At 37.9% G+C, this 72,089-nt stretch overlaps 1 protein-coding gene and 1 non-coding gene across 4 annotated transcripts; one reads left to right on the top strand and one right to left on the bottom strand.

The window, feature by feature from the left end:
- Nucleotides 1-30,904: 30,904 nt before the first annotated feature.
- Nucleotides 30,905-69,986, top strand: PAPOLG (poly(A) polymerase gamma). Of its 3 annotated transcripts, XM_039240325.1 has the most exons (24): nt 30,905-31,481; nt 39,699-39,843; nt 42,972-43,133; nt 44,627-44,693; nt 48,850-48,931; nt 49,404-49,513; nt 50,590-50,643; nt 52,422-52,533; nt 55,085-55,174; nt 57,413-57,551; nt 58,180-58,252; nt 59,030-59,150; nt 59,482-59,566; nt 59,965-60,018; nt 61,505-61,624; nt 62,727-62,836; nt 64,529-64,650; nt 65,119-65,294; nt 65,679-65,767; nt 65,850-66,070; nt 66,551-66,616; nt 66,804-66,860; nt 68,573-68,667; nt 68,838-69,986. In XM_039240325.1, the coding sequence occupies exons 2-24, from the start codon at nt 39,827-39,829 to the stop codon at nt 68,857-68,859; spliced, it is 2,244 nt and encodes a 747-aa protein (XP_039096256.1). In that variant the 5' UTR covers nt 30,905-31,481; nt 39,699-39,826; the 3' UTR covers nt 68,860-69,986. The 3 variants fall into 3 exon arrangements, with proteins under 3 accessions (XP_039096256.1, XP_039096257.1, XP_039096255.1); XM_039240324.1 differs by lacking the exon at nt 30,905-31,481 and having other exon boundaries at nt 39,631-39,843; XM_039240326.1 differs by lacking the exons at nt 30,905-31,481; nt 65,119-65,294; nt 65,679-65,767; ... (3 more) ...; nt 68,573-68,667; nt 68,838-69,986 and having other exon boundaries at nt 39,623-39,843; nt 63,611-64,552.
- LOC120237175 lies at nt 46,917-47,023 on the bottom strand. Its single transcript, XR_005529879.1, has one exon. It is a non-coding gene; the product is annotated as a U6 spliceosomal RNA (small nuclear RNA).
- Nucleotides 69,987-72,089: the final 2,103 nt, after the last annotated feature.

The following is a 72,089-nucleotide window of genomic DNA, read 5'->3' as shown; positions in this document are numbered from 1 at the left end:
ATGGTATTTGTCTTTCTCTGACTCATTTCCCTTGACATAATACTCTAGCTTCATCCACATCTTTGTAAATGGCAAGATTTATATATATATCACTTCTTCTTTATCCATTTATCAGTTGATGGACATTTGGGTTCTTTCCATAATTTGGCTATTGTTGATAATGCTGCTACAAACATTAGGGTGCATGTATCTCTTTGTTAAAAAAATTTTTTTTAAGTTTATTTATTTTTGAGAGAGAGAGAGAGAGAGAGAGAGTGAGTATGTGCAAGGGAGGGGCAGAGAGAGAGAGGGAGACACAGAATCTGAAGCAGTCTCCAGGCTCTGAGCTGTCAGCACAGACTCTGATGTGGGGCTTGAACTCTCAGACCACAAGATCATGACCAGAGCCAAAGTTAGACACTTAACCAACTGAGCCACCCAGGCACCCCCATGTATCCCTTTGACTTAGTACTTTTGTATTGTTTGAGGACCCATTTATACTCTTAAAAATTACTGAAGGACCTCAAAGAGCTTTTATTTATGGAGGCTAGATTTACTGATATATACTGTATTCAAAATTAAAACTGAAAGATGTTTTATGTATTTATTAACTTAATAAATAAATACAAATATTTATTTAAAATAACAATAATCATCCCATTGTATGTTTACATAAATTACATTTTTATTAAAAACATTTTTAATTAGTGATAATGGCATTGTTTATTTTGGCAAATCTCTTCAACACCTGGCTTAATGGGAGACAGCTGGATTATCATAGCAGCTCAGGCATTCCGTCTGTGGTGATAGGTTTTTGGGCTGACAATAAAGGTAAAGTCCATCCTCACACAAGAGAAAGAGAAAAACAGCCCCAGAGGGCCAACCAGGCCTTGTTGTTACCGGGAGCTGGCCTGGCACACTCAGCTGTCCTCAGTGGGCTCCTGCTGACCATAAACAATGTCACAGAACGTCCGCAACAGATAGGTCTGCTCTATGACCATAATAGGCCAAGACTGAAACAAGACCATGAACTTGTCCAAGCCGAAGAAGTGACCACACAGGCCCTGTTCTGGCTACTGTGAGTAACAACTGCTCCTTTGTCAGGTACAGAGGCAGAAACTGTATCCTGCCCATCTGCGTTCATCTCCTGTAGCTCCTGAGACAAAGCACCACAGACTCAGTGGCTTAAACAACAGAAATGTATTCCCTCCCAGTTCTGGAGACAGAAGTGAGGAATCAAGGTATAGGTAGGGCCGCATTCTTTCTGAAGGCTCAACTGAAGAAGTCTTACTTTATCTCTCCCAGCTCCCAGAGATTCCAGGAGTTTCTTGGCTTGTGGTCACATCAGTCTAGTGTCTCCCTCTGTCTTCGCATGACCTTCTCCTCTGTGTCTGTCTCAAACCTCCCTCTGCCTCTCTTTATAAGGATAGTTGTCATGCAGTGGGGACATATATCCAGGGTGATCTCATGATCTCATCTGGAGATCTTTAACTTAATTATGTCTGCAAAAACCTTTTTTTTTTTAAAAATAAGCTAACATTCACAGGTTTTGGGGTAAAGATGTGGACATGTCTTTTGAGGGGTCACCATTCATCCCGCCCAAATCACCTAAGGCAAACCCTAGCCCAAGTCTTTTCTAAAACCATCTTATCAAAATGCCAGACAGCACCCTATGGTGCCTGTTCTTTCTTGTAATGAATAATAAATCCAACTTGTTCAATTACAGCTCTGTTTTTGGTGGTGTTTGGCTGGAAGGCATTAACATACAGATATGCAGCTAGAAAAGGGAAGCATGTTTTAATAGCCTTTTCAGATCATCATGGACGTTCTCTGATACTACGCCAAAATTCAATAAGTGAGAATTTCTCAGAAGTTGGTTGAACGTGGAATCTGAAACCATCTCAGTGAACTCTGCACACTCCATCACATTAAAATCCATCAGTCTGTTTTGTGCTTTGAGTTGGTCTTTTACTTAAAACACAATTTTTTAATACACAACAAGACTTGCAGACTACAGCAAAAATTACATTTAAGGAAACTCTGTAGTGTTAAATACTTATATTAGGAAAAAAGACTAAAAATTAATGATATAAATAACTCTAGTTAACAAGTTGAAAATAGCAACAGAATGGGCCCAAGGGTGCCTGGGTGGCTCAGTCAGTTGAGCATCCGACTTTGGCTCAGGTCACAATCTCACGTTTTGTGAGTTCGTGTCCCCTATTGTCTCTCTGCTGTCAATGCAGAGCCCTCTTTGGATCTTCTGACCCCATCTTTCTCTGCCCCTCCCCCACTTGTGCATGTGTGCGTGCGTGTGTGTGTCTCAAAAATAAATGCACATTTTTTTTTTGTTTTTTTTTTTTAATGCACATTTTTTTTAAAAAAAGTAGAATGAGTTCAAAAACATAGAAAGAAATAATACTAATGGAGAACCTTGGCACAGAAAATTGGTGGTGTTTACTTCTAATACTTACATATGTTAGTAGATATTTAATATTTAAATAGTCTTAACTTGTTGCACAAGTGCATTGTTAATACGTTTGGATATCATTTGATCTGACTGTCTTTCATCCCAAGAAAAACATCTCTCCATCTTTCACCATCACCAAGTCTCCTGTGATTCACATTGTGCCAAGCAGTAGTATCATTTTGTCATCAGGAAAACATACTGATTTTGCCACCTTCACAAGATATAAACACCAATGTAATTTTTAAAAATCCATGGGAGATATATTAAAAACCATCAAATCAAGAACATCTTCAAAAGCTGTTACTGAGTTTCACGTTTTGAATATTTACGTGAGCAGCACACTTTTAAACATCACCGGATAAAATTAAATACAATAACCTCATCAAAATAAGAGAAAAAGCAAAATTTCTAAAAATATATATGTGATTTAAAAAATTCTTAGAGGGGCACTTGGGTGGCTCAGTCGGCTAAACACTTGACTTCGGCTCTGGTCATGATCTTGTGGTTTGTGAGTAGAGCCCCATGTCCGGCTCTGTGCTAACAGCTCAGAGCTTAGAGCCTGCTTTGGATTCTGTGTCTCCTTCTCTCTCTGCCCCTCCCTGCTTACACTCTGTCTCTGTTTCTCTCTCTCAAAAATAAATAAACATTTAAAAATTTTTTTAATTCTTAGAATACTGATTAAAGAGAATTTAGGCTATAAATATAAAGGTCCAAATTACAGTTTCTAAATTACTTTTATATCTTCCCTAAGAGTATCAGACATTGTTATATGAAATAATTATGATAACAAATGTTTCATGATGGCGAGAATGAGATTAAAAATTATCATCACTGAAAAGAGTACTGGACATAAGACATATTGATGGAAGAATAAAGTGATCAGATTTTTCCCTTAAAAAAACTTATTCCCAATCAATAAATTAAAACAACCTAAAGACACATAGAAAGATGATCATAAGAATAAGAGAAGAAATTAAAGAAATGATAGGAAGGGTTAAAAAAAAACAAAAGTTGATTCTTTGAAAAGAAACAAACTTGCCAACAGACTAAACAGAAAAATGTAGGGATAGAACAAAGAATTTGTAAACTGACAAAGTATTTCAGTTTTCTTAATTTCAATTCTTTTGGACAAATATATTTCTGGATATCAGTTCTTGAAGAGCTCTCTGCACTCCCGTGTTCACTGTAGCACTATTCACAAAAGCCAAGATATAGAAACAATCCATATGTCCATTGTTAGGTGAATGGATGAGGAAAATGTGGTATATACCTACAGTGAAATATAACTCAGCTTTTAAAAAGGAAGGAAATCTTGCCATAGGGAACAACATGGATGAAACTGCAGGACATAATATTCAGTGAAATCAGCCAGTTACAGGATGGCTAACTCTATACTATTCCACTTATATGAGATCTCTAAAGCAGTCAACTTACAGAAGGAGATAGTCAAACCATAGTTTCCAGGGGCTGGGAGGAGGTTAAACAAGATGAATAAGATCTAGAAATCTGCTATATAATATACAGCCTACACTTAAAATATTGTATTGTGTACTTTAAAAATTGCGAAATGGGTAGATCTCATATTAAGACTTCTTACCACAACAAAAAGTGGAGCACGAGGAAACTTTTGGAGTGATGGATATGTTTATTACCTTGATTGAGATGATGTTTTCATGATTGTATGCCTGTGTGCAAACTCACCAAAATGCATACATTAAATTTGTGCAGGCTTTTTTTGTATTGTATCAATTATACCATAGTAAAGCTGTTAATTAAAAAAGGGGAAAGAATGAATTGAGATACCACTACAGACCCTGCAGACATCAAAAGGATAAGGGAATACTAAAAAAAAAAACAACAAAAACAAAACTTCTACACACCTGAATGTGACAACTTAAATGAAATGAGCAAATTCCTTGGAAAACACAAATTATCAAACATTCTATAAAATAAACTCTTTGAACAGCCCTATAACTATTAAGGGCATTGAATTCATAATTTTCTTTTTAAAATTTTTAAACGCTTATTTATTTTGAGAGATAGAGACAGAGTGTGAGCAGGGGAGGGGCAGAGAGAAAGGGAGACACAGAATCTGAAGCAGGCTCCAGGCTCTGAGCTGTCAGCACAGAGCCTGATGCAGGGCTTGAACCCATGAGTTTGATCATGACCTGAGCTGAAGTCCAGACACTCAACTGACTAGATGCCACCTAGATGCCCCAAATTAATAATTTTAAAACTCCCAAAAAAGAAATCTCTAGGCCCAGATGGTTTCACAGGAGAACTCTACCAAACAATTAAAGAGTTAATATCAACTCTACACAATCGCTTCCAAAAATAGAAGAGAACATTTCCTAATTCATTTTATGGAGTTAGTGTTACCCTAGTACCAAAACCAGACAAAAATAGAAAAACTACAGACCAACATCTCTCATGAACTTAGATGCAAAAACTCTTAACAAAATATTAACAAATCCAACCCAGGAACGTATAATTATAGAAAATATATCATAACCATAGTGGGACTCATTGGAAGCGTGCAAAGCTGCGTCAACATTTTTTTTTAATGTTTTATTTATTTTTAGGAGAGAGAGAGAGAGAGACAGCTTGAGCAGGGGAGGGTCAGAGAGAGAGGGAGTCACAGACTCTGAAACAGGCTCCAGGCTCTGAGCTGGCAGTCAGCACAGAGCCCGACGCAGGGCTCGAACCCACGAACCTCGAGATCATGACCTAAGCGAAAGTCGGACGCTTAACCGACTAAGCCACCCAGGCGCCCCTGCGTCAACATTTTTTAAACAATCACTGTAATCCACCATATCCACAAGCTAAACAATAAAAAATTACATGATCAGATTGATTAATTGATGTAGAAAACTTCATTTGACAAAACTCAATATCCATTTATTTTTTAAATATATATAATTTTTGTATTTTAGTTAGTTAACATACAGTGCACTTTTGGTTTCAGGAGTAGAATTCAGTGATTCATCACTTATAGATAACACCCAGCGCTCATCACAAATGCCCTCCTTAATACCCATCTTCCATCTAGTCCATCTCCCACCCACCTCTCTCCATCAACCCTCATTTTGTTCTCTATTGTTAAGAGTCTCTAGTGATTTGTTTCCCTCTCTCTTCTCCCCCTCTCCTTCCCATACATTCATCTGTTTTGTTCCTTAAATTCCACAGGTGAGTGAAATAATACGGTATTTGTCTTTCTCTGACTGACTTATTTCACTTAGCATAACACGTTCTAGGTCTATCCACATTATTGCAAATGGCAAGATTTCATTTTTTTGATGGTTGAGTAATAGTCCATTGTATATATATACCACATCTTCTTTATCCATTTGTCAGTTGATGGACAATGGGGCTCTGTCCATAGTTTGGCTATTGTTGATAATGCTACTATAAACATTGGAGTGCTGTATTTTTCAAAGTTGTGTTTTTGTATCCTTTGGATAAATACCTAATAGTGCAATCACTGTCATAGGGTAGTTCTATTTTTAGTTTCTTGAGGAACCTCCGTACTGTTCTCCAGAGCGGCTGCACCAGTTTGCATTTCCACCAACAGTGCAAGAGGGTTCCCCTTTCTGCACATCCTCACCAACATCTGTTGTTCTTTGTGTTGTTAATTTTAGCCATTCTGACAGGTATGAGGTGGTATCTCAGTGTAGTTTTGATTTGTATTTCCCTGATGATAAGTGATGTTGAGATCTTTTCATGTGTCTGTTCACCATCTGGATGTCTTCTTTGGAAAGGAGTCCCAATAGTTCATTTTTGCTTTTTGTTTCCCTTGCCTTCAGCGACATGTCTAGTAAGAAGCTGCTTTAGCTGATCTCAAAGAGGTTGCTGCCTGTGTTCTCTTCTAGGATTTTGATGGTTTCCTGCCTCACATTTAGGTCTTTCGTCCATTTTGAATTTATTTTTGTGTATGGTGTAAGAAAGTGATCCAGTTTCACTCTTCTCCATGTTACTTTCCAGTTTTCCCAGCAGCATTTGTTAAAGAGATGGTCATTTTTCCATTAGATATTCTTTCCTGCTTTGTTGAAGATTAGTTGACCATATAGCTGGGGGTTCATTTCTGGGTTTTTTATTCTGTTCCATTGATCTATGTGTCTGTTTTTGTGCCAGTACCATATTGTCTTGATCACTACAGTTTGTAATATAACTTGATGTCTGGAATCGTGATGCCTCCAGCTTTGTTTTTCTTTTTCAGGATTGCTTTGGTTACTTGGGGTCTTTCGTGCTTCCATGCAAATTTTGGGATTCTTTGTTCTAGCTCAGTGAAAAATGCTGGTGGTATTTTTATTGGGATTGCATTAAATGCGTAGATTGCTTTGGGTAGTATAGACATTTCAACAATGTTTGCTCTTCCAATCCATGAGCACGGAATGCTTTTCCATTTCTTTGTGTCCTCTTCAAATTCTCTAATAAATGCTCTAAAGTTTTTAGCATACAGATCTTTTACCTCTTTACTTAGGTTTATTCCTAGTTATCTTATAGGTTTTGCTGCAATTGAAAATGGGATTAATTCCTTGATTTCTTTGTCTACTGCTTTCTTATTGGTTTATAGAAATGTAACAGATTTCTGCACATTAATTTTGTATCCTGTGACTTTGCTGAATTCACAATATCCATTTATGATAAAAATAAGAATAGAGGGAAATTTCCTTAACTGTATAACGAGCATCAAAAAATCTATAGGTAACATAATTCTTAATGATCAAAGAATAAATGTTTGCCCCCTATGATCAGAAACAAGGTAAGATGTGCTTTCTGAATACTTTTATTTGGCATAGTGTTAGAAGTTTGCAAATAATGGTTTGTCTTATGTTGATACATCTTGTAAGTGACTAAATACTCATTGTTGATGTCAAACATTCATAGGCTATCTAAGACAGAGGAGCTGCAGGTGGTGGGTTAAGGTAGTCAAGGATGAAGAACCTCCCATGAAGCCTGTTTCTCCCACCACTTAGCTCTTCCAAGGTAATATGCCTGAAGTGCAGGGTACACATGAAGCACCTGAGGTACAAGAGGCCCAAGAAAGTATCCAAACAAGTTAAGAGAGGCTGCTAGGACTTCCTGCTCCAGGAGGTTAATGCAGCCATGGTTGTGGCCAAATATGCAGTACCTTAAAGGCAAGTACTATTACTTTCCATATTTACTCTTTTCTTAATGATATAATTTGTAATATATTTCAAAGGTGAAATATTCTACATAACTTGAATCATTTTTTAAGCCAAGTTAAATTCAAATCAGACTCAGAAATTAATAAGTAATCCCCTTGGCTCTTGTAAGCTAGGTAGTTCCACCCAGAAGGTACTGCTGAAGAGATGTAGCAAGTCACCTGGTCCCTCCTTAACAGCTCTGTGCCTCAGTCTCCTCACTTGTAAAGGAGTGATCATAATAACTCCTATCTTGTAGGGACCTGGAAGGGATTAAAGGAGTTAATTCAAGGGATGCACTTAGAACAGTGCTGCACTCAGTAGGCCCTCAGAAGCACTTCCAGCCTTCTGCCCACACTTATTAGGGGGACAAGTCTTTCAGAGGGTTTAGGAGAGACTGCTTTATATAAGTCCTGTTCTGCATCCAGAAATGATTAGCCAACACTTCTTGCTCGTCACTAGGAACTAAAGGCTGATGAAGGGAGAGACCATTAGGAGAGCGAACCAGAGATCACCTGCTGCCTGCCTGCATCTGCATCCATCGATGCTTTATTTGGTCTGATGCTCATCACCTGTCTGGCCCCGTGAAGCATTTGAATTTGTGATGTCTGATATTTTGCTAATTTTCTTCATTACAGAATTCCCCACCACTTCACCCAAAGAGCCGTGGTTGAATGGCTGAGAGAGAGCAGTCCTCTCAGAGGAAAGGGAATGAAAGAAAGATTTTCACATTTACCGTCACTTTGTGCCAAGTCACTTATGTTGAAACCTCAAGACTAAGTAGAGGAGGGGCTAGGGGTGTTTTGAGGGATTTTTAAGGGTCTTTTGCGCTATCTGCTCTGCTGGGACCTTCTCAGTCCTCTTGTCACCCTGCTCCCATGCTCTGTGCCCAGGACTGCATCAACAGGCTGCTTTGTCCTCTAGCTTCCAGTTGGGTTCAGCTACAGGTGAGGGGCCCTGGCTGAAGATGGAGGGCAGAAGAGCAAAGTCAGAGTATTTATTTCCCAGTACGATCACTTCAGAGGTCTCTGCTCTGATAGGTAACCTTGTCCATGCAGCTTTCTCTATCTCTGGGTGCCGTAACTACTCCCTCCTGTGGTCTGGGAGTTGAAACAACCTGCAAGCACAAGTTCCAAGCAGAGTACAGTCTCTCAGGGCTTTTACCTACACACAGCTGACACCCTGGTATGGAGCCCTGTGAAATAGTAAGAAATGTATACATTGGTCTCTGCCCCTTGCTCCTAACACAGAACTCCTGAGACCCTTGTAAATAGGAGTGCTAGGAAAATCTTTCATCCTAATAGTAGTTTTTGACCTGTTCTTGACCCAGAGCTTCTAAGACCTTTGTAATTTCCTGAGGGATAGGAGCATCTAACACAAAGCTCCTGAGTCTCTTGGAATTTCCTGGGTGATAGGAATGTCTTCTGTTCTAATGAGGAAAATTTTGGTGGACTTCTGGATGGGGGCTGACTACCAGTAAGACCATGATTAGAAGCTTGGAACTTTCAGCCCTTCTCTCCTCTAGGTCTCAGGAAAGGGGAGAGTGGCTGGATGTGGAATTGATAATCAATCATGGCTATGTGATGGAGCCTCCATAAACATCCCCAAAGTATGGGACTCAGAGAGCTTCTGGGTTGGTGAACTCATCCGTGGTCCTAGAGGGCGGCACAGGACAACTCCATGGGAACAGAAGCTCCTACATTGTGTATTTCTTCATCTGTCTGCTCATTTGTATCCTTTAAAATATTCTTTGTAATTAATCAGCAATAGTAAGTAAACTGTTTTTCCTGGATTCTGTGAGCTGCTCTAGCAATTTATTAAACCCAAGAAGCGGGTTGTGGGAACTCCCACTTTGTAGCCATGTTGGACAGAAGTGATGGGTAACTTGGGGACCTATTATCTGTGGATGGTGTCTGAAGTGGGGGTACTCTTGTGGGATCGATCTTTTAAATTGTGGAGTCGGTGCCAATTCTGGTTAGTGTCAGAACTGAATTGAACTGAGGACACCCAGCTAGTGTCAGAGAATTGGTCAGTGTTGGGAAAATCCACATACTTGTTGTCAGAAATGTGTGAGAGTAAATAAAATACAATAAATGAAAAACATTCCCTTATTAAATTCTCCTCAAATACCTTCCTTCAAAGGTGCATCAATTTCTTAGCACTATAACTTGTGATATATATATACATATATATGTACATATATATATGTACATATATATACATATATATGTACATATATATATATCACATCCATCTTTGAACCTAACCCCTGGATAAAGTATGATTCCTTGTGCTAAGGGCCAGGGTCAGTTAGGATGGCAGTTTCAAACCTCAGCCTGAAAACCTCTCAAGTGTACAGAAAATACAACTTTTTCTACTTCTCTATAACTCAGCTTAGTTTCTGTTTCAACCACAATCCTCTAAGATTGCAGAAACATAAGCTAAATCAGTTCATGGTCCCTCCTGACAATAAAAAACACAACTAGCAAGTGTAAGAATAGAACTACACACTAGGAATTTGGGAGCCAAGAAGAGGAACACCTAACACAGCCTCAAAGGAGAAATGAAGGAGTGTCAGGGAACTTCCTGGACAGTGTGATGTCTGCACTGAGACAAAAGGATGAGTGGGGTTAACCAAGGAAAGAAAGAACATGGCATGCTAGGCACAAGGCAAAGACAGGGAACTACAAGTAATTCAGTGTTGTTGGAGGATAAGGTCAAGGCACGGAGAGGAGACAGATAAAACAGTGACCAGATCTTGAGGGCTCTAGTCCATCAGGTTAAGGAACTTGAGCTTTATTACAGGTCAGTAGTCCCCTAAAGTGAGGTGCACACATCCCAGGGTGTACACAAGAACATTCACTGGACACCAGGAAGAAAATGTTAGAACTTCCATCTTCTGCTTAAATTGTACGTGTGTGTGTTTTATAATGTACATAGTATATTAGTGCTATAGGATAAATTATATAATAAATAAATATTAAGCACACACTGAAGTTTTGGGTCAACCTCAGAATTTATCAAGAATCTGACAGTTGACTTTGACTTTGACCAAATGCCCACTTTAATATCATATCTAACATCACTGAAATTGTGTAATCAGTGATCCTGTGAAAGCAGACATTACTATCCTATCTAATCAGTGTAACAGCAACAATTATATAAACAAGGTATGTAACTTGGTTTCACTGTTAGTATTAGGATGTTTGTTTCCCCAAATGAGTGAGTTTTCTAGATGTAATTTTGAATATATTTTCCTTATATGTTTTATAAGTGGAGATTTATCTGTTAGATTAGATATATATAAGTATTATATATATATTCTTATTGCAAGAGTAAAATACTACAATAATCATATTGATGACTACGAAGCTAATGATTTTGCATATAAAATCACTTTGAAACTTTCAGATAGTTAAATAGAGAAATAGACTGCACTTAATAGGAAGATTCAGAAAGTATGAAGCAGTTGGATAGCTTTATGAAGAAACATATTTTTTAGCCAACATGTTTATTTTTTTAATATAATTTATTGTCAAGTTGGCTAACATACCGTGAATATATTGTGCTCTTGGTTTTGGGATAGATTCCTGTGGTTCATCACTTACATACAACACCTAGTGCTCATCCCAACAACTGCCCTCCTCACGGGCCATCACCCATTTTCCATTCTCTCCCACTCCCCCCATCAAGCCCCAGTTTGTTCTCTGTATTTAAGAGTCTCTTAGGGGCGCCTGAGTGGCTCAGTTGGTTAAGTGTCCGACTTCAGCTTCGGTCATGAACTCACAGTTCGTGGGTTTGAACCTCACATCAGGCTCTATGCTGCCAGCTCAGAGCCTGGAGCCTGCTTCAGATCTGTGTCTCCCTCTCGCTCTGTCCCTCCCCTGCTTGCTTTCTCTCTCTCTCTCAAAAATAAATAAACCCTAAAAAAAATTTTTTTTAAAGAGTCTCTTATGGTTTGTCTCCTTCCTTCTCTATTTGTAACTATTTTTTCTCCCCTTTCCTTCCCCCATGGTCTTCTGTTAAGTTTCTCAAGTTCCATATATGAGTGAAAATGTGTGACATCTGTCTTTCTCTGACTGACTTATTTCACTTAGCATAATACCCTCCAGTTCCATCCATGTTGCTGCAAATGGTAGGATTCACTCTTGATGTCAAAGAGTATTCCATTGTATATACAAACCACATCTTCTTTATCCATTCATCAGTTGATGGACATTTAGGCCCTTTCCATAATTTGGCTATTGTTGATATTTCTGCTTTTAACATTGGGGTACATGTGCCCCTTTGTATTAGCACTCCTGTATCCTTTGGATAAATTCCTAGTAGTGCTATTGCTGGGTCATAGGGTAGTTCTATTTTTAATTTTTTGAGGAACCTCCACACTGTTTTCCAGAGCGGCTGCACCAGTTTGCATTCCCACCAACAGTGCAAGAGGGTTCTCATTTCTCCACATCCTTGCCAGCATCTGTGGTTTCCTGAGTTGTTCATTTTAGCCACTCTGACTGGTTTGAGGTGGTATCTCAGTATGATTTTGATTTGTATTTCCCTGATGATGAATGATGTTGAGCATCTTTTCGTGTGTCTGTTGGCCATCTGGATATCTCCTTTAGAAAAGTGTCTATTCGTGTCTTCTGCCATTTCTTCACTGGATTATGTTTTTTGGGTGTTGAGTTTGGTAACTTCTTTATGGATTTTGGATACTAACCCTTTTTCCCATGTCACTTGCAAATATCTTTTCCCATTCCGTCAGTTGCCTTTTAGTTTTGTTGATTGCTTCCTTTGCAGTGCAGAAGCTTTTTATCTTGAGGTCCCAATAGTTCATTTTTGCTTTTAATTCCCTTGCCTTTGGAGACGTATCGAGCAAGAAATTGCTGTGGCTGAGCCAACATGTTTCTAAAACGTTAAAGAATAATATAACATAGAAGGGTACCTGGGTGGCTCAGTTGGTTAAGCATCTGACTCTTGATTCAGCTCAGGTCATGATCTCATTGCTCACAGGTTCAAACCCCATGGTGGGTTCTGTACTGTGTCTCTCTGCCCCTCCTACACTTGGTTTCTCTCTCTATCTCTCTTTTTCTCTGTCAAAAACAAATAAACATTTTTTTAAATATTAATAAAATATAGAGTAAAACAGATTCTATTATATTATAATTTATGGAAGCACTTGGTGTTACTAGCCTGCATTTATAATACAAAATAACCTGTAAGAACTGTATTAAAGTTTTAATTTTAATTACTTAATTCCATTTTGGCCATGGGTCTTTAAAAAAAACTTATTTGGGGGCGCCTGGGTGGCTTAGTCGGTTAAGCATCCGACTTTCGCTTAGGTCATGATCTCGCGGTTCGTGGGTTCGAGCCCCGCGTCGGGCTCTGTGCTGACTGCCAGAGCCTGGAGCCTGTTTCAGTCTGTGACTCCCTCTCTCTCTGAACCCCTGCTCACGCTGTCTTTCTCTCTCTCTCCTAGAAATAAATAAAACATTAAAAAAAATTTAAAAAAAAATAAAAAAATAAAAAAATAAAAAAAACTTATTTGGCAACATTACACCTGTCAAAATGACTGCAATCAAAATGACAAGAAATAACAAGTGTTAGCAAGAATATGGAGAAAAAGGAAGCCTCCTGCAGTAATATAAATTGGTACAGCCACTATGTAGAACAGAATAGAGGTTCCTCAAAAAATTCAAAATAGAAAAAAAAATATGATCCAATAATCCCACACTGGGGCATTACCCAAAGAAAACAAAAAACACTAATTTGAAAAGATATGTGTATCCCTATGTTTATTGCAGCATTATTTACAATAGCCAAAATATGGAAGCAAACTAAGTGTCCACTGAGATGAATGGATAAGGAAGATGTGTATACACATACAATGGATTATTCTGCAGTTATAAACAGGATGCGACAGTGCTATTGCAATAACATAGATGGACCTAGAGAGTATTATGCTAAGTGAAATAAGTCAGACTGAGAAAGACAAATACCATATGATTTCACTCATATGTGGAATTTTAAAAACAAAACAAATGAATAAACAAAGTGAAATCAAACCAATAAATACAGAGAACAACTGATGGTTGCCAGAGAGAAGGAGGGAGGGGATGGGAGAATGGACAAAATGGGTGAAGGGGAGTGGGAAATTATGGACTTTTAGTTATGGAATGAGTAAGTTGTGGGAATTAAAGGTACAACATAGGGAATATAGTCAATGGTATTATCATAGTGTTGTAACAGATATAGCTACACTTTTGAGCATACTATAACATACAGAAAAGTTGAATCACGATGGTGTACACTTGAAACTAATGTAACATTGTGTGTCAGCTATACTCAAAAATTTTTATTTGGGTGTTCTTTGTATCATGTGAAAGCATGATGTCAACTTCATTACTTCAAAATTTTACTCCTATATCAAGCATGACAACATCCATGATACCTTACCTTTAATTCAGATGTAATAAGGAATATAAATAGCACTTTTTTAAGAACGGAAACTTTTAGAGAAAAATGAAGTTTTTGAAACATATTGCGATTTCACCAAACTTCTACCATTTTCCCTAGGTGAAGTAAAAAAATCTTTTGAGATTTCCCAACCTATAAATCCTAGGTACAAAGTTTCTCCAAGAACACAAGTTACTAGAAAATCTTTTCCAAAATTTCATTTTTTGAGGACAAAAAGGATAGTGCTTTTGTTGAATGTGTTCCTTTGGTGTTGTTTATGCAGACATTTGGGCATATGAAGAAAATATGGCATTTTTAAGTTTAACAGCTCTGTGGAATAATGACTAAATTAACTCTCCTACTTTCCTTGGTGGCTGAGATAACTTGAATCTCCCTAAAAATAATAGCATAATGAATCTGACTGATGAAGCACTAACAGAATGGAAAATCATTTAGGTAGACGAACAAGGTAAAGAATGATTAAAGAGTCACAAACATTCAGTATTTTATTCAAGTCCATTAGCTATATGCTCAGTAAGGTAATTATAGTAAAGCATAATATTACAGGGTTACTGGCCAAAGGTGGGCCTCTCTCATCATTTTCCAGCTAAAAGCAAGTTAATGAATGGGAGATTTAGAAGCTCTCTTTTACTTTGTATAAAAGATGCTCGAATAAGATGGAACGGTAGCTGCTACATGTTTTTAAAGCATTTAAACAAAAGAAAGGCTTACTGTACTCCACGGAAAACAATAACAATGAAGCAGGGCTTAGCCGCAGATTGATAGTTGGTTACAGAAAAAGTGCTTCAGGGGCTCTTGGGTGGCTCCGTTGGTTGAGCACCTGACTCTAGGTTTCAGCTCAGGTCATAATCTCACGGTTCATGGGATCGAGCCCCGCTTTAGGCTCCGCACTGACAGTTCAGAGCCTGCTTGGGATTCTTTGTCATCTTCATTGTCCCTCCCTTGCTCCTGCTATCTCTCTCAAAATAAATTTAAAATTTATTTTTAAAAAAACACAATAGGGGCACCTGGGTGGCTTAGTCGGCTAAGCGTCCGACTTTCGCTTAGGTCTTGATCTCATGGTTCTCGGGTTCGAGCCCCGCGTCGGGCTCTGTGCTGACTGCCAGCTCAGAGCCTAGAGCCTGTTTCAGATTCTGTGTCTCCCTCTCTCTCTGACCCTCCCCTGCTCACGCTGTCTCTCTCTCTCTCTCCTAGAAATAAATAAAACATTAAAAAAAACACAGTGATAAGAATGAAGAAAGTTATATCATGCAAACATTGGTCAAAAAAATCTGAGTGGCTCTATTTTTCAATTTTTTTAATGTTTATTTTTGAAAGAGAGAGAAGGAGCATGCACGCAAGTAGGGGAGGAACAGAGAGGGAAGGAGACACAGAATCCGAAGCAGGCTCCAGGCTCTGACCTGTCAGCACAGGGCCCGACACAGGGCTCAAACTCACAAACAGCAAGATCATGACCTGAGCCAAAGTCGGACACTTAACCAACTGAGCCACCCAAGCACCCGAGTGGCTCTATTAATATCAGATAAAGTACACATCAGACAAAGAAAGTTACTAGAAACAAGAAGGGACATTATGTAATGATAAAAGGTAAATGATAAGTGTTAATCCACTAGAAAGATATTGCAGTCTTAAATGTGAATCCGCCAAGTAAATGAAGCTCATACATGAACCACAAATCACATGAAGCAGAGACTGATAGAGCTGAAAGGAGAAATAGACAAACACACAACTATAGTTGGGGAATTCAACATTCCATTCTCAACAATTGATAGAACTACTTAAGCAGAAAATCAGCAAGGATATCTAAGAACTCAACAACACAATCAACCAACAGGATCTAATATACAATACCCAACAACAGTGTAATACACATTTTTGTCAAATATCCACAGAACATTCACCAAGATAAACCAGACCACTGGCTGTATAAGAAACCTCAACAAACCTTAAAAAGAAAGCATGTTCTCTGACCATATGAAAGCAAACTAGAAATCAACCTCCAAACATTTAGAAATTAAACAACACACTTCTAAATAATGCATTGGTAAAATAAGAAGTCTCAAGTCAAAAATACATCATTGAATGAAAATGGAAATATAGCATATCAAAATTTGTGGAATTTGGCTAAAGCAGTGCTTAAATAAGGAAAAATTTTGTCACACTAAATTCTGTATTAGAAAAAAGAAAAGGCTTCGAATCAAATCAATAATAAGGCACCTGAATGGCTCAGTCAGTTAAGTGTCCAGTTTCTGCTCAGGTCATGATAGGCTCTCTGCTCTCAGCACAGAGCCTGCTTCGGATCCTCTGTCCTTGCCCTCCCCCTGCCCCTCAAAAATAAACAAACATTTAAAAAAAAGAAAAGGCTTCAAATCAAATAAATAATATAAATTCCTACATCAAGAAACTAGAAGAGAAGAGAAAAAATACCCAAAGCACACAGAAGGAAGAAAATAATAAAGATAAGAGCATAAATCAACAAATTTGAACAGAAAAAGAATGGAGAAAATTAATGAAACAAAAAGATAAACTGTGAAAAATCAATAAAGTTGATACATTTTTAGTATGACTTTAAAAAAGGAGGAAAAAAATGAATTATCAATATTAGGAATGAAACAAGGAATATCACTACAGATTCTCCAGTGACTAAACGGATGATAAAGAAACACTACAGTTTTACATTTATATAATTGACAACTCAGAAAAAAAGAGGATAAATTGCTTAAACATTACAAACTAGCAAAACTCAGCCAAGACAAAATAGGCAACTTGAGTAGTCCTGCAGCTATTAAAGAAATTCTATTTGTAATTTAAAAGTTGCCCCCCCCCCGCCATCTTCAATTCCAGATGGTTCTACTAGAGAATTCAATAGAATGTTTAAAGAACTGGGGCGCCTGGGTGGCTCAGTCTGTTAGGCAGCTGACATCGGCTCAGGTCATAATCTCCCAGTTCCTGGGTTTAAGCCCCGCATCGGGCACTGTGCTGACAGCTCAGAGCCTGGAGCCTGTATCAGATTCTGTATCTCTCTCTCTCTCTCTGACCCTCCCCTGCTCACGCTGTCTCTCTCTCTCTCAGAAATAAATAAAAAACATTAAAAAAAAAGAATTAACATCAATTTGACATAATCTCTTCCAGAAAATAGAAGAGGAGGGAACATATCTCAACTTATTTTATAAGGCTAAAACCAAAAGACAGTACAAAAATAGAAAACTACAGACCAATAACCCACAATATCTCATTTAGATACAAAAATGCCCAACAAAATATTAACAAACCGAATCCAGCAACATATTAAAAAATTGTACACCATAGCCAAATAGGATTTATTACAAGTGTGGAAGGCTGATTCAACATGCTTAAAACAATCAGTACAATCCACCATATCCACAAACTAAAGAAAAGTCATATAATCATATCAATTGAAAGAGCAAAAAGCATTGAACACAATCCAACACTCATTGAAAACAAAATCTCAGCAAACTAGAAATAAAATGAAATTCCCCAAATTGAAAAAGAGCATTTACTAAAAAGCCTACAGCTAACATCATACTTGATGGTAAAATACTGAATGCTTTCCCTCTAGGACAGGAGATTCTCTCATTATTATCATTCAACATGTACGAAAAGTCCTAGGCAGTGCAACAAGTCAGAAAGAAAGAAAGAGAGAGAGAGAGAGAGAGAAAGAAAGAAAGAAAGAAAGAAAGAAAGAAAGAAAGAAAGAAGGAAAGAAAGAAAAAGGCAAACAAATGGCAGTCTAGAAAATAAAAAATAAAACTGTCCTAATCCACAGATGACATGATTGTCTAAGTAGAAAATCCCAAAGAATATACAAAACAAAAACAAAACAACACACACATAAAACAGGATACAAGATCAAAACAAAAAGTTTGGTTGTGTTCCTATATGCTAGTAATGAACATGTAGAAACTGAAACTTAAAATTTAATACTATTTTGTTTTATTTTTTTTATGTTTGTTTATTTTTGAGAGAGATAAAGAGACAGAATGCTAGCAAGGAAGGGGCAGGGAAAGAGGGAGACACAGAATCCGAAGCAGGCTCCAGGCTCTGAGCTGTCAGCACAGAGCCCCACATGGGGCTGAAACTCACAAGCTGTGAGACCATGACCTAAGCTAAAGTCGGACACTTAACCGACTGAGCCCCCCAGGTGCCCCAAACATAATATTATTTATAATCACTCCAAAGAAAATGAAATGCTAAGGTATAAATTTACAAAATGTGTACAGGATCTGTATGCTGAAAATTATAAAATGCTAACGAAAGAAAAAAAGACCTAAATAAATGGAGAGACTTACCATGCTCATACATTGGAAACTCAACCAACCAAGTATGTGAACACTTCCCAAATTTACTCAGGCAATATCTATAAAAAATTGTAGACACAGACAAACTTATTCTAAAATGTATATGGAAAGGCACAGGCCCTAGAATAGTTCAAACAATCTTGAGAAAATAAGAATCAACTGAGAAGAATCATTCTATTCAATATTAAAGTTTACTATTTAGCTGATGATCTAATGAGTGAGATACTGTTGGAGGGATCATCACATAGATCAATGGAACAGAACAGAAAACCCAAAAATAGATCCACATAAATATGACCAACTGATTTTTGATGAAAGTGTAAAAGCAATTCAATAGAGGAGGGATAGGCTTTTCAATAAATAATGCTAGAGCAATTGGACATCCAGAACCAAAAAAATTTAACCTATCTAAACTTCACACCTTCTACAAAATTTAGCACAAAATAGACCCTGGACTTTTTGTTTGTTTGTTTGTTTGTTTAATTTACAACAAGTTAGCATAGAGTGCAACAATGATTTCAGGAGTAGATTCCATTCCTTAATGCCCCTTACCCATTTATCCCTTCCCCCCTCCCACAACCCCTCCAGCAACCCTCTGTTCTCTATATTTAAGAGTCTCTTATATTTTGTCCCCCTCCCTGATTTTATATTCTTTTTACTTCCCTTATGTTCATGTTTAGTATCTCAGATTCCTCATATGAGTAAAGTCTTATGATATTTGTCTTTCTCTGACTAATTTTGGTTAGCATAACTCCCTCAAATTCCGTCCACGTAATTGCAAACAGCAAGATTTCATTCTTTTTTATTGCCGATGAGTAATACTCCATTGTATATATATATACCATGTCTTTTTTATCCAGTCATCCGTCAATGGACATTTGGGCCCTTTCCATACTTTGGCTACTGTTAATAGTGCTTCTATGAACATTGGGGTGCACGTGCCCCTTTGAAACAGCACACCTGTATCCCTCATGTAAATATATAGTAATGCAATTGGTGGGTCATAGGGTAGTTCTATTTTTAATTTTTTGAGGAACCTCCATACTGTTTTCCAGAGTGACTGCACCAGTTTGCATTCCCACCAGCAGTGCAAAACAGATCCTCTTTCTTCACATCCTCACCAACATCTGTTGTTGCCTAAGTTGTTAATGTTAGCATTCTGACAGGTGTGAGGTGGTATCTCATTGTGGTTCTGATTTGTATTTCCCTGAGGATGAGTGATGTCAAACATTTTTTCATGTGTCTGTCAGCCATCTGGACGGCTTCTTTGGAGACGTGTCTATTCATGCCTTCTGTCCATTTCTTCACTGGATTATTTGTTTTTGTGTGTGTTGAGTTTGATAAGTTCTTTATAGATCTTGGATACTAACCCTTTATCTGATATGTCGTTTGCAAATATCTTCTCCCACTCCATCAGTTGCTTTTTAGTTTGCTAATTGTTTCCTTTGCTGTGCAGAAGCTTTTTATTTTGTTGAGGCCCCAATAGTTCATTTTTGCTTTTGTTTCCCTTGCCTCTGGAGATGTGTTGAGTAGAAGTTGCGGCGGCGGAGGCCATAGAGGTTTTTGCCTGCTTTTCCATTAGGATTTTGATGTCTTCCTGTGTTGCATTTAGGTCTTTCATCCATTTTGAGTTTATTTTTGTGTATGGTGTAAGAAAGTGGTCCAGGTTCATTTTTCTTTAAGTCACTGTCCAGTTTTCCCAGCACCATTTGCTGAAGAGACTGTCTTTATTCCATCGGATATTCTTTCCTGCTTTGTCAAAGATTAGTTGGCCATACATTTGTGGGTCCATTCCTGGGTTCTCTATTCTGTTCCCTTGATCTGAGTGTCTGTTTTTGTGCCAGTACCATACTGTCTTGATGATTACAGCTTTGTAATACAGCTTGACGTCTGGGGTTGTGATGCCTCCAGCGTTGGTTTTCTTTTTTAAGATTGTTTTGGCTATTCAGGGTCTTTTCTGGCTCCACACAAATTTTAGGATCTTTTTTCTAGCTCTGTGAAGAATGCTGGTGTTATTTTGATAGGGATTGCAGAACTTGGACTTTAAATGTAAACTGTAAAACTATAAAACTTTTAGAAAAAATGAGAGAAAATTTTGAGGCTATCAAGGTAGGGAAAGCATTCTTAGACTTATGATCAATAAAAGAAAAAATTGATACATTGGACCTCATCACAATAAAAAGTTTGCTCGATAAAAAACTCTGTTAAGAGGATTAAAAAAACAACAACAGGCTACAGACTGGAGGAAAAAGTTTCCAAGTCTTTAATCTGGCAAATGTTGAGTATCTGGAATATATAAAGCATACTCAAGGCTCAACAGTAAAAATGTAAACAAGCCAGGGACACCTGGGAGGTTCAGTCGGTTAAGCACCTGACTTAGTTCAGGTCATGATCTCATGGTTCACGAGATCAAGCCCTGCATTGGGCTCCACACTGATGGTGAGGAGCCTGCTTGGGATTCTCTGTCTCTCTCCCTCCCTCTGCCCCTCCCCTGCTCTCTCTCTCTCTCTGTGTCAAAATAAGTAAATTTTAAAACTTAAAAAAAAATAAATAAATGTTATTTCATAAATTTAATGTGAAAGAAGATTGCATAGATCAGAACATGAGCACAAGGCATGAACAGACATTCCATCAAAGAAAATATTCAGATGACAAATAAGTGCATGAATCAACATTGTTGGCTATTAAAGAAATGCAAACTGAAACCACAGTGAGATGTCACTACACACCTATCAGAATAACTAAAATAAAATATGGTGACAGCTCCAGATGCTGGTGGGTATGTGGAGAAACTGGTCCACTCACACATTGCTGGTGGGGACATAAAATGATGCAGCCACTCTGGAAAACAGTTTGGCAGTTTCCTATAAAATTAAATATGCAGGTATCATTCACTCAGCAACTGTCCCCCTGGACTTTTATCCCAGAGAAATGAAAACTAATGTTCACACAAAAACCTGTACACAAACATTATAGCGGCTTTATTTTTTTTTTTAATTTGTAATGCTTATTTTTGAGAGAGAGAGAGAGACAGACAGGCAGACAGAGTACAACAGGGGAGGGCAGAGAGATGGAGACACAGAATCCTAAGCAGGCTCCAGGTTCCAAGTTCTCAGCTGTCAGCACAAAGCCTGACACAGGGCTTGAACTCACAGATGATGAGGTCACATCTGTGAGGTCATGCTCCAACTCACAGACGGTGAGGTCATGACCTGAGCGGAAGTCGGAAGCTTAACCGACTGAGCCATGCAGGCACCCCTATAGCAGCTTTATTTAGAATATCCAAAACCTAGAAACGACCCAGGTGTCTTTCAACAGGTACGCTATGGTACCATGGAATTCTAGCCAGGAATAAGAAGGAATAAACTATGGATATTCCACATAGGAACTTGAATGAGTCTCCAGGGTGTTGGAAGAAGGTGTTAGAGCACCATGTCAGCAATTCATGCTCAAGTGTTTCAAGAGAAAAACTACTCATTGCCCTATTCTTTCAAGCCTGAAATTATTTCAAAAAGAAAGCAAGTACCTGACAGAATTAAAAGTTTAATTGGACAGAGAAAGACAGGAGTCAAGAAAGACTCCCAGATTTCTAACTTAGGTGATGGGGATTACCAGCTGAGCATGAAATGCAAGGCTGCGTATCTTAGTTATAATGTATATTAAATAGTATTTCATAAATTTAATATAAAAGAGGATTGCATAGATCAGAGAGCCTCTTCTACTATTGCATATTCATTTATTAAGGTGATCTTGACAAATCCCCGTATCCTCGGCTAACTTCTTTCTTTTTCTTTTTTTTAACTTATTTTTTTAGATTCAAGTTAGTTAACATACAGTGTAGTATTGGTTTCAGAAGTAGAACCCAGTGATTTATCACTTACATACAACATCCAGTGTTCATCCCAACCAGTGCCCTCCTTAATGCCCATCACCCTTTTAGCCCATCCCCCCACCTACCTCCCCCCTAACAACCCCCAGTCTGTTCTCTGTATTTGAGAGTCTCTAATGGTTTACCTCCCTCTCAGCTAATTTCTAAGGGTTGCCTGGGGTCAAATGGTCTGGTGCAAGAACAAGAACCAAAAATTCTAAGTCTCATTCCTGGCTCTAATTTTACACAGAGCACTAAACTTCTTCAAAGCTTGCTTTCTCACCTATGAAGTGGGACCAATAATTCAACTCTGCAAAGTGCTTTCCTCAGGAGACAGTCATAATTCGAGTGCAGTTAACGGCTTCTAATTTTTCAAAAAATAAAATTCTACCTAATAGTAGAAACACAATGTCCCAAACTAATTGCTTCTACAAGTGATCATTATTTTGAAGCCATCAATCCATTTTGTGGTAATTTTATCAAATGGCTATTAAATTGGAACCAACTCATATGAAAATAATATCTTTTAATATTAGCCATAATGACAGCTTGATATTATCTTAACAGGAAAGTTGTATAACATGAGGAGGGAGGGGAAGAGATAAAAACAATGAAAAGTCTATTTGTACATAAACCGTCAATTTTAATAAGCAGTGATATCCACCCCATCTGTAAGTTTTCTCAGAAAGCGGCAGACAGAATTATATGGAGTCCTGCATGAAACTAATGAACACAACACAAAAAATACCACTAGATGTGATAAGAGAAGCTGTCTTGGAGTATTAGTGTCAGGCTTGAATACTGAAGACCAAACTTGGGGCCATACCTTAACCTAAAGGGACTGAGTCCACACAAGATGCTTCTGGTGGCCCGTTGTTAAGCCCCTTCCCCTACCTCTTCAGAGTGCTTTCAGGTTGTTCTTTAGATGAAAAGACCAGGAAAGCTCAGAGAGAAAAGAGTTCATACATTCATCATCTTTCCTCACAGAGAAACAATAATTTTTATAGTACTGTACAATAATTTTTAAGTGGTTCTCTTTCTTATTTTAATGTGAGACCTTAGTTTAAATAGATTCATAAATTGATAATAGTCATAAAATTATGAAATATGCCTATAGTAGCAGAAATAAAAGAAACTAGTGCTTAGAACGTGTCTGAATAAAATTCTAGTCACTCTGCAGGGTTTGAGGGGCCATAGGTCATAGGATGATTAAATTTTTAAGAATTCTTAATTAAGGGGTGCCTGGGTGGCTAAGTCGGCTGAGCATCTGAATCTCAATTTCAGCTCAGGTCATGATCCCCAAGTCATGGGATCTAGCCCCGTGTCAGGATCCACATTGGGCATGGAGACTGCTTAGGATTCTCTCTCTCTCTCTCTCTCTCTCTCTCTCTCTCTCTCCCCCCTTCTCCCCCACTTGTTTGCTCCCTCTGTTTCTTTCTAAAATGGAAAAAAGGAGAGGCGCCTGGGTTGCCCAGTCAGTTGAGCATCTGACTTCAGCTCAGGTCATGATCTCACGGTTGGTGAGTTTGAGCCCCGCGTGGGGCTCTCTGCTGTCAGCACAGAGCCTGCTTTGGATACTATGTACCCCTCTCTCTCCCTGCCCCTCACCTGCTCACACTATCTCAAAATGAATGAACATTTATTTTTTAAAAGCAGGAAAAAATATTTTAAAAGAATTTTTATTTAAGTATAGCATACATACAGAGAAGTGCATAAATCCTAAGTGTACAAATTGAAAATAGTAAAAAGTAACCACATCCAAGTAACCAACAATCAGGTCAAGAAAAAGTAATAAATGAAAACTAATTCCTGATACAAATTGATCAGAATAGTGGTTAATGTTAGGAACTGTCAGAGTCCCTGGGTGGCTCAGTCAGCTAAGTGTCTGACTTCAATTCAGGTCATGATCTCATGGTTTGTGGGTTCAAGACCTGCACCAGGCTCTGTGCTGACAGCTCAGAGCCTGGAGCCTGATTTGGTTTCTATGTCTCCCTCTCTCTACCCTTCCCCCACTTGTGCTCTGTCTCTCTCTCTCTCAAAAATAAACATCAAAAAAATTTAAGGTCGGGAACTGTCATGTGGTTGAAGGATATGCTTGCTGGATTATTGAAAATATTCTGTCTCAATCTGGGTGATAGTTATTACAAGTGTTTACTTATGTAACACTTATCCTGTACATTTAAGATTCCTGCATTTTCTCTACTTAAGTTATAGTTCAATAAAAAGTAAAAAATGTTAAAGGATTAGTTTTGCCTGTTTTTGAACTGGATGTAAATAACATCATCCCACATGTGTTTTTTCATATATTGCTCAACATTATATTTAGGAAATTCATCCATGTGGTTGGATATAGTTGCAATTTATTCATATTTGTCAATAGTGTTTAATTATATGAATATGCTACAGCTTATTTATCCATTTTACTTTTGGGTTGTATCCAGTTTGGGGCTAATATGAATACTATTTCTGTACAAGTCTTTTGGTATGTTTGTGTACACATTCCTGAAGGGCATATGTTTAGGAGTACCATTGCTGGATCTTAGGGGGGGTGTGTATTCAGTGGATATACTGGCAAAGAGTTTTCCAACAAGGTTACCAATTTACATCCCCACCATCAATGTATGAGAGTTCCCACTAGTCCCATATCCTTGCCAGTAGTTGATGCTGTCAGTTTTTGTAATCTTAGTTATTCCGGTCAAGGGTACAGTGCCTTTTATTGTTTTCATTTTAATTTCATTGACTGCTAGTGAGTTTACATACTTTTTCATGTATTAGTAGTCATTTTGTGAAATCTGTTCAAATCTTCACCCCCTTTTTAAAATAGCTTGTCTGTGGGGCGCCTGGGTGGCTTAGTCGGTTAGGCGTCCGACTTTCGCTTAGGTCATGATCTCGCGGTTCGTGGGTTCGGGCCCCGCGTCGGGCTCNTAAACAAAAAATGTTTCCAATCTCCTTGGAGAGAAAAGCAGGGGAACAATCAAGGCATGAATTGAGTTAGCCTCGTCTAAGATGAAAGTACTTTGTTTTCGTAATATTTGAGAGAAAGGGCACTTAAACCTCCAATTAAAAATAACTATATTTGGGGGCGCCTGGGTGGCTTAGTCGGTTAAGCGTCCGACTTTCGCTTAGGTCATGATCTCGCGGTTCGTGGGTTTGGGCCCCGCGTCGGGCTCTGTGCTGACTGCCAGCTCAGAGCCTGGAGCCTGTTTCAGTCTGTGACTCCCTCTCTCTCTGACCCTCCCCTGCTCACGCTCTCTCTCTCTCTCTCTCCTAGAAATAAATAAAAACCTTAAAAAAAAAATTTAAAATAGCTTGTCTGTATTTCCCTTACTGAGCTAAAAGAGTTCTTTTTAAAAGTGTTTTAAATAAATTCTACTCCCCAGCTTGGGGCTTGAACTCATGACCCCAAGATCAAGAGTTGCACACTGTACTGACTGAGCTAGCCAGGCACCCCTGAAAGAGTTCTTTATATATTCTGGATATAGATCCTATGGCTTACCTTTTCACCTTTCTAATGGTATCTTTGATGAACAGATGTTATTAATAGTAGTTTCATCGAACTTAATTTTTTCCTTCATGGTTAGTGCACTACTTTTTGTGTTCTGTTTAAGAAATATTTTTCATCATGATCATAAATATTGTTTCCTATGTTACTTTTAGAAGGATCATAAGGATTGTGTCCTGTATTTGTTTTAGAAGTTTATTTTTAGATCTGTAATTTTGTGGTATTTAATATTCTATATGATATGATGTAAAGGTCAATTTTATTTTTTCCACATGGATATCCAATTGTACTCGCACTAGTATTGAAAAGTTCAGCTTTTCCCACTGCTTGTAAGTATCACCTTTGTCATAAATCAAATGTCCATGTGTGTGTATCTACTGCCACTCTATTCTGTCTAGTTGATCCAATTTATCTTCCTTGCACCATATTATGCTGTCAAAGCAACTATAGATTTACAGTAAATTTTGATAATCAATAGCAAGTCTTTCTACCTTCATCTTTTTAAAAAGTATCTTAACTATTTTTGCCTCTTTGCATTTTCATATAAATTTTTAAATCAGGTTTTCAAAACCCACCAAAACAAGCAAACAGAAAGCTTGCTAGGATTTTTATTGAGGCTGCACAAATATTAAAACAATTTAAGGAAATTCATATTCTAGTCCATGAACAGGATGTTTTCCTCCATTTACACAATTGAGAATAAATTGCAGACATTTTACCATTGCTTTTATTAAATACGAATCAAAATATTTGGAGGTAGAGGTGTCTGAGTGTCTCAGTAGTTAAGGTCCAACTTCAGATCAGGTAGTGATCTCACAGTTCATGAGTTTGAGCCCCACGTCAGGCTCTCTGCTGTCAGGGCAGAGCCTGCTTCTGATCCTCAGTCTCCCTCTCTCTGTTCCTCCTCCATTAGTGTTCTCACTCTGTGTCAAAAATAAAATAAATATGTTTTAATGAAATATTTAGAGGTTAAAAAAAAACCTGGTAGTTTGTGTTTTTAAATAGATTTCTACATATGTCTCATTGACCAGAACAGTGTCACATGGTGTCTCCTTACTGCAAGGAGATGACATGGGACTGAGAACACGAGGTTTAATTTTTTTGCGCCCAAGGGCACCTGGGTGCTCCGGTGGTTGAATGTCCAACTCTTAATTTTGGCTCAGGCTATGATCCCAGGGTCGTAGGATCAACCCCTGCATAAGGCTCTGTGCTGATGGTGGAGCATGCTTAAAATTTTTTCTCTCTCTCTCCCTCTGCCCCTTTCCCCCACTTGCGCTCTCTTTCTCTCTCTGTCTCTCTTTCTCTCTCTCTAAAATAAAACTAAAAAATTTTAAACTATTTTCATTCTAATAATTTATCAGTAATTTATGAATTTTCTATATATACAAGTATGTCAGTTGCATATAATGACAGGGTTTTTTTCTTTTTTGTCCTAAGCCTTATACATTTTATTTTGTTTCTTGCCTTTTGTACTGACTAGCACAGTATAACATAGAAATAGTGATAGTAAACATCTTCATCTTGTTCCCAACTGCAGTGGGAAAGGTTTTGATATTTTACTCTTTAAATTAAAAAAAAAATTTTTTTTAATTTATTTATTTCTGAGAGAGAGGGAGACAGAGCGAGCAGGGGAGGGTCAGAGAGAGAGGGAGACACAGAATCTGAAACAGGCTCCAGGCTCTGAGCTGGCTGTCAGCACAGAGCCCGACGCGGGGCTCGAACCCACAAACCGCGAGATCATGACCTGAGCCGAAATCAGGCGCTCAACCAACGGAGCTACCCAGGTGCCCCTGACATTTTACTGTTTAATACAACATTCTTTATAGATTTTTTTTGTAGAACCACTGTGAGATTACAGAAGGTCCTTTCTATCCATTAGCACTAGACTTTTTTTTTCAGTAATGAATATATGTAGGGTTTTACCAAAAACCATTTCTTTCTTTATTTCACTAAGAATATTCTGCCTTTATCCTGTAAATATATTTAATTACACTTATTAACTTTTTAATGCTAAACCCACCTTTCATTTCTGGAATAAACCTGACATAGTCATCCATAGTCATACCCAGTGACTATGGTCTTTGCTGGGTTCTTCTCTTCTAAGACTAAACTGTAGTTACCCCCAGAAAGCTAAAAAGAAAATCTCAAATATAACTTGGGTTAATTTATGCCTAGGTTATGCTCAATTTTGGTAACTGTTTCAGGCTCCCTCTTCAAGACACTATGGTTATGTAACAAATCACCATAATGTAATGACTTAGAACAATAATCGTTTTTCTCTCTCTCTTGGTGTCCCTGTGTCAAGAATTCCAGAGCAGCTAGCAGGCTCAGCTCTGTGAAAGGTCTCTTAGGAGGTTATAAATCAGATTGGTTGGGACTGGAGTTATTTCAACAGCCTGATTCACATCCCTAGTGTCTGGGCTGGGGAGACCCCAACAGCTGGCCACTGGAACATGGGGGCCCCTCAAACATCCCCCTCTAACTCTGTTGGCATATCTGGCAAGACAGCTTCAGGGTGGTAGGATTTCTTGCGTCGGCTTGTGTCCCGAAGGAGAAGCAGAAGGAAATTGTATTGCCTATTATGACCTAGCCTTAAAAGTCACATAGCAGCATTCTACCGTACTATTGGCTGGGTAGTTACAAAAGGCCACTCAGTTTCAAGGAACATAGGCCCATCTCCCAATGGAGGAGTGATAAGTCACATTGTAAGGAGAACATGTGGAGCAGATATGTCAGCAAAGCCATCTTTAGAAGATACAACTTCCCAGGCGCCTGGGTGGCTCAGTCGGTTAAGTGTCCAACTTCATCTCAAGTCATCATCTCACAGTTTATGGTTTTGAGCCCCACATCAGGCTCTGCTGACAGCTCAGAGCCTGGAGCCTGCTTCAGATTCTGTGTCTCTCTCTGCCCCTCCCCCACTCATGCTCTGTCTCTCTCTTTCTCAAAATAAATATTAAAAGAAGAAGAGAAATACTACATGGCAATGAGAATGAATGAAATCTGGCCATTTGTAGCAATGTGGATGAACTTGAGGGTGTAATGCTGAGCGAAATAAGTCAGGTTTTCACTTATAAGTGGAACAGGAGAAACTTAACAGAGGACCATAGGGGAGGAGAAGGGGAGAAAACAGTTGGGGAGAGGGAGGGAGGCAAACCATGAGAGACTCTTGAATATTGAGAACAAACTGAGGGCTGATGGGGATGGGGGAGAGGGNACCATGAGAGACTCTTGAATATTGAGAACAAACTGAGGGCTGATGGGGATGGGGGAGAGGGGAAGGGGGGTGATGAGCATGGAGAAGGGCACTTGTGGGGATGAGCACTGGGTGTTATATGGAAACCAACTTGACAATAAACTATAAAAAAAAAATGAAGAAAGTGGGGAGGTAGGTGGGGCTGTTGTAAAACAAAAGGCTCACGGGAGCAAAATAGTGGCTTCTCATTGGCTGAGCTGTGACAGTCTTTCATTGGGTGAGCTGTGACAGTCTCTCATTGGCTGAGCTGTTGAGAGTGGAGGTAATGTGGTTTGGAGTGTAGGGGTTCAGAGCCGATGGCTAAGAAAGAATTCTTGCCATGTCTTCCATGCAAAAAAGGGGTTTTATTAAAACACAGGGATAGGACCCATGGACAGAAAGAGCTGCACTGAGGTTGTGAGGAGAGACTGATTATATAAGATTTTTCTATCCTGTGGAGGGGAGAATGGCATTGGGATCCCAGAAAATTGAATCTGTAGGTTTCTGGAAGTTGGGCTATTGGTAAAATTGTAAATCATTAAGTAATCATTAAGACAGTTGTAAACTGAAAAAAAAAAGAAAGAAAGAAAGAAAAGAATAAGAAGATACAACCTGCCACAGCAGCATCTCATAAGGTCCACAGCCAACCTAGACAATCATCTTTACCATCACCCACCCTTGGCCTGTCTAGTTTAGGTCCCACACCTCCTTTCTTACCTCTGCCTCCAGCAGCATGGTGCCCATCTTCATTGTCCTTCATGCACAGCCACATACTGGGGTCCCACAGGATCACTCTTAAGACCCCTTTCTCAGATATCTTCCCTAGAGTTTTGGAGGGAACCTCAGTGGTCTTAAGAAATGGGTATCAAATGTTACCCTGGCTAGAGTTCCCAAGGAATGTTATTATGTACTTGGGACAACTGAACAGACACTGAGTGCATCTTCACAACAATGGCCAAGATGAAATTCTTTCCTCAATTCCAAGGATTTTTCTCAGTGAGGGCCTTCTCCAGACCAGGGCTGTGTTAGAAGCTGGTAGCATGATAAAAGAAGGAACTCACAGTGGAAAGATGTGTCTGTAAACCTGTCAGCACATGACCCAGAGGATATAGGAAACATTAAAGGATATTAAGTCAAGAAGTCTCATGATCGGGTTTGCACTTTGGAAAGATCATCACTATGGGACGTCTGGCGGCCTCAGTCAGTGGAGCATGCGACCCTTGATTTCAGGGTTGTGAGTTTGAGCTCCACGTTGGGTGTAGAGATTCCTTAAAAATAAAATATCTTGAAAAGAAAAAAGAGAGAGGAAGGAAGGGGTGGAAGGAGGAAGGAGGGAGAGAGAGAAAAAGGGAGAGGGAGAGGGGGAGAGAAGAAGAAAGAGAAAGGAAGGAAGGAAGGAAAGACCACCACTATGTTTAAGTAAAGCTTGTCCCTTACTGCCAGGAACAATGCGTACTCAGCGGCACTGTGTGTACAAATCTGCATTTCAATGTACCAGACCTGAGGGGGATTTCTTTGATAGAAGCCTCTTTGAGAGAAAATCAAGGTCTAGCTTGTTTGTATACATACCAGAAGCACACATTGAAGAAAACCTGCAGTTTAATGGAGTCTGCTTTCCTTGGTTCAGAAAACAGAATCAGGGGTTGGAGTAGCAACTACCTCATCTAAAGAATTTACTCCAGGGGAGACTGGGTGGCTCAGTCAGTTAAGCGTCCAACTCTTGATTTCAGCTCAGGTCATGATCCCACAGCTGGTCATGATCTTATGGTGGGTTGGGAGATGGAGCCCTGCATCAAGCCCTGCATTGAGCCCCATATGGGGCTTCATACCAGATGTGAAGCCTGCTTAAGACTCTCTCTCTCTCTCTCTCTCTCCCTCTCTCCCTCTCTCTCTCCCTCGCCCCCACCAAAACAAATTTACTCCAAAATCTGAATTATTAATTTTCACCATCCTAACAGATAAAGGCTAATTCGATTCTGTAGCTGAAAAATGAGTATAGCAACATTCTTTGTAAAATATTTTGGAAATGTCCCTGATTTATTGAAAATGCTATGACAAATCATGGCAAAGATCGCAAAGAATTTTCACAATAGCCTTTTGTGGAATCCAGAGCAGCAGCAGCAATTGCTGGTAGTACTGTCTTTCCCTGCACTATAATCAACATTGGACAAGGAAACCGTACACCTGATTGATTCAGGAAATCAAAGCAATAAAACTGCCAGCAACAATGCGGCCAAGTGATTAAAAGAAGGCTGGTTGAAAATTTAAACACCCTTTTTACTCATTAATCTCCAACTGCTAAAGACAAACAAAAAGCAAAATTAACATGATTGTAAACTAAGCACTGTGTCCTGTGGCTACCGTGTTGGCCTGCTGAGAGGGAATGGGCTGATCAAAGCCCGCGGAGTCTGCAGAGAACCGTGGCTAAGAGCTACTTCGGGAAGCGCACAGCCAGGATCCATTACCGGCCCGCTTCAGAAACAGGTGAGTGCCGTAATTAATCTTGCCCTCAATTTGGAGGGAAATGGGAAAGCTACCTGCTCTGTCCACTGAGTTTATATGTTAATCCTCCCAGCTCTGGGAAAAAGTTCTTAAATTGGCGTAAAGACTTTTCCTGCCCTTCTGAAAGTGTAGAGAAGAAACAGTTGGGAGGGGGTGTTGAGGTCCCTAACTTCAGGCAGTTAAGATGCTTTCCAGGAAAGCTGTTGATTGCTACCTTGCTTGGTTTGACGTGTATCTAAGCCCACAGAGCAAAAGGCTCTTCTAATGAAGCTAGCAGGTTTTTTAATGCAAGAGAATACTCAGAGACTCAGGGGGCCTCACCCCACAAACAGAAACCATGAAAATCCAGATACTTGGAATTGGAATTGCTCTTGCAGGCAAACTCATCCAACCAAAGGGCACTTGAATTGCTTAAAGCATATCCAGGACTTTGCATATTATTCCAGATACAGCAAAAATTAATAGGCATCTGCCTTGTCCTTTCTTCGCACCAAATTCATATTTTAAAAAAAATAATGAACTGTACAAGCAAAATACCTGCATCAGCAATAGAAATTTCACACTAGAAAAACTGAGGACTTCTACTAAAACTCAGTGCTGAATAAATGGGGTAACAAAGTTGAACCACCGAAAGCAATCTTTCTTCTGCAAGGAGACAACAAATTATGGGCATAAGCAGAAGATGCTAGAAGGTACCCTCTGACACCCCTAACATGGAGTGGTGGAGGCCACGCTGTGGCAGAAGGCTGAAAACCAAGCTGTTTGAGAGGCCTGTCAGAAACTGTAATGCTTGGCTGCCCCTCCTTCTGAGACACCCTCAGTGATGTGCTGAGGCCCCAGTGGGGCACCAATTAGCCATTCAAGCATAAAACCTTTTCCTAGAAAACCTGCCAACAGTGATAGAGGTGTGGCTTCACTAGGATTACCTCCCCCATTCCACTCTGCCCACCCACCCACAGTTCTATGACAAAATTTTGCTATGTTTCTGAAACGTCATTGCCTTCAGCTTCTCTTCCTCTGTATGTATCTGGATCTGATATCCTACTATTAAAAATTTGGTTGGGACCTGTTTTAGTCAGTTTGGTGTGCTATAACAAGACCGTAGACTGGGTGGCTTAAAACACAGAAATTTATTTCTCACAATTCTGGAAGCTGGAAAGTCCATGATCAAAATGCCAATAGATTCGGCCTCTGGTGAGAGCCCATCTTCCTGGATGGCCATCCTCTCATTGTATCCTCCCATGGCAGAGACCAAAAAGAGAGAAGCAAGAACTTTCCTGTCTCTTTTTCTAAGGGCACTAATCTCATCATGAAGACTTCACTCTCATGACCTAATCTCCTGAAGGCTCCACCTCCAGATACCATCACACTGGGGATCAGAGTGTCAGTTTATGAATTGGGGTGGGGGGTGGGGGAGGTGGAATCAAACATGCAGTCTATAACAGGACCCATATCAATTTCTGACAACATTGAACTCCTATTTGTTCAAAATCAACTGAACAGGACTGAACATGAATCCATTGAGAGCAAATTTAACCATATATTTATTTTAGTTGTTCAAATAGGTAGGGAGTCCCTGTATGGTCACTATGTACAGAGCAACAGGGCTTAGGATGAATTCTATATGGTCCTTGAGCTTGAGTTATGGAACAGGCTTTAATGGGGGAAATTACAAGCCAGGGGTCAGAAAGAGAAGATGGCATAGTCTAGAATCTTCCAAACACCCCAGGGAGAGGGATGCTATGGCCAGGTGCTGTGTGTGTTCCAGTGGAAGACTATATCACCCAAGATTAGATCTTCTTGGAGTTAACTTGTAAGAAAGCAGCCTTGTCAGAATGTGGACAAAGAAATTATTTAGAGCCAGAGTAACTGAAGTTAGGTGCTAGCTGCCCAATACTTGGTGATCTTAAGAAGTTCAGCCCTGGGGTACCTGGGTGGCTCAGCTGGTTAAGCGTCTGACTTCAGTTCAGGTCACAATCTCACAGATCACAAATTCAAGCCCCATGTCAGGCTCTGTGCAGACAGCTCAGAGCCTGAAGCCTGCTTCGGATTCTGTGCTTCCCTCTCCCTGCCCCTCCCCTATGCTTGCTCTCTCTCTCTCTCTCTCAAAATTAAATAAACATTAAAAAAAAAAAGAAGTTGCAGCCCCTTATGCAAGGGGTAGAAAGCCATCCTAGGACACTAAGTGTGGGCACAGCTGTTCTGCTGGTAGAAGGGAGGACCCTAGTCCCTTCTGGCACAATACGTGGGCAACCCCAGGGTCATCTCTACGGGTCATTTTTGGATGATCCTCCCTGAAGCACCATACTCTTCTATTCATACTTTATTTTTTTAAGTGTATTTATTTATCTTGAGAGAGATAGAGACAGCATGACTGGGGGAAGACAGAGAGAGAGGGAGAGGGAGGATCCTAAGCAGGCTCAGCATTATCAGCACAGAGCCCAACACAGGGCTTGAACTCACAAACCATGAGTTTATGACCTGAGCCGAAACCAAGAGTTGGACACATAACCAACTGAGACAACTAGGCACCTTATTCATACTTCAAAAAGTGTTAGTTATAACCTGCAAATGACCAGTGTGAACAATCCTGTGCTACAACAATCTGCCAGATAAAGGAAATGCTTTGGGCTAAAAAAAATTGTTCAGAGATGAAAAGGTTCCAATGGAATACTTGTATAACATTCAGGTACATCAGAATATTAAGTTGAAGGCAAAGTGGAGACTGTCTACCAACTGGGGTAAAAAGATGAAGAGATAATGGGATGAAGAAAGATATAAGGGAGAATAATATTTGAAATTAATTCCTTCAACAAATATAAATATTTATATTTACTTATGAAGTTCTGAGGATGAGCTGGTGAGCAAGACAGATGTGCCCTACTTGTTCTACAGACAAGTAAACAGCCCAGTAGATGTTGAAAAGCCTAAAACAATAATTTTTAAAGATTTTTTCTCCTGAATTACTTACATGTACATTTGAACACTCTCCCAAGTTGCATTTCTGTTTACCTGAACACACAAACAAAAAAGAGCTGATTGACGGAACACAAGAAATTTTTAAAGTAAAAAAAAAAAAAAAAGATTAAACCTAATCTTTTAAAAAGTACTCAGAAAAATATGTTTAATGTTTACTATGTTCTAGACACATGTTGGGGAAAAGACTGTCATAGAAAGGCCTATTTGGACAGAATTTTTAAACTTCAAAAATAAGAATTTTACAAGTGTTTTAAGACTCAGCAGGTAACAATAAAGCACTGTCTACAAAGCTTTGAAGGAAATGTTAATGATTTAGCAAAAGGGCATTTTCAAATATGCCAGAACTAGGAAAATGTACCCCCTTTCTAAATAAGCTATTTCAAGACTCATTCTAGAGCAAAAGATGATCCTAAGGAAAAACTCAAGCATAGGGGAGTTGTAGCTGGAATAGACTGGCAGTAAGCACTGAAAACATTTCATTTGTAGGGATGAGTCTTGATAATTGGTGTAAATACCGTTATGGCACAAGGAAAGTAGACAAAACATACGAACCCACAGAGTAGGAAATATAAATGGCTGGTGAAATACCACTGATCAGGAATATGTAACTTAAAGCCACAAAAAAACACCACTTTCCAACCTATCATATTGATATAAAAAAATTTTTTTAAATGGTAGCAAAGGAACCAGCTTCACAGAGGAACCCACTGGTCAAAGCTGGGATCATTTTAGCATCAAAAGAACCATAACTGTAACTGATTGAAATATGTTGACTATATTAGAAAAATGAGTCCATGTGATACTTAAAAAAAAAAAAGAGGAATAAAATAAGCAATCAAATAAATAAGAATTTCTTTGAAGGGGCCATTATACCAAGTTCTTAACTCTGGAAGGGAAAAGAATATTTTTTCTTTGCAGTAGGAATCATATTGCATGATAACTAATGGCCCTAGTCAAAGAGAAAAAGCTGTTCTTTCTATAAAAATGCCAGCTATAAATGTAGACAGAATTGGAAAATCACAATTTGCAACCCCTAAGCAAATAATTAAGCCAAGAGTATCAACAGATGCTGAAACCATCAGGTGAACGGTTGATGGAGAGCTGGATATTCACCTAGTGCCAAAGTTACCACCCCACAGATTACTGGTTTGTTCCAAGATGACTGTCACTGCATAAACCCTGTGGTCAATCTTAATATCACCAATGATGGGATACCCAGAGCTTCATAATGTGACTCCTCATATGATGCAGTGTTTAGCCTGAATCTAAACAAGCCTTTAGATCTAGCTTCCAATACTAGAAAATATGGGGCTGTTAAATTATACCACAAGGGACAAGTCAGAAAAACCCAGAAATGGGGCCATTGTATGAAACAACTCTCCTGGTCTTTCTGAATCAATGTCATTTGAAAAATAAAAAGCTGGGGGTGGGAGGTGAGGAGGAGACAAGAAGGGACAAAAAAGGGTGTGTCTCTTCTAAATCAAGATAAACTTCAGAGACCCAGCAACCAAATCCAATCATGGCTCTTAACTGGATCCTAATAAGAATAAACTTGCTGCAAAAGACATTTTGAGACCCAGCAACCAAATCCAATCATGGCTCTTAACTGGATACTAATAAGAATAAACTTGCTGCAAAAGACATTTTGGGGACAAGTAGGGGTAACTTGGGTGTGTTGGTATTATTGTGGTTATATAGGAAAGTGTTCCTATTTAGGTATACAATTCAAAATTTAGGAATGAAATGTCATGATATCTGTATTTACTTTAAAATTCTTCAAAAAATAGGTGAAACATGACAAAATGCTAAAATAATTGTTTCATCAATGTGGCAAGTATATGGCATTTATTATACTACTCTACTTTTATGTACATTTATAATACTCATAATAACTATAAAAAGTATTTTCAATATCTAACATTTGTGAGGGTTTGAGGAAACAGAGCATCCTATACATACTGTTGGTTAAATTGGTATAAACTTAGGTGACAATTTGGAATATATAAATATTATTTTAAAATATACATACCCTTTGACATAGTAATCTTATCATTAAGAATCCATTCATAGGACACCTGGGTGGCTTAATCGATTAAGCATCTGACTTTTTTCAGCTCTGGTCATGATATCTCAACTTTGTGAGTTCGAGCCCAGAGTCAGACCCTGTGCTGGCAGCACAGAGCCTTTGTGGGATTCTGTCTCTCTCCCTCTCTCTGTACCCCTCCCCTACTTGTGCTGCCTTCATCTCTCTCAAAATAAACAAATAAATTTGCAAAAAAAAATAGCCCAGGGGTGCCTGGGTGGCTCAGTCAACGGTTAAGCATCTGACTTTGGCTCAAGTCATGATCTTACGTGGGTGAGTTCGAGTATCACATTGGGCTCTCTGCTTATCAGCATGGAGCTTGCTTCTGATCTTCTGTCTGCCCCACTTCCTCAAAAATAAACAAACATTTTTTAAAAAACTTTAAAAAAAGAATCCGTTCAATAACCTAGTGACAGAATAGAGGATGTAGTATAAGGATATTTATTATAGCATATTGATAATATGAACAAATATGAGACAATAGGGAAATGGTTAAATATATTTTGACAATATATTACATATTATCTATGACAAAGAACACCATGTTACTGTTAAAAAGGACAAAGTAGGTGCATATTTACTGTTCTGGTTTGCTAGGACTGCCTAGCAAAGTACCTTAAGCAACAGAAATGTATTTTCTCACAGTTCTGGAGACCAGAAGTCTGAGACACAGTGTGTGCAGAGCTGGTTTCTTCTGAGGCCTCTCCCCTTGGGTTATAGGTGGCCGTCTTCTCCTACGTGCCTTCACATGGTCTTCCCTGTGTACCCATCTGTGGCCAAATTTCCTCTTCTTACAAGGACACCTGTCATCTTCCAGAAGAGGCCACACTAATGATGGCATTTAAACTTAAATACCTTGGGGCACCTGGGTGGTTCAGTCAGTTGTGTGTCCAGCTCTGGATTTCGGCTCAGGTAATGATCTCATGGTTCTGTGAATCTGAGCTCTGTGTCAGTGCGCTGACCCACACTGTCAACGCAGAGCCTGCTTGGGATTCTCCCTCTCTCCCTCGCTCTCTGTCCCTTCCCAGCTTGTGCACACATACTCTCTCTCTCTCCCTTAAAATAAATCAATATATAAAAGCAAAAAAATTTAATTTAATTATCTCTGTAAAGACCCTGTCTCCAGATACAGTCACATTATGAGGTACTGGGAGTTGGGGCTCCAACATATGAAACTTTAGGGTTACACATCATAATATTTACTGACGTGGAAAGATGTTCATGACTTTTAGGCTAAAAACATCAAGAAGCAGAACAACATATACAGTATCCCTTTTTTTTTCAAAATTTAAAAACAACAAAAGCATACCTCTGGTACATATTTATACATAGCTTGAGGTATATTGAAAACATACCTACCTGAAAGGATAGATACCCAACTGTCACAAAGGCTCCCTGGGGAATAAAACGGGGTTAGGAATGGAAGGGAAGGAAGGCCCTTTCTTCATAAGCATGGGTTACTCTTGTCATTAGAAGATTTTAGCTTAAAAAAAAGACCCTTACAATGAGCCCCAGAGATGACCTGGAGGCATCAGAGAATCTCCAGTTCCAAGTGCCACAAGGAAAGGAAAGTAGACTTACCAGGGCCCAGGACCAGATGTACACAGTCTGTCCTGCCTTCCCCAATACATTGGCACCATCTCAAGAATTGGGGAGGGTAAGGTCCAAGACCAAGATTGTCTTTGTCTGCCAGCTCAGAAGAATGGGAGATTCAGGGTCAAAATTCAGTTTTAGAAAATCAAGTGATATTTCTTGCATGTCTGAACTTTGAGACTGAGATCCATATGGCTACACATACTGTTCTCATTTCATTCTCTTACAATCCTAGTATCTTCATTTTACAAATGAAGACAGGGCTTTTTATTAATTTTCCTGAGTATGTAGCAAAACTAGAACTCAAATTTGGGCCTCCCTTGCACTGAAGCCCATGCCACATACTACTTTATGCTGCGTGGAATAGGTTTTGCCTTCTCTCCACCACCTGTACCCAATCCCAACTACCAAATCTTGCTAATTCGGGCAGCATCCTCTCTTTGAGGAAGCCACTTTTCAGTATCTCCCCTAACTTTAGGTGGCCCTCTTGCGCCTCCCTAAATGCCTATCTGCATTTCCATGATCTCTGAGTATGTTTGTCCTCCTCCACTAGACTGTGAACTCTGAAGGGCAAGAGTTAAATATCTTTAATGCCTGACACACAGTAGGTTCTTTAGTTCTACAACAGAAGAATACACTTATATTTTATTGTTTCCTCACTAAACTCTGAATTTCATAAGGTTAAAGAATACATCTGGTTTTATGCACCATTAAGCCACTGGTGTCCAACAGCACTTGGTTTTCTACAAATATTTTCGAAAGAATGAATGGATAATTTTATAAGTAATCGCCTCTATTTCCTAGGACTCTGAGTCACATTCCGAGAAAAAGCAGCTTCCTGACATCCTTTTCCTTGTAATGGTTTAGTATATTAAATTATTTCTTGGATTTATCCTCCTGTTGCAAACTGCAAACTGCTAGCGATTTTTTTCACCCTCACCCCCCCCCCCTTAACTGCCTGAATGTCATGAATCAGGGGCAGGTAGAGGTGAAGTGAACAGGTTACCCTCCAATTTACAAGCTTGCTCCATTTGTATAATTGTAAAGTCACACGTTCCTCGGTGTGACTCTCTCACGACAAAATCTCCACGAGTGGATTGATTACGTATAACTATGACTAATTAAAGATGTAGGATAACAGAAGAGTTAAAATTGTAATTGCTAGGCAAGGTTGTGATCTTTTAAAAATATATACATGTTGCGGTCTTTCATTACTGAAACAAGGAAAATACGTTCCAAATTACCTTCCAAGCGGTTTGCCTAGATTGACAGTCCTACGGACAAAGAAGGGGACAAAACGCTCTCCAGACCCGCGTTTGCAACCGGAGCCGGCGCCCCCTGTGGGCGGGACCAATGGAGCCTCCGGGGACCCAGAGGAAGAGGAGGCGGGGTCGAAGGCGGGTCCAGGCCTCCGGGGGCGGAGCCTCGGCGGGCGAGGGGCAGGCTGGGAAGCGGCGCCATATTGGCGTCGGCCGCGCTGTATTGTCATAAATAGAGCCGGTTTTGTGGTGTTTTCACTACTCGGTTGGATGCCTCGGCCGTAGTAAGTGAGAAAGTGAGCGAGCAAGCGAGCTACAAGCGACCAGAGCAAAGTGGACAGGAGGACAAGGGAAGAGCAAGAACTTGACTCCAGACCGAAAGATACTCGGCGGTGAGGAAGACGCAGGAAGCGATGAAAGAGATGTCTGCGTAAGTGGTGGGGGGCGGCGGTTGGGGACGAAGCTGAGAGAGGTGGTTTGGGGTGGTCGGCCCGGGACCCCCTTTCCGTGCCCTGCCCCTCGCGCCCTGCCCGTCGCTCGCCCGAGTGGTCTCCTTCCCCGCTCCTGGACGGTCGGCAAGGGCACCTCCCCTACCCCCGGCGGCTCACCTGGCCGCCGCTGAACAGACTGGGGGACTCCTGGAGCCCCTATCTGCCCTCGCTTGTTCCTCCTGAGAGGATGCCCCCAGACAAGTAAGCGGCCGGAGAGGCGCGGGTGTCTGTGGGGAGAAATTGTCGGTCACTCTTCTGCCCCTAGCAGTGTCTGAGCCTGTCTCTGCTCCTGTCTGCATTGGCGCAAATACCATCCCCCTACCTCCCCCTCCTCCCTCCCTCCCGGCTGTCTCCTGGTCTTCAGGAGTGAATGACCTCTCCCAGCCCATGGGTTTCTTTTTAATAGAGACTATGATGTTTTCGCTCTCCTCCGGCCTCCCCCACCTACCCACAGTATATCTACCAGTCTGGACCTCCTGCTCACACTTTGATAAGTCAGAAACGGTTTCCGTGCTTGGCAAGGTTTTCTTGTGGGTTCTAACATTTTGATTTATTAGGAAGTAATTTAGAAAAATGCAGAGAATAACATAAGTATCATTTGTGTAGTCATCATCCATCTCTCCCAAAGCATAACATTCCGTATGTGTGGAGAGTGCGTGTGTACATAAATATCTTTATTTAGAAGAAGTCAGCTATTACAGATATGTTTGAACGATTCTCCTACCTCCTCTGGTTCCATTCACCTCCCTCCCCATAAGTTCCCCACAGTCCTGAATTTGATGTTTATTGCTGCATTTTTAAAAATGCTACTACAACATATGTATGTGTCCATAATAACTGGCATTGTTTTACTTGTTTTAAAGCTTTGTATAACTGGTGTCACACTTGTCATTCTGCAACTTCTTTAGTGCAATATAGTACCTATGACCCTGTTAATGTTTTCAACCATAATGAATACATATTAAGTCCAAATTGTGTTACATTGTAGGGATACACCTTATTTTAGTTTTTTCTCCCTATTTTGACTATTTCAGATTGTTTTGAAGTTTTTTTAACTATTTAGAAAGCGTGCGCACACAAGTGGGGAAGAGGGGCGGAGAGAGAATCTTTCTTTTTTAATGTTTTTAAATGTATTTTTGAGAGAGAGCGCGAGCGAGCATGAGTGGACAAGGGGCAGAGAGAGGGAGAAAGGATTACAAGCCTGATGTGGGGCTCGAACTCCTTAAATGTGAGAGCATGACCTGAGCCAAAGTCCAAGTCGGATGCCTAACCAATTAACCAATTGAGCCACCTAGGCGCCTCATGTTTCTAAATTTTTAATGGTACAGTATGGCAGTAAACATTCTTGTACATTTTTCCTTATACACTGGTACTAGAATTTCTCTAGAGTGTTTACTTGTAAGTGAAATTGAGGAGTTGAAGGGAGTATGGAATTCTTTTGCTTGCTTCCCCCCCCCCCCGCCCCCCCAGATGGGGGAGATTCAGATTCACAGATTTGGAATTTTAGTGCTAGTAGCGATCTTCATAGCTAACTTTTTCAGTGTACAGGTAAGAAAGTGGGATCTAGGATCATAGTGTCGGAACTGAAGTACTTGTTGAAGGGAGAATAGAGTGGTGGAAAGATCTTGGGTTTTAGAGTTCAGATTCTGGCTCTTCATATCACTTGGATCTTGGGTACCTATCTGTAAGATGGCATTTATTCAATACCTACCTTTTACAGTTATTGTTGAGATTAATTGATCACATATACTCAAGTCTGTTCCATCCATTTACCATACACATATAAACACTCAGAAACAATACCAAAATACCCCTCCAGCTCTCTTAGAGGTAAAAAGCTAAATCTTTACAAAGGAGTTATAACTTGAAATAACTAATTGAAATTTTGTTTTTTCCACAGAACAATTAATACCAGAAAGAAATTAAAGTCACTAACATTGATGTTTCCCCTTTTGTGTCTCTGAGCTATTTCAGAAAATACATAGGCTGTTTTATCTTCCATTTGATTCTCCCTCCCTACCTCAAGAAGTCTTTAGCCAAGGAGCATGCTTTACTGTTTTGACCCGTTAAAATTCAGAACAATCGCTACTGTATTTTTGTGTGTTATTGTTTACAGGGCTAATTTATTATTTAAAAATCTGTTCTTTTATATTTTGAGATTACATTCTTAACTGTTGTTGTTGATGGTCCTTACTGTCGAATGGTAAAGATAGATGGTAGAATTAGTTGGTTATTGTGTATGTTCATTTTTACTTTACTTTCTTAGCAAAATAAAAAGTTATACCCAGCCATGGTGGTCCCAAAATTTATTTTGAAATTATTGGCTTGTGTAAATCCGAAATCAGAAATTTGGTTGTACTTTATTCCAAACTATAGGATCTTTTGGAGGCTAGCTTATATTGTATCTATAAAAGTGTAAAGAATTTGATAATTATTTAGTGTAAAAATGGACTGGGTACCAATCTAAATGAAGAGAACAACTAACTAGAGTCAATGTTAGGACTCTAAGTTCTGATTTGAGCAAAGGATGTTAATGTAGGTTTCTCAAGGACAAATCCTAGTTGTGATTTCTTTTTAAAAGCCAGGATATTTCACAAGGACCTTCTAATGGGATGTTTTGTTTCTTTCCTGAGGGGAGAAAAACATTGTTCTTACTCAGAGCTTTCTTTTCAAGTGGCTGACTGCTCTTCAAAGATTGAATATAGATGGTACTTGACTTAAGTCCGCAGGGTGTAGTGGAGGTGGCGCTGGCCCAGCTCCCATTCAGGCTCTTTGCCTTTGAGCTAAGTGGTGCTGGCACAGTTGTCCTGATGCCAGCCAACACATGCTGCTTTTGGCTTGAAAAGACATCCTAACCATGAAAGCTGGAGGCAGTATGAATAGCCCTTCATCAAAATAAAAACAAAATACCCTTTTTTCCCCCTTAAAAAGAAAAAGTGCCTGCCCCAACTGTTAGTATTAAGTAAACTTTTAAGGTAGCTGAATTAATGAGTGGATTGAGAGATTCGTCTGTCAGTATGATATGATACTTTAAGATTTTTTCTGCGGTTTCATTTCTCTTGAACAGAAACACCATGCTGGACAGCCAGCGTCAACAAAAGCATTATGGAATCACTTCTCCAATTAGTTTGGCGTGTCCGAAAGAAATTGATCATATTTACACACAGAAATTAATTGATGCCATGAAACCATTTGGAGTGTTTGAAGATGAGGAAGAACTGAACCACAGGTATGTCATTTAAAAATGCAAAATATTTAATAGCACATTAAATATTTAATTATTAATTCTGTAGATATATATCAGGCACCTACCATGACCCTGCCTAGGGATACAAAAATGAGGAAATGAAGAGAAATTTTGGCCCTCCTAGAGCCTATGCTTTAGGTGGAGGTTAGGGTAAAAGAGTATTAGCCAAATTTACAGATGAAAAGTGCTGCTGAGGAAAATGAAGCTGGAAGTGGAATTGTCAGGAAGGCCTCATTGACATTTGAGGGAAATTTTGAGAGGGAGGGAACTTATGTAGATGAGGGAAGAGCATTCTAGGCAGAAGTTTTGAGGTGGGAGTATACATGGTATATTTAAGGAATATATAGTAAGGTAACCAAGGTGTCCAAAGCAGAGTGAGTAAGCAGAAGGATATGAGCTGAAAGAATGTGAGGTGGGAAGGAGCTTGGAGAGCTAGGTCACTTAGGACCTTTTAAGCCATTATTAAAGTTTAGGCTTTTATTTACTCTAAGTGAGATCGGAAGCCATTAAGGTTTTGAGCAGAAAACTGACATGATTTACTCATGTTTTAACACAGTCAGTATGGCTGCTGTATTGAAAACAGCCTGAAGAAGAATCAAGGGCAGAAATGGGGAGACAAGTTAGGAGGCTGTTATAATAACCCAGGGAAGAAAGGATGGTGGGTTGAACTAGGGGGGTGGTAGTGGAAGTGATAAGTAGAACTCTGGATATATTTTAAAGGTAGAGTTGTTTAATGACTAGAACATGTGTGAAAGAGAGAGGTTAAGGATGATGACAAAGTTTTGGGTGTTAGCATCTCAAAGGATGGAATTCCATTACCTGGAGAAGGCTGAGGGAGAAGCACGTTTGGACGTCTCAGAAATTCCATTTTTCATGTCATTTTTGAGATGCCTAAACTCTATTCCCCCCTCCCCAACCTCTTTTTTTAATTTTATTTGTGTGTCTGTGTGTGTAGATTTGGATATGCTATTCATTGTAAGTTGGTTTAATAACAAATTGCTTTTACTAAGTAATATTATTTCATAAAAATTAGCCAGTATTTAATTTACTCATTTTAAGTATCCAAAGACCTGTGACTGATGATGAGAAAATGCTAACCTCTATTACCATGTCGAAGTGATTTTATTCCATAGTAAGGCCAAGAAAATTGACAATTCAGTTTGGCCTCTGCAGACTTATTGAAGGTAATTTGGTAATTTTGATTTTTTATTAGGCTTTTTGAATTTTTTTAAAGTAACTCAAAGACCAAAATATTGTCATCACATTTGGGACCTAAGAATGCCAAAGAGATGTGCCGTGTACCAACAGATTAACAGCATTAGCTGTTAATAACAACATTATTAACATTATTAACAGCATTAGCCCGTGTATAATGTGCTTTTACTCAGCACAAACACAAAGGTTTAACTCCTTTTTTAAATACTAGTTTTGGGTTTTCTTAGTTTTAATCTAAAGCATGTTATTTTTTATTACAGGTTGGTCGTTCTTGGTAAATTGAACAATTTAGTGAAAGAATGGATTTCTGATGTCAGTGAGAGTAAGGTAAGACTCTAAATTGCATTGAATTCATAGTTTCATTATGTCCTGGTCCTTGGTCCTAGTTGTTAAGATGTAGAAATTGAGAATATTCTGAAATATATTAAAACTAGGCTTTCTGGTATACTTGGTAATGAATTGGTCTAGATAGTTGAGTTTCTAAATAAATGAGAATTTATGCTAGTGTCTGGCTATAGTTCTATATTTCATGCTTGAATTACATATAGTGGACCAAAGTTTAAATATCAAGGGATTTTAAAGGTCAGATTTGAGACCTTTTGTGAAATACCAGATCTGGCAACCTTGGACCTGCCTTTGTGCAAAGCAGGAAGAGGCTTCAGTGCATTTGGGCTCCTTCCCTCCAGGGCTTCATGGCCCCACCAATGTCTGGTTTCTCTGACACAGCACCTGTCACTTACCCATCAATTTTGTGTTTCTTAGATATACTTCTATTTGCATATCTGCCTGGCCCCTGAGACATAAGAGTTTGCAAATCCTAATTTGTAATTATGCAACTTTTTTTTCACTTCAGTAACTTATTTTTCTTCTAACATAAATTATATTTTCTTACTTTCTTACAATTGTTTGAATGTAATTGAATTTTCACTTGAAAATCATCACTAATATTATTTTACTGGCTATACTAAACTGAAATAGGGTGTGTACAACTGGGTGATACCACTTGCCCCTTCACTTCGTGGTCCACACTGTTGTATTTTAAGTTTTTTCTTTTTATAGTTTTTCCATCTCTCCCTTAACAGTAATCACCTGAAAGTTAATACCTCACAGCAGTGTGTCTCTAAATTCTTTCTGTCCCTTAATCTGCCTTAGTTTAGAAATTAGATAGACAGCTGTCAGAATTCTTTTTTTGTTTTGTTTTAGAAGTTTTATTTTTTTCTGTACCTATGATACATGTTTAAAATTGGTTCTTTTAGTGGCTCACTCAGTTAAGCATTTGACTTCAGGTGAGTTCATGATCTCATGGTTCATGGGTTGGGGCCTGTGTTGGGCTCTGTGCTGATAGCTCAGAGCCTGGAGCCTACTTGGGCTGCTGTGTCTCCCGGATTCTGTGTCTGCCCCTTCCGCTCATGTGCACACATGTGTGTGCGCTCTGAAAAATAAATATTAAAAAGTTAAAAAATAATTTGATTTCTAAAATTGGTTCTTTTAGACTCTGAATAAGGTCATGAGGGACTCTGCTAAGTCTTCAGTCATTGAGTTTAAATAAGTGGTCTTTATGTTGTTTACTTTTGCTTCCAAACAGCTATCTGACTCATTTTTTGAGCACTCAGCAGGATTATCAGTAGGTGAGATTTTCAGATAAGTTGAATTCTGAGCAGGTGAAATGCTAGTCATCAGTAACAAAAAAAAGTCACTTTTTTCTGCTACCAGGTGATCAACGCCTTAAGAAAAAAGACCTGTCTTGGTCACCTGCGTAACTTCAGGACAGAACTCAGGCATTAAATAAATGTTAAAGGAATCCATTGTCCCTCTCTAATCAGCTCATAATTGTTAACATGTGTGCAAACCAACCACTCAAGTTGCTAGAATTCTTTTAAAATAATAGTAACCAAGTCTTATGACTTCTTGTGTATAGTCTTTATGGTCAGCGTTATGGTTGTACCAAGGTCTTTGTTTCCATCCCCATTCTATGATGTGTTCAAGATAAATCAAGTGTTATTATGCACAAAAGAGGCTATACTAATTTGTTGAGAGATGTACCTAATTTTCTTCACAATTTATTTGCACTTAACTGAAAAATCCAGTAGAATTCTGTTTCAAGGTCAAAAGGTATTTGTTTTTTATTAAATTGAATTTTCTCCCATGTTACTCACATAAGTAGCTTAATCTGCAAAAAGCAATCACTGGTTTACATTTAATTTTTAGGCATAAAAATTTAAGACTTTGCCACAATTTGGATTTTTTTAGGCAAAGTACATAAAATACCTAATTACAAAAAGTTTTTTTAATTGGTTTTGACATCTTCCATTGTGTAGATAGAGTGATTTTTCATTTTCTGTATCAACTATTCCTTTTATCTACTAAATCTACTATTTATTCCTTTCCAAACTAAAATATGTTTGGAAAATATTAGAAGGATTTGAGTTAGATCAAAGCTCATTTAAGTATTCTGTACATGGGATATTTAAACTGTAAATAGTCTAAAACTCAAATCAGATTATTTTAATTAAATACTGTGGTTTGTGATTTTTTTTTTTATTTTTTTTTTTTACTATGGAACACTTCACAAATTAGCATGTCATCCTTGCACAGGGTCCATACTAATGTTCTCTGTATCGTTCCAGTTTTAGTATATGTGCTGCTGAAGCAAGCACTGTGATGAAAATATTTTACCCTGATTCAGAGTATCACTTTCTCTTAAAATCTGTAAGAATTTTGCTTTTCAAAGTAGAAAAATAAAAAATAGAAAGTAGGAAGGTAAACACTAAAAGTTCTGTTTTTTTCTACCTTTTTGATTCATATTAGTCATCAGTATATTTACTGACTTCTCTAGAGTTATGTGTGGTACTCTTAAAACATTAATATCCATTAGACAGAGGGAATAACAAACTTAATACCTTGTTACACAAGATTTCATTCAAGTTAATCAAGGGATATTATTCTTTGGAACTTGAGTTGGGCTTTATAAAAACTAAGAGAAGTAGTAGATACAATTCTCATTTTCAAGAAATTTAAATATAGTTGAAGAGATGGGACATATGTTAACAAAAAAGGTCACTAAATGTAATAGAGGAACAGAGAGGGAAAAGAGCTTGTTATGGAAGAGAGGGGGATCATCAGAGAAGTCTTCATGAAAAAAGGTAGAACTTGAACTTTGAAAAAATGGTACTGAGATACCCAGAGAAGGATGGGCAAGTGCAATGGGAGAATGGCAAGTGCGACGGAAAGGAGACTGGATTGTGTAACATATTGGCAGTTGGGGCTTCAAAAGGGAATTTCAGGACCCAAGGCAAGAAAGAGCCATAAGAATATATTGTGGAGACCCAGGATCCTGGGATCCTTCCTTACCTCAGTTGTCAGAGAAGAAGGCATTAGTGGGTGGCTCAGTCGGTTAAGTGTCTGACTTTGGCTAAGGTCATGATCTCACAGTCCGTGGGTTTGAACCCCTTGTTGGGCTCTGTGCTGACAGCCCAGAGCCTGGAGCTTGCTTCGGATTCTGTGTCTCCCCCTCTCTCTGCCCCTCCCCCGCTTGCGAGATCTCTGTCTCTGTCTCTCAAAATAAAGACATAAAAAAAAGTTTTAATAAAAAAAAAATACATTAGGAAGTTTTGAGCAGAAGAGTTGCAATATAGAAAGAACATCAGCAAGTGAGTTTTATACAAAAAGAAATGGGAGAAAATACAGATGAAGGGCAGGGAAGGTAGCTTAAGATCCTAGAATTAAAGGGGTAGTAGTTGAATAGAAAGGAGGTGACGTGAGGATATAAACTATGAATTGGTAAGCCAAGAAGAATAATGACTATAGATAGAAGGGGTAAGAAAAATGAGGAACAAAGAAATCAGAAGGGATACCTATTTATCATAGGAAGAGTATTTTGTTTCAAGCATGGTTATTGGAGTGGATCAGAATGTCTGAGTGAAAATACCTAATGGGAAGTTAGAATCGACTGTAGAGGGAGGTGAAAAGTAGTAGCTTTATAATTCTGATACAGTCTAACAGACTTCATTAAAGTTAGATTAGCTCATAAGAGATCATGTCAAGAATGACTCCACTTTTAGAAAGGTTGCAGAGCTAGAATCAAGAAATTAAGCGTATTTGTCACAATAACTAAAGGGGAAATGGAATAAATTAAGTGTATGGTACTATAAAGAACTGAAATTACATTAGTTTGGTGTTTAAGATTTCCTTTGTGACTTCAGAATGATGAAGCCAAAGATAGGCCATTGGAAGGGGACAAGTTGGGTCAAGTGATTAAAAAAATGTTTTTCATAGAGATTTGTGCAGGCATGAATTTGCTTTATCTTCCCTCAGAGAATACTCTCATTACTTCAAGCTACAGCCCAAAAGAGCTCTGAAGTACCTTCACAAATCTCAATTTACCAAAGTTGATGAATGTATATATTAGTAGTATTTAGGCAACTTTTATGTGAAATGATTTGAACAATGGAATGCTGTTTAATTTAATTTAATTTAATTTTAGAATCTCCCACCTTCTGTTGTGGCTACTGTTGGTGGTAAAATTTTCACGTTTGGCTCCTATAGGCTTGGAGTACACACCAAAGGTAACTGCTTTTCTGTGTTCTACTGTTAAGAACTTTCAGGGGCACCTGGGTGGCTCAGTCGATTAAGCGTCCACCTTTGGCTCAGGTCATGATCTCACGGTTCATGGGTTCGAGCCCCACGTCAGGCTCTGTGCAGCCAGCCAGCTCAGAGCCTGGAACCTGTTTCAGATTCTGTGTCTCCCTCTCTCTCTGACCCTCCCCTGCTCACTCGCGCTCTCTCTCTCTCTCTCTCAGAAATAAATAAAAAACATTAACAATTTTTTTGAAAAGAACTTTTAGTAACAAGCTCTTATTTGTTCATAATTTGAAAGTAAAGAAAAAATTACCATTATCTCACTACTCAGAGCTAATCATTGTTAACACTTTCCTATATTCATCTTACATATTTTCTTCTGTTCATAATGTTTATATATACTTTAACAAAATCATACTTAATTTACTCTTCTTGATTAGAAATAACTTTGATTTGCAGGAGCTGATATTGATGCACTTTGTGTAGCTCCAAGACATGTGGAGAGATCTGATTTTTTTCAGTCTTTTTTTGAAAAATTGAAACATCAGGATGGCATTAGAAACTTAAGAGTAAGTATTCTTTGGTATTTAATATTTTGAACTTGTTAAGAAAAGCTAGGGCTTATGATTGTTGAATTATTTCTTAAGAAGTCACTTCATCTGGGTGCCCGGGTGGCTTAGCTGGTTAAGCGTCTGACTTTGGCCCAGGTCTCCTGGTTGGTGAGTTTGAGCCCCGTGACAGGCTCTGTGCTCATAGCTCAGAGTCTGGAGCCTGCTTCAGATTCTGTGTCTCCCTCTATGCCCCTTTCCCACTTGCACTCTGTGTCTCTCTCAAAAATAAACAAACATAAAAAATTTTTTAATTAAAAAAAAAAGGAAGTCACTACATTTTATTAAAATAACAAATGATTGAGAACATGGGCTTTATAGTTATATAGACCTGGGTTTGAATCTAGAATCTCCAACATATTGACTCTTAGATTTTAAGTTACCTTTTCTTTTTGAGCCTAGTTTCCTCAGCTGTAAAATGGTTACTCCCACAAATAGAGTAGTGAATAAGACAGTTTATTGGGAGGGTGGGATTCGGGGAAATTAAACAGATAGCTTTAATACCATCTAAAGTGCCAAGATAAGGTAGAAGTTGAAAGGATCTATCAAGTTGAAAGGATCTGCTGCGATATTTTGGTATCTGGGAATGGAAGACGTTAAGAATTGGTTATGTGGGGGGATTAAGGAATGCTCAGAAAGACATCATTTCTACTAAATCCAAATTATATTGATTATATTTTTCTAATAGATTAATCATGAGCTCTGATCTTATTTTTATTTCCAGTACTAGTGCTCTTTGTAAATAATCAGTTTTCAATTTAATCTCCACAAATAGTAAGTACCCAGATGAAAGCAATTCTGCCTGCTAGTTTCTGATGAAGATTTTTAGGAGGATAATAAACTTGTTAACTATCGTCATGACATTTTATGTGTCTTAAATAACACAATCATAGTAGAAGTACTTTTCTAGAATGTGAGACCAAGAACATTTTTGCTTTTTAGCTAAGTTATTCACATTGGCACGTAGGAATGATAAACAAAGGATTACACCTTTGAAGGGATTGTTTATGTATTGTAACTGTTGTCCTCTTTCATAGGCTGTAGAAGATGCCTTTGTACCTGTTATAAAATTTGAATTTGATGGAATTGAAGTAAGTGTTGAATTTTTTTTTGGCTTTGCAATTGAACTATTTAATATATAAGATTTTTTTTTAGTTCTGTTTTTTAAGTCTGACATAGACACATATTTTAAAGAATCAAATAATCTTTAAATGGTTTCTCACCTTTCTTTATCCTATATCTATTGACTTCTCACTGTGGGAAATGAACCAGCTTTTATTCCTACCCCCATGATTTTTATATACACCCTTGCCGTTCTCATAATCTAAAATAATTGTATTGCTATAATTTTGGTTGGAACATACTCAATATTTACATTATATTGATCTTATAAATAATGTTCAAAACTGAGCATAAGGTGGACTAGGTTACCATTCTTTGCTCTGTGGTACTTTGTATCTCGGGAGTTAATGATTGATACTGCATTTTGTTTGCTTGGTTTTCGTACATAACACTAATTCATACTCAGTCTCTGCTACCTGTCTAAATCTCCTCTGAATAGATTTAGATTTCTCAGGTGTTCTGTCCTTACCCACTTAAAAAGATGTCTGAGTCTTCTCACCTGTTCGAACCCATACCAGTTCTCCATGAATGATCTACAGCTAGCATCCTGACATGTTTCTTTACTATCATCCTGGGATTTCCTTTCCCTTCTCTCTAGAGTTTTCTTTTTTGACTTCCTATAATTTTAGTGGCACTCATCCACTAGAGTCCTGAGAAAGAGCACATATTTTTGAGATCTTGCATGTTTAAAAATGTCTTTATTTTGTTCTCACACCAAAATAATAGTTTGAGTATAGAGCTCTAGATGGGAAATAACCTATCTCAGAATTTTGAAGACCTTGCTTCATTGTCTTCTACAACTTCCATGCTTTGTTGAAAAGTGTGGTGCCATTTTGATTTCACATCCTTTGCTTGTGACCTGCTTTATCTCTTTAGACGCTATAATATGATCTTTTTTTCCCTGGGCTTCATAGTAGTAAAATTCACGATAATATACTTTGGTATATATTTTCAACCAAATATGCTGGGCGCTAATTGTCCTCTTTGAAGCACTTTGGAAACTCCTTCTGTTCTTGGAAATCGTATTGAATTCCATTGGATTTCCTGCCTTTGTTTTCTCTTTTTTCTGTATATTGGACCTCCACATCTTTATATTTTTGTTCTCTTTTTTAAGGTTTTCCCCTCTTCCAAACCTTCTCTTGTTTTCCATTTCTGCTGTCATATTTTTAAGAGTAACTTTTTTATTCTCTAAATGTTTGTTTCTGTTTATGTATGTGTTTATCTACAGCCTCTATCCTTTCCTGGATACAATATTTTTTTATCTCTCTTTTCTTAAATCTGCAGAGTTGGTTACCACTTACCCATCTGCATTCATCATTTTTGCTGTTGTCTCTTTTTATTACTTTTGTCCTAGTAGGTGATGCCTTTAGAAACAAAATAATATAAAAATCAAATTGAAATTTTTGCTGGTATTTTAATGGGGTTTCAAGAGGGAGTGAATGTAAATGTGTGTTGGATCTGTCATTGTTATCTAGAAGTTCACTCATAAGATTTTGATGTTCTTTTTAATGCTTGGCATACATACTAAAATTAAAATGCTTTCCCTTAATTTGCAAACTTAATTACCGTCATAGAACTTTGTAGTGATTTTCCCATGTGAGATTGCCGACATAGGCTTTTTGAAGTTTAGGTGGACCTTCCCAAACTAATAATTAGAACTTTATACTTTTGAGGTTGGGAGGGGGGAGAATGGACTAGAAGGAGAAAAAGTAATATTTTTCTCTTTTCTTTTTGCATCTTTCCAAAGATTGATCTAGTCTTTGCAAGACTGGCAATACAAACCATATCAGATAATTTAGATCTAAGAGACGACTCTCGACTGAGAAGCCTTGATATAAGGTGTATTCGCAGCCTAAATGGTAAGCTTCTAAAAAGAAATCTCAGATACCTGCTTGAAAACAATTAGACAAAAAGATCTTTTTGCAGAACTATTAAGGAGTTTTCAAGGGATTGAACTAACTCAGTTAAAAATGGTGTGATTTTCTTCATATAGATCATTTGACCACATTTAGGCGTTTTTTTAAAAGACAGATTTATTGGAAACATTGTTTGTGTTTGTGCACAGACTTAATGGTGCACAAGCTTTATGGTCTCCATACCCCTTTGCACTCTGACAATTTATTGAGGACCTCAAAGATCTTCCACTTATGTGGGTTCTATAAAAGTAAAGACAGAACATTTTAAAGTATTAGTTTATTTCAAAATAAACTCATTCTAAGTGAATGTCAATGGATCTTTTCTGTGAGAATGGCATTTTTTTTTGCATTTTTGCAAATCTCTTCAATATTTGACTTAATAGAAGACAGCTAGATTCTCGTATCTACTTGTATAGTCAGTCTTTTGTAATTGGAAAAGGGAAGAGAATTTAATAGCCTTTTCAGAAAATTGTGGATATTCTTTGCTACACCAAAACTTGACCAGCGACAGTGTCTTTTTTTTTTCCCCAGCAGCTTTATTAAGGTATAATTATATGCCATAAAATTCGTCCCTTTTGGGTGTACAGTTCTGTAGGCTTTATTTACAGAGTTGTCCACCACAATCCAAGTTTAGAACATTTCATCATTTTCAAAAGATCCCTCTTACACATTTACAGTCATTCTCCTTTCCAACCCCCAGTCCTGGGCAACCACTAATCTACCTTCTGTCTATAAATTTGCCTTTCTGGACATTTCATATAAATGGGATCATACAATATAAGGTCTTTGTGTCTGGCTTCTTTCACTTAGCAGAATGTTTGTGGGATTCATTCATGTTTGTAGCATGTATCACTAGTTCCTTTTTATTTCTAAGATTGGTTTTTTTTAAAGGTTAATTTGAATATCGAATCTAAAACTGTATCCGTTAACCTTTTACACTCTGTTACGTTAAAATCTATTGGTCTTTATCGTCCTTTGAATGGATCTTTTACACATACCTGATTTTATATACAGTCATACCTTGGTCATTTGGAAAACATTGGTTCACAAAGTTATTTGGATCCTCTCAATGTTAACACATATTTCATTATAAAGTACCTCTCCCAAAAAAATCACATTCATTAATGCCCCCACCAGTCTCACCGGACAGGTCTTTAATATTGGAAGGCTGCCAGGCTCACAGTGGCAGGTACTAGTTGTCCAAAAAAATTTTTTTTTAATGTTTTATTTATTTCTAGGAGAGAGAGAGAGAGAGAGACAGCATGAGCAGGGGAGGGTCAGAGAGAGAGGGAGTCACAGACCGAAACAGGCTCCAGGCTCTGAGCTGGCAGTCAGCACAGAGCCCGACGCGGGGCTCGAACCCACGAACCGCGAGATCATGACCTAAGCGAAAGTCGGACGCTTAACCGACTAAGCCACCCAGGCGCCCCTAGTTGTCCAAAATTTTAATTTTTACTTGAAAGCTAAACTTTATTGTTGGTAACAAGTTTTGTTTGTTTTCCTTGAAGTGAGGGACTCACTTTGTTAATTTTTTTTAGGAGCTAAGTAAAACTGTTGTTCCTTGAAAAAAGCAGGTTGCTCAGCTTTCTTCAAACTTTTCAGCCACTGCAGAGTTCCTTTCCTGTTTGTTTTTTATATTTATTTTTGAGAGACAGGAGAGAGAGTGCAAGAAGGGGAGTGACAGAGAGAGAGGGGGAGACACAGAATCCAAAGCAAGCTTCAGGCTCTGAGCTGTCATCACAGAGCCTGACATGGGGCTCGAGGTCATGAACTATGAGATCATGACCTGAGCTGAAGTCTGATGCTTAACCAGCTGAGCCTCCCAGGCACCCTTCCTTTCCTGTTTTCTAACTGCAAATAGGTGGTGGTAAAGATACATTGTTACTAGTACATTTTGTTGCTACAGCTTTGATACCAGCAGTTTTACCCACCCCTGCTTTTACACCATCAGTGAAAATGTTAACACAGTAAAAGAGGCGTAGCCTTATTGTTATAAAAACAAGTTTGATGAACTTTGAAAAAAAAAATAGGTTGACCTAACAGATTCCAGCAGGCGGAGGGTAGGGGGTGGTCCACAGACCGTACTTCCAAGGACCATTGGCTTATAGCATTTTTTGTTTAATCATTACATTTTTGTTGTACTTCCAGGGTGCAACAGTAAATCACAGTGTTTGTGAAATAAGGTTTACTTTAAAGGAAAAACAGTTTTATAAGTTGGGGACATTTGATTAACAATAAAGTCAAATGTTGAAGAAAGCTAAAGATATTCAGACCCACATCTTTAATATTTAGTTACATTACCCATGGGCTTCTTAATTCCTTAAGAGCAAAGTGATTTCTCATATAAGTGTTAAATTTCAAATACATAAGAAAATAAACCCTCACATTTTATTATCTTTGATATTTTTAACCTTTAAGAGTCTGGAAATTAGAAGCCATCTGAGTTAACTTGGTTTTGTTGCATAATGAAAAATGAATGCTTTATTTTTTTCAGGATGTAGAGTTACTGATGAAATTTTGCATTTAGTGCCAAATAAAGAAACTTTTAGACTCACCCTAAGAGCAGTCAAGTTATGGGCAAAACGTAAGTATTCCATATCTCTTAAGTTTGCACTATAAAATTATGGCTTTCGGTTACTAAAGATAGAAGCACATATGGAAACCCCTGAGCCTATTGATACTGTTGGGGATTGAGGTCCAGTAAGTTTTGGAGAATCTGTTTCTTTTTCAGGTACAGTGGTTTTGGTGCTCTGATACGTGACTGTACCTCCTTGCTTGGTTGGAAAAACTCCTGACCCCCCATCTTGGGTTTTAGCCAGGCAGTCAGAATTAGTTAGAACTTGAAGAGTGAAAACCTTGTTGTTCTTCATGCTGTCTCTGGGCAGGATCATCTTATTCTTTGTCTCCTCATTACCATCAGAGTATAGTTTATAGTAAGTATTTGGTAAATTTATTAAGTGAAGAACCTGCAGTGATAGTTTCAACTTTGTTTTGGCCTTATAACACTTTTATAGTAAAGCCTGGAACTAATTTACATAAGTATACATAGGATATGGTTCATAAAAGGCTCAATCCTCAGCTGGCACAGCTCATTTTTTTATTATTTGTAACTATATTTAAGTAGTGCTATATTTTTGGCACCAGGTGTCACATAGTCTGAAAACGCACTCACCAATAAAACTTTCTGTGATGACGGTAATGTTTTATATCTTTGCTGTCTAATAAGTAACATGTGGCTATTGAGCACTTAAATTATGCAACTGAGAAACTGAATTTTTAAATTAAACTAAAATTTAAGAGAAGTGAAAGCATGTATTCATACAAAAATTTGTACACACATGTTCATAGCACTCTTCATAATAGCCAAAAAGTAGAGACAACCTCATGTTCATCAACTGATGAATGGATAAACTAAAGGTGATAGATATAGCCATAATGTAGAATATTACTTGACAATAAAAAAGGACTAAAGTAAATTCCATTTATGTAAAACGTTCCCATTAGGCAAATCTATAGAACTAAAAAGTAGATTAGTACTTGCCTAGGTCTGGGAGGAGTGGGAGCAGATAGGGGAGCAGCTGTTAAAGGTTTCTTTTTAGGGTGATGAAAGTGTTCCAGAATTAATTATGGTGATGGTTGCACAACTCTTTGAATATACTAAAAGCCATTAATTTTAATATGTTACATGGATGAATCTTATGGTATGTGAATGATATTTCAGTAAAGCTGTTACCAAAAAAAAAGATGGGGGGGGTGCAATATGATATGTGGCTAGCAGATTGGAAGTACATATCTGAAAAGACCTCAGGCAAGTAGGATTTGTCTTTGGGCTCAATCACCTTGTATAGTCAGGATAATGTAATTTGCAAGAAAAGGATATCACAGTTTTTCTTTCTTTACATAAATTACATACCATGTTTTATCAATCCTTAGATGTATATTTTACACATTTAACATACCTGAAATTGACATTTATGTGTTCTTTTCTCTTGCCTGCATAGTGGGACATAAAATAACACTATATTGGGGCACCTGGGTGGCTCAGTTGTTTAAGCATCCAACTCTTGATTTCGGCTCGGGTCAGTCTCACAGTTCATGGGAACAAGCCCCATGTCAGGCTCTGCACTGACAGCTTAGAGCCTGCTTGGGATTCTCTCTGCCCCACCCAATGCTTGTTCAGGTGCTCTCTCTCAAAATAAAAAACATTTTAAAAATGCTTTATGTAATTGAGGACTTAGTAGTTTTAATGAAATATGGTAATACTTTTTTTTTAGATTGCTATAAGAAACAGTTATAAGAGAAATGAGTACTATCAGTGGAGTATTGTACTTTATGGAGAGGTACCCAAAGTCTGCAAAATACTAAAGTTAGTCCAGCTTTACACTTATTTTTAAAGCCCCATGAATATAACTAATGAAATGTTTATTCTTCCTACTTGTAGAACTAATGAAATGTTTATTCTTCCTACTTGTAGACCCTCCGGATATCTTTTCTCTTTCATTTCTCTCACAACCATAGCTATTGAAAAGTGGGAAATTCCAGTGTTGTATAGAAGAGCCTGCTTGGGCAGTCAGAGCTGAGGCAGGGAACTGAGGGGTCTGTTTTTGGAGGGCAAAGTAGGGGGATAAGATGTAGCTTATGGTTTACTAATAAAATGTGGGCCCAGCATGAAGGTCTGCTTACTGATAGTAATGTTATCTCTGTAAGGGAAAGGATAGCTAAGCAGCACGTCTTAGGAACTAAGTTATCCTATTTCTTACAGTTGAATGTCATGGATAGTAGTAGATCCTAACAATAGTTAACAAATACATTAATTTTCTAGGACGTGGTATTTATTCCAACATGCTGGGATTCCTTGGTGGTGTCTCCTGGGCAATGCTCGTTGCAAGAACTTGCCAGTTATATCCAAATGCAGCAGCTTCTACTTTAGTTCATAAGTTCTTTTTAGTTTTTTCCAAGTGGTAAGTATTCATGGGCATGCTTTCACTATTTACAAACTTCTGTCTGTATGTAAATTTGTTTGGCAATTTAAGAGAGATGCAGAGACCTTTTCTCTTCTCTTACATTCTTTTTAAGTTAAAAGTTTAAAAATGTCAAATTTGAGACCATGATGAGCCACCAGATGGTGCTTTCTTCTGGCATTGTGGGGTTCTTTTAGTTTGAGAGTGGTCATGATAGATTTGTCTCTGCTGCCTACTAGCTATGTAGAGGTTAACATCTCCTATATAAAATGGAGGTGATAATCATAGCTACTGCATGGATTTCTTAGGGGTATTTTCAGTTAATGTCAGCTCTTAACTGCTAATAAATTATCAGTTAAATCCATAAAAGCAAATGGGAGGGGGAAATTCAGATTTAAATTAGCTACAGCTTAATGAGCAATACAGTATTTGCCCTTTCAGAAGAAACATTTAAAATAAGCTGCTTTTTCTTTTGTGTACTTCCTTCTTTTCCCAATTTTTTTTAATACCAAATACCCACCCATAATGTTTGCTGTATGAAAGTTGAAATAGAGTCTAACAATTTTAACATTTCATATAGATCCTGAAGTGAGGTCCTGTGTGAGTTAATTTGCCTTATTCATGTTAGGGAATGGCCAAATCCTGTGCTGCTGAAGCAACCGGAAGAAAGCAATTTGAATTTGCCTGTTTGGGATCCTCGGGTATGTGACTTATTATGGAAATTAATTAAACCGTTTTGGTAAAGGACAGTTCTCTAAACTGCAATCTAATTTCTCTTATTTCAGGTCATCTTCCTTCTGTATAGTATAGTTCTTTCTGTCTGCTGTGTCTTTTGGTGAAGATGATCTTTATCTCAAATTCTGATCCAAATGTTAAAAATTAAAAAATTTTTTTAATTAAAAATCACCCATATAAGACTAGATGAGTGGGTGTATCAACCAAAATGTCATAATCCATTGCTAAATAGTGTCTTAGAAGTAATTAATTACTACTAACAAAGTGCTAAAGTATATAAGACATTTACTTTGCAGTGCAATTTAAAGCAGACTCATGGTTCTAAGCTAGCGTAACTCTCACCTTACATTTTAATTTGCTTTATACTGAGTGTTCATTCCTCTGATTTACGTAGGGGAAGTTACCCAATGAGTAGGTGCAGAGAAAGGAGTGAGAAACCATTGGATTAATGCTTTTTGCATCTATGACACAATGTTCCTTGGTTATAAGAGACCATTGTTCATAAGATCAATCATCGCTTGAACAGCTTTTCAGGGGAAAAATAAACTTCTGCAGAGTTTCCTTTGACTGTCAGACATATATGTCTTCAGAAATAAATGTAGTTGGGGAGGGAAAATGTACTTCTTGACCAGAGGAAATGTAGTATTAAATTTATATTTCATATTCTTCAGACTTTTGGGGAAATGAAGTGAGGACAACTGAAATAGGAGAATAGATCAATTATTCTGCTTCTAATTTCACAGGTAAATCCATCAGATAGGTATCATCTCATGCCCATAATCACCCCTGCCTACCCACAGCAGAATTCTACGTATAATGTGTCCACCTCAACTCGAACAGTAATGGTAGAAGAATTTAAACAAGGTAAACCTGTTGGCCCTTTGCCCTTTATGTATTCCCACAAGTTTTCGGTTTACAGCAGTTTTATTCTAAAGTGCAGTTATGCCTATTTGTAAAAATTCTTTCAAATATGTACTTTTTTTTAGTAATTGGTTTTCTAAAATATAATATTAAGTCCAAAATGGAACCAGCCTAGTTGGTTTGAAAATGATTTTTGTGTTCTGAGAAATTACTTTTTTTTCCCCCACTCAAGAGTTTGTTGAGGTTAGAGGTTTTGGGGTAGGTTGATACAGGAACTGATCATAAAATAGCCAGTTTTCAAAATCAGTCTCCCTCTGTCTCATTTTTAATTTAGGCCTTGCGGTCACAGATGAAATTCTTCAAGGGAAATCAGACTGGTCCAAACTACTTGAGCCACCAAATTTTTTTCAAAAGTATAGGTATTTGAAATTTTGCATTTTGTGTGTGTGTGTGTGTGTTTAAAGAAGAATTTTAAAAAGTTAATATATGATGAGTGACTTTTGTCCTTTATATTTCAAATGAGGATGAGATAGTTTAACAGAAATCCTACATGATGAGTTTGTGTATTCTAGTAGTGTCTCATCCAGCATTAATAGTTTTTTTGTTTTGAGTAAATTGTTTTTTGAGTAAAGGGTCTAGAATTAATTTTGTGAAAATCAGAACACGTTCTAATTTTCATAAACTTTGTGTGTCTGCATTAGTTCTTGTATTCATTGGGAGGAAGAAAGAAAAAGTAATGATGGGAAAGCAGACCTAACAATGTTTCTGGCTTTCTTTCTTTCTTTTTTCCATGATTGTTGCTAAAAATTCTTCGTAGACATTATATAGTATTGACTGCCAGTGCATCAACAGAGGAAAACCATCTAGAGTGGTAAGACTGATATTCAAGTTCTGTATTTAAATTTGTAGTGGTAACATATATGATGTTTTAGGTTTGTAAAACACTTTATCGTCAAAATTATTAAATCTTATTAGTGACTGTTACACATGACCGTGGAGCATCAGTGTTTAAAAAATGCCATGAAAACCATGTTTCAGAATTAGAAGTAATACAAGATAAGGATACATGTATGTTCTTTGCCTTTGCCACTTCTCAGATTTAAGCAAAATTGTGAGGCACTTCAGACAATTTTGATACCTAGACTCTTACTGAGTTTTCTATCTGTGCCATCATGTTTCCCTTTCAAAACTAAAAGGAAAAGACATTTTATATATCTTTTTAACTTAGGAGATTAGGAACATGAAAACTTCTGTCAACAGATAAGAGAGAGGTATTTTTGGTCAAGGAGCAGCGGTTTCTTCCTAGTACATCTAAGTTCATGCACTTTGCCTCCAGTGTATTGACATCCTTAACTCCTATCAGGCAGAAGCTATTAGGCCACCAGAGATTGTTGTGCTTTCCTCAGGTCTGACTTCTGGGAAAGAAAAACACGATACTGTCTTATTTTTGTTTCCAAAGTTCAGTGCTTATTTTACTGCTAATTAAAGAGGCACTGAAAATCCTTTCACTAAAACAAAGAATTTCATTTCTAGATTGGGGATCAGGAAACTATGGTCTGGGCCAAACCTACTCTGCCACATGTTTTTATAAATAGTTTTATTGAAATCCACCCACACTCATTTATATGTTGTGTATGGCTGCTTTCCTGCTATATGGAAGAGCTGAATAGTTACAACAGAAACTCTATAGACACAAAGCCCAACATATTTACTCTCTGACCAACACTGACCACTAACTCAGTGTTTCATAAATGTGCTGTTGAAGCACACACAATTATAACGTGTAAGCTTTTTCAAGTGTTTGAATAATGTAAAAATGTTCTTGTAGTTTTTCTAATTAATAAAATCATTGTCAATTAACATAGCTGACAGCAGTCACATTTCTTAAATGAGGCAGAAAATAAAGTTGCAGAAACCTGATGAAACTTTTTATATTTTAGTAGCATCTGATCTGACTTTACCTATTTCTTTTTTAAATGCAATATTAGTACCAATTTTATGAAAATCAGAGCATGTTTTATTTCATTTAGTGCCAGTTATTAGCTTTTTTGTCCACATTATTTAAACATATCTTAGCATTAGGGTTTAGGTATAATTATGATTTGAAAGTGAAAAAATATTTAGAACCAGATTAACCAACAGTTTTTGTTCATATTCAGACAGGCAGAGTAGTTGGGGGGGGGGGGGCACAGAAATTGACAGAGTAACTGGTCATTTACTTAAATGGTATTGTAAACAGTCCTTCATATTAGACTGATTTTTTTTTTTTTTTTGATGAAAATGTAAAGCATCATAGCTATCATATGCTTTTTGGGTTACTTAGATGCAGTTTCCACATTTCCTATGTTCTGTTTCAGGGTTGGATTAGTAGAATCTAAAATCCGCGTGCTTGTGGGAAACTTGGAACGGAATGAATTTATTACTCTTGCCCATGTAAATCCCCAGTCATTCCCAGGAAATAAGGAACATCATAAAGAGTAAGTTAATTATTGCTTATTACTGTATTTCTTAATGTTATTTGACAAACATTTTAAGATCACTTGTGACATTGTCATTTAACAAGCATTGATAGAGGAGGATGATACATTATGTATTTAAGCATGAGTGGTCTTACATTAAAACTAGTACATGCTATGTTGGTAGCCCACAGACCCCAGCAGAAACTCTATCACAAGATTTAGAGCATCTTTATGAATATATTTAATAAGTCACTTTCAAAGCCATTTAATCCTTTTTATAACAACACAGGGTAACTGATCCAGTGTTTTTGGTGTCAGTTTTAAGAATTAGCCAAACCAGAGCGGGGGCAGGGGCGCCACCTGAGTGGTGTACAGTCAAGCATCCGACTTTTGATCTCAGCTCAGCTCATGATCTCACAGTTCCTGAGTTTGAGCCTCACATGGGTTCTCTGTTGATGGTGCAGAGCCTGCTTGGGAATTTGTCTTTCCTCTCTGCCCCTCCCTGATTATGTGCACGCATACTCCCTCTTTCTCTCAAAATAAATAAACTTTAAAAAAAAATTTTTTCAGCCAAACCAGGGTGCCTGGGTGGCTCAGTCAGTTAAGCATCCGACTCTTGATTTCAGCTCAAGGCATGATCCTACAGTCCATGAATTCAAGCCTTTGGGTGGAGCCTGCTTGGGATTCTCTGTCCCTCTCTCTCTGTGCCTCCCCTGCTCATGCTCTCTCTCAATAAATAAAGTTACAAAAAAAAAATAAATTTAGGGGCGCCCGGGTGGCTTAGTCGGTTAAGCGTCTGACTTTCGCTCAGGTCATGATCTCACGGTTCGTGGGTTCGAGCCCTGCGTCGGGCTCTGTGCTGACTGCCAGCTCAGAGCCTGGAGCCTGTTTCAGAGTCTGTGACTCACTCTCTCTCTCTGACCCTCCCCTGCTCACGCTGTGTCTCTCTCTCTCTCTCTCTCTCTTAGAAATAAATAAAACATTAAAAAAAATTTAAAAAATTTAGCCCCACCATTGCAGTTTGTATTTATGTTTCCATAGAGACTGAGTTTGAATTACCAAATGACATCTGAAAATATTAAAAAAAATTAATGGAACTTAAAAAATTTTTATTTTTTAGCAACAATTATGTATCGATGTGGTTCCTTGGAATCATTTTTCGGAGAGTAGAAAATGCAGAAAGTGTTAACATAGACTTGACCTATGATATACAGTCTTTTACTGATACAGGTAAGACTTTGTCATCATGGAGCTGTGGTTCTCAAGTTTGGTTATAACGCAGTATCATCTGCCATGGATCTGCCTGGCTAGATTTGTTAATTGGCTCAATGAATGTGGGTAGTACATCCATATTAGGAAAACCTATGCTGCTGTTTTAAAAAAGCGTAATGAAACAATTTCCAAGACATATTAAGTGGGGGGAAAGTTGCAAAACAGTATGTATAGTGTTGTACGATTTCTGTAAATAAGTAAAAAAAAAAAAAAAAAAGTTTGCTTATAAATACCTAGAATATCTTTGGAAGGATATATAGTTTTTTAAAAAAGGTGGTAGAACTGGTTGGTTTTTAGGTTAAGGAACCAGGTATGTCTAGGGGATGGATGTGAGGAGACTTCACTCTCTTTGAACTGTTTGGGTTTTATACCACGTGATGGTATTCACTATTTCAAAACAAAAAGAAGACTAAAGAAACTATACAGGTTATTTTTATTTTCAGTGTGTGCAGATATGTGCACAGTGATAAAGATGACTTGATTTTTTACATTTTTTTATATATACCATCAGTCAGTATAGCCTTGAATATGTTTGAGAATCAGGGAAAGAGTGTCTTTCACATCTTGCTCCCTAATAACAGCTCTCTGGAATATGTTAATGTATCTTTTATAAATTTGGAGTTGTATTAATCTGGAGTAGTGTACATTCATACTATTAATATTTTTGGCTTGGCTTATCTGAGTTTTCTAAATTCTTCTAAACTAGCTTTCACATTTATCATGAAAATGCAGATTCCTGTACATCACGTCGGCACTACCGAATCCCACACTCTGGGAGTGGAGCCAGAGAATCTGCAAGTTGAACAAGTACTCCTGGTGATGCTTTTATAAGCAATCTGGAATGAAAACATGGATATACATTTTTCCATTCTAATTTGGGCTCATTTTTTCAAAAGCAATGGATTGGGAAGCTCTGTTTATTGTAGATTTATAGAATGTTCTTCTCCAGATAGAGATTCTGAGGCCCCAAGCGAGGAGATAACTTACCACATTTCACAGTAGTTAACTGCGAAAGAAGCTTCTCCTCTGTGTCTTCAGTCAGCTTATGATCTAATTTGGTATTCATAGTTAAACATACATTAAATAATTTGTGTTAATAAAACTGACTTTGTTATAAGATGTGAAAAGCACTAGAAAGGGACTCTAGGGCTGTGTATATTCCACTACCAGCAAGTCATTCGGGGTGTTGAGCTTCATTTCCCCACCTGTGCAATAAGGATGTACTTCTGGATAGTTTCTGACAGTTTGATATCTGATTAGTGTAGTAAAAGAAACTTCATGGAGGATGAGAACTTGAATTGCATCTTGGATATTTAGTATAAGGATTAGCTTCGACTTGAGTAAATATGAGAAGAGATTGCCTTTTGGAATAATAACAGAAAATAGGATTTGGAAAAAAAATTGTTTTCATGCATTTTGTTAACAAGATTTGCTTATTGGAAAGTCTTAGAAGTTGGACATGAGAAAACTAGTTGGTACTTAAACAGAATTGTGACATGAACATGCTTTTAAAATATTTGTTCTGTATGCAGAGTGGGTATGTTATGTTAGTGAGATTATGGGGAGGTATCAAATGTATGCATTTTGGAGAAAAACGCACCTCTTGGTTCAGGAAGTAGTTGCCCATTTAACATACTAACATTGTTACAGTGTACAGACAGGCAAACAATATAAACATGCTAAAGGAAGGGATGAAAATTGAAGCAACTCATGTTAAAAAAAAGCAACTTCATCACTACCTTCCAGCAGAGATTCTTCAAAAGAAGAAAAAGGTAAGTTTGTAATCTTAACTCTCCAGTATGGTTCCCCTCAGACACATGCTCCTGGGATCAGCTTGGCAATCTCATAGCTCCCAGTCCTATTAAGAAAAAAGGAAAGAGGGGCACCTGGGTGGCTCAGTCAGTGGAGCATCTGACTTCAGCTCAGGTCATGATCTCGCATTTCATGAGTTCGAGTCCCGCGTCGGGCTCTGTGCTGACAGCTCAGAGCCCGGAGCCTGCTTCGGATTCTGTGTCTCCCTCTCTCACTGCTCCTCCCCAGTTCACTCTTTCTCTCTCAAAAATAAACAAACATTGAACATTCTAAAAGAAGGAAAAAAGGAAAGAAAAGTACAATTCAGTCTAGAACTGAAATCTTCCCTTCATTCATAACAAAGATTCATTTTATGTACTTCACAATTGAGAAACCAGTAATTATTCTCATTTGCTTCTTGAAATCCTAACTGCTCTCCCCTCTTTCAGCAAAGTCTTTCTGATGTCAGTCGAAGTTCAGGTGGACCTCAATCCAAAAGATCATCTTTGGATAGCAATTGTTTGGATAGCTCCAGAGACACTGATAATGGAACTCCTTTTAATTCCCCAGTGTCTGCAAGCAAACCTTCCAAGCCTGACGTTCCTCCTTCAGGAGAAACAGAAAGGTCTGCATTTCAGAATTTTCCTTTCAGTCTTCAGTTTGAGGATGACGTAAACTTTTCTGCCCTTAGCTAAATATCTTAATTGTTAAAATATCTTAGCAGTTACTGGTCATTTCCTGGCCAGAAATACTTGCCAGTGCGTTGTAGTCCTGTGGGACATGGTATAGGCTCATGAATGTGTCGGACTTGAAAAGTACAGAGAAAATGCACAAGTTTTTCAGTTTTTTCTAACTTTTCACTCAGTCCTCTGCCTTTTCCCCCCCCTGCTTTGCCTTTTCTCCAGTGAAATGTTAAAGTAGAGGTACTTGAAGTCATCCTGATGTTAGGATATGAATGTTTTAATTAAGTCACACAAATTATTTAATGATAATTCAACACTGTTAATAGGAATAATACCGAGCCTCCTGCTGTAATTGCGGAAAAGCCACTGAGTGTCCCACAAGCTCAAGGACTGTCTATCCCAGTCATTGGTGCAAGTAGGTATCTGCGCTTTTGTTAGTACTATGATTCTACTATGTATATATTTAATTACTAGAATTTTTCTTTTTTACTTTTCAGAAGTTGATTCTGCAGTCAAAACCGTATCGCCCCCAGCTGTGTGCACGATTCCTACTGTAGTCGGACGAAATGTCATTCCTAGAATTCCAACACCCCACAACCCTGCCCAGGGACAGCCACATCTTAATGGAATGTCAAACATAACTAAGAATGTTGCACACAAGAGGTCCCATTCCCCATCCATCGATGGGTCTTCGAAGAGGTTGAAAGAAATAGAAAAGGTAAAGTGAGAACCTTAGTGGTGATTCAGTACATTTTTTTTTTAAAGTTAAACTAGCACCAGAGAAATTTACAGTTATCCATAGCTTAGTGTTCCATTAGGATTTGACTATTTAAAAAGAATATTTACCCAAACACTCAAGGAATAATACTGATTGTTCATCCCTAATTCATGATCTGAAAACTTAAATGATAACTCTGAGTTTCTCTTTGACTTAACAAATAAGCCTTGGCAACCAGGCTTATTTATTGTTATAATGTTGATGCCCTCTGCCTCCAGTAGGTGGTGGTAAAACTGTTTTATTTTCAACTGAATTGATGTAACCAGAAAGGACACTCAAGTTGTAGAAGTTAAGGGTGGCAGCTGAAGTCTAATTTAAGTTGCACTAGTTTTGACAATGGCCTTATCACTTGTCTCTGTTTATTATAGATTATATGGTTTTTGTAGGTAATAGCAATTCATCTTAATATTTATATTCCAGTTTATTCGACTTGAATCAACATTTAAAGAATCACGTGCTCCTGAAGATAGAAAAAGAAAAGCAGTGGTAAATACATTAATAATTTACTTCAAAATATTACTTTCAAAGAGCCATAGATTAGGAAAAATACTGTATTTGAAAGTGGAGCAGATTAGATAGGTCTGTGAAGTTTGGGTCATGTTTTATTTTGTGTAGACATAACTGTAGGTAGGAAGGAAGGAAAGTTTTCATTTGTATATAATTCTGTTTTTAGGATGCCATTGGAGGAGAATGTATGCCTATTCCAACTATTGATACATCACGCAAAAAGGTAACAAAGTTTTATTCATAGGTAACCTGCAGATACAAAAAGTTTTAGAGCCTTGCACTGGGTGAAAGAAAAGGGTAATAAGATTTTGTCCCTGTCCTCAAAGACTAGCAGTATAGTTGGGAATTAGGGTAGAAACACACACGGGATCTGGTCCTAATGTATGTACTTTCGAAGTCAAGAAAAGAAGTAATTTAAGACTTCGCTATTTATTCAGATTACGTCAACCTCTCTTTATTTTTAAAGAAGTTTAGTAATTTCTTACCAACGCTTGCTAGTAGATCTTTTGTTGTATACCATTGCTTACTGTCAAAGCTTAAGCTTGATACTTATTAATATTTTGGAAGAACCTAATGTAATGGTATACATAGTACCTTTAAAACATGAGCTAATGAGCCCCTAAATCTCAAAATTTATTATCCAAAGAAGTACCACTGAAACTAATAATACATTATTAAGTATGGTAGCTAATGAGTAGGTGCTCAAAACTCAGCTTTGTGTAGAGAAGTGCTTCTCTGAGCATTTACAGTGAACAGAATGGCTTAGTCTATTTATTTTGAGAAAGTTGGCCAGGGGAGGCAGAGAAAGGGAGAGAGAATCCAAGCAGGCTCCAAGCTATCGGCATGGAGCCCAGCGCAGGGCTCGATCTTCTAAACGATGAGATCATGACCTGAGCCGAAATCAAGAATCAGAAGCTTAACAGACTGAGCCACCCAGATACCCCTGTATTGGCTATCTTAAAGCATATAGTATCATACTTTCTTTTAGCTGTAGAATTCATAAAATTTAACATAAAGAGTGTTACAAAAAATACGAATGTAGGATTATATGTGATAATGGGGGAAAAAATCTGATACGGTTAAGGTATGAGAGCATGAAATTATATGCCTGAGTCTAGGTTGAAAATATTTCAAGTATAAAGGGTAAGGATATAAACCAAAGTGGCAGAATTTTAATAATGCCAGTCTTGGTTATGCTAAAGTCTTCATTGTCCTAGTGTCTCTTTTTTTGTACGTCTAAAATTGTTCATGTTTTTTGAATGGCTCTGGATGTACAGGTTTAGCCAAGTTAGTAACCTGAGAGAATTAACTCTTACCTACCGTTTCCTTCACACAACTGTAAGAGGTCTCTTTCTCAATTTCAGAATTTACCTTCATTACATAATCATCTTCAGTATCTTCACATAGATGTACCTGAGTTTCACTAGCACTGAAGTTATGTGACCTGCTCTGACTACAGAGTCCATTTTCCTGAACTTACCTCACAAGTTTGATTTACAGTGTTGTTCTCCACGAATGTATTACAGAAACTAACCAGATATCCTGTTTTCTTCTGTAGCACACTCATTTTTTACCCAGCACCCCAACACTTTCCTGCCTAGTGACCCTGCTCTTCCTACTTCTCTTTATCATTGCCCGAAGGACTGTGTTCTTTGTGCATTTCTCAGGCCAGAAGTGGGAGTCATTTGACAAAATCCTTTTTCCTAAACATGCACTCCTCCCACTTGCACCCTTTTCCTGTGCCTCTGACTTCACAAAAAAAGTCCCCAAACCAAGGAAATGACTGTGAGCATTGGAAGAAAGTATTCAACACATACGTGAGTGTTTAATAGTCTAAGGAATATAGAGGAAAACAGTTTTATGACTGATTTACAAGTTGGGGCATAATAATGAAATGTTTGCTTTTCCTTCTTTATTTCTGTTCCTTTCTAATAGAGACTACCCAGTAAAGAACTACCAGATTCATCGTCTCCAGTGCCAGCAAATAACATCCGAGTCATCAAAAATTCCATTCGACTGACCCTTAATCGGTAAAAGCAGTGCCTCCTTACTTAAGTGAATATGCAATCATTTAGTGGCATAGATGCAGCCACTCTTTTTAAAATAGAAGTGGCTGTTGCACATAAAATAAGGTGAAAGTTACAGTCATCGGACTAACGACCTTGAAGTGGTTTTTGAACTCTCACACTTTGACCTGCAGATGCCGTAGCAAATCTCATTGATTGCTGCGCACACTTCTGTGAGGATCATCTGCTATCAAATTGTCATCTACAATATTACGGCTTTGCGTTGGAGGTTTCACTGCCTTAACTTTCGATGCTTGTTTCTCTGTTGTGGGAACCAGTTCTCGGCTCTTTGGACATGGATAAAACAAGTCCCGAATTTTTTTTTTTTTTTTTAAAGTCTTATGTTGTAATCATTGTATAGAACTGAAAAAGTTGAAAACAAAACAAAAAAAAATTGTCTTGTAATTTTCCAAATGTTAACACATTTACTTTATCCTTGAAGCCACTTTGTGAAACCTGCGATAAATGAATGTGAGGTATCTTTTCTGCTTCCCTCATTTGTGTAGATGTACTTATTGTCTATTCTGTTGATTTAAATTATTTTTTTTCAGAATGGCACATGGAATATTTAAATTTTTATTTTTGTGTGCCTTTCTGTTCAAATGTTGCATAGTTACCAGGGAGGATTAGTCCAGTGATTACATAAGAGTTGGGCACCATAAAATTCTCTATATTTTGCCTCCCATGGAGGCCTTCGAAATGCATCTTTATTAAGAATCAAAATATAACCAAGATACTGAAAGTCAGTATGTGAATGGTGAAATTGTTACATATCCTAGGCTCATGCCATTCTTGTTAGTTGACTGGTATTTTTTACCAAGGAGCAACTCATTCCAGCATCAATAATGAAATACCTTTAAGTATGGCAGACTTGTATTCTTGAGGTGTAAAATTAACTTGGCATGATAATTCTTGACCATTACGTACCCCACAACTTCAGATAGTTTCTTCATGGACTAGGCATGCAGAAATAAGCAGTGGATTTTACTGAAACCTAAAGGCATTTTTTTGAACAACATTGTTACCAACCATTAATTGGCTCAGGACCTTTGTAATTTTTATTTAACTATGAGTTGTCTTTTTTTACACTGCTTTTTTCAATGCATTTCTTAATATTTTTTAAGTTTCATGAACGCATGCTCAGTTTATTAAAATCCATAACCATGTAATTCTTGTAATATGTTGATTCAGTGTTTTGTAAATGAAGTCGTATGTATTTTCAGAGTATTTTTGTATGTACTGTAAGATACCATCTTTTCAAAGAGAAAACTTTAAAACCTTTACTGTCTCTCTTTAGTCTAATTTTTTTAAAATATGGATTATGCTTGAATTACTCTTAAAATGAAAATGTATAGATTGCACAGCCAGGAATGCTGGTATTTCTTAACTTCTCCAGCTCTCACTCAGCAATTTAGTAGGTTCTGGTAGGAAAAACACAAAATGGTACATTTGAATGAACAGAGAAACTATTTGGTTGTATATTTTATAGGACCCGTGGACCCACTTAGCCTGTGGAGCAATAGTCCATTTTCTCTCACAAGCCCCTTACCAATGAGTTGAAATGCTTGGAATCCTTATTGTCCGAGAGCAGTATCCTTCTCCCACTCCTGGTCCTTGATCCCTTGGTGGCTGCAGTGGAAGTTCTAGTATTTAATCTCTTAGAAAGGAAAACTTAGAAGAATAAGGAAGAAAGAGTTGTTGTTCCATTACTCACTTTTTGCATAGCGAAAGGCAAGAATGAAATCCTATAACCAAGTTGTAGCTCACTTGGAAAGCTCTTCTTTTAGCCGACCCTTTCCTTTATTCAACTATTTTAAAATTTGTCTTAAAAAAGCTCTTTGAGCAGAAGTAAATGATTATGAAAGGACTAAATAATTCCCTAGGAAGATTTGATTAAATGTTATATATGTGCTATGTTTCCATTTCTGTGTCTAGCTATTTTCCCCTTCTGTTATCGGTCTTCAAGTCTCTTTAAGAATTCTCATGTTTGCCTTTCTATATAAACATTCTTTAGAGTGACTAGTAGAGTTTTTCTTCAGGAAGAAAGCAACAGGCCTAAGCCTTATACCACAGAATAGTCATTTCTCATCTATTCAGCATGGGGTTGAGACACAGCCAAATGGTTCAATGTTATACACCTCCAAGATCACATTCTTCAACCTGTTTGGTAACTGGGGAGTTGAAGAGATGCTTTTGAGATGGTAGCTTTGGTCAGAAATGAAGTGTTTTCTATCCTAAACAGTAGGTAGAATGTTCAGTACATTTTGTGACCATAATAGGAAAGCTCCATTGTACTGATTCCAAGTAAGTAAAAGGAGAAGGTTTGGATTGGGATTGTGTGTGATGTTCAGAGGCACTAAATAAATGGGATTTCAAGTTTGAAACTATACCTAGGAATATATTTTATAAAGCAGATAACCTCCAGTATGTAGACATATGTTCCTTTTCCCAAGGGTACGTAAGCTTAATCTCCGTGTTCAGGACTGGCTCTGAAGAATAGTATATATTAAAGGAAAATATTTGTCTGCTAGCTTATGTCACAGGGACTTTATTAAGAAGGTACATGACTTAAAACCTTGTAAAATTGGGGTAAAATGAATTTTAAAAGACTTGGTGCTTACAATTAACTGTCTTAAGGCAACAATTAAGTAACCTTACTAAAATGCTTACTTTACTACAGTAGCAATAAAGTACAGATGGACAGTGTGGAAATGGGCTAAACTTACTCTGTGTTCCTCATTGGAATAGGAATTCCTAACTCGGGGATCATGGGCCTTTGGGAATCCTTTGCAAATGTATATAAGAAATTTGTTTATATGCGGGGTTTTTTGGTGGGGAGGGGGGATTCCTAAATTTCATCAGCTCCTCAAAGTGGTTCATGACCCTTAAAAAAAGGGGGGGGAGGTGATGGGCCATTTTTAGGAACCACAGCTTTGCGAGACTGAATAATCCCAGACTCTTGAGGTTTTTTCCATAAGATTTTTCCATGGTAGATTTCTGAAAATATATTATGGCTCTTAACTAGTAAAGTGGGCTGTTGGAGGATTCTGGAATACCAGATTTCTCTCCAAATTTCTTTATAGATTTCAGATGAACCTTAATCAGTACTTAGATGAGTGCTCACTATTGAATTTATAAATGGCTCTTGTTTATTACTTAGATTCATTAACAGGGTCAAACTTTAACAAATTTCAACCTAATATTGATCAGAGTAGAATAGCTCAGGATGATCTTCAGAAATGGTAAAAAATAGAATTAATCAGTAAGGATCCTAACCCTTTGGTTTCAGTAGCATTAATGTTCTCTCTTATTCCTTCATGTTTGTGGTTCAGAGCAGAACAATCTGAACAGGCCAATAAAGAGAACTTTAGTTTTAAAAAATAATG

Source organism: Hyaena hyaena, unplaced genomic scaffold (assembly GCF_003009895.1).
Source record: "Hyaena hyaena isolate Hyena2069 unplaced genomic scaffold, ASM300989v1 scaffold_173, whole genome shotgun sequence".
NCBI lineage: Eukaryota > Metazoa > Chordata > Mammalia > Carnivora > Hyaenidae > Hyaena > Hyaena hyaena.
Note: the sequence above shows the minus strand (reverse complement) of the source record. Positions and strands in the feature narration are given on the sequence as shown.

Excerpts from the sequence above, each read along its gene's own strand:
- PAPOLG (XM_039240325.1), top strand. Across the intron at positions 44,694-48,849 it reads CTGATGTCAGTGAGAGTAAG|AATCTCCCACCTTCTGTTGT; the intron begins GTAAGACTCTAA and ends ATTTAATTTTAG. Across the intron at positions 58,253-59,029 it reads TGCCTGTTTGGGATCCTCGG|GTAAATCCATCAGATAGGTA; the intron begins GTATGTGACTTA and ends CTAATTTCACAG.